General features: G+C 47.3%; 2 protein-coding genes across 8 annotated transcripts; both read right to left on the minus strand.

Annotated features, from left to right (window-relative positions):
- Nucleotides 1-766: 766 nt before the first annotated feature.
- On the minus strand, nt 767-22,107 carry Ptges3 (prostaglandin E synthase 3). 5 transcript variants are annotated; one of them, XM_076554056.1, is made up of 8 exons: nt 21,676-22,004; nt 11,023-11,136; nt 10,442-10,511; nt 9,733-9,831; nt 8,183-8,272; nt 3,701-3,763; nt 2,968-2,992; nt 767-1,899 (listed from the first exon to the last, which is right to left on the minus strand). In XM_076554056.1, coding segments are annotated over exons 1-8 (483 nt in total). In that variant the 5' UTR covers nt 21,678-22,004; the 3' UTR covers nt 767-1,879. The 5 variants fall into 5 exon arrangements, with proteins under 5 accessions (XP_076410171.1, XP_042119069.1, XP_076410172.1 ...); XM_042263135.2 differs by lacking the exon at nt 21,676-22,004 and adding an exon at nt 20,620-21,264; XM_076554057.1 differs by lacking the exon at nt 2,968-2,992 and having other exon boundaries at nt 21,676-22,107.
- Nucleotides 22,108-32,186: 10,079 nt separating this feature from the next.
- Naca (nascent polypeptide associated complex subunit alpha) lies at nt 32,187-45,631 on the minus strand. Of its 3 annotated transcripts, XM_006987362.4 has the most exons (9): nt 45,476-45,631; nt 44,559-44,630; nt 35,444-42,001; nt 34,293-34,378; nt 33,965-34,042; nt 33,074-33,220; nt 32,698-32,826; nt 32,469-32,591; nt 32,187-32,337 (listed from the first exon to the last, which is right to left on the minus strand). In XM_006987362.4, exons 2-9 carry the CDS (start codon nt 44,626-44,628, stop codon nt 32,323-32,325), a joined length of 7,206 nt encoding a protein of 2,401 aa, XP_006987424.3. In that variant the 5' UTR covers nt 44,629-44,630; nt 45,476-45,631; the 3' UTR covers nt 32,187-32,322. The 3 variants fall into 3 exon arrangements, with proteins under 3 accessions (XP_006987424.3, XP_006987426.1, XP_076410151.1); XM_006987364.4 differs by lacking the exon at nt 35,444-42,001 and having other exon boundaries at nt 45,476-45,606; XM_076554036.1 differs by lacking the exons at nt 35,444-42,001; nt 45,476-45,631 and adding an exon at nt 45,330-45,352.
- Nucleotides 45,632-52,154: the final 6,523 nt, after the last annotated feature.

Below are 52,154 nucleotides of genomic sequence, written 5' to 3' on the forward strand. Positions count from 1 at the left end.
GGCACACACATACACAGAAAAGGTCTTTAAAAAAGGGGGGGGGGAGGCAAGTTTGTTTTCAAAATAAAATTTTAAGGGTGGGCACAGAGGCACACACCTTCAATCCAAGTCAGCCCCTGGAATTTTTTTTTTTTTTTCTTTTTTGGTTTTTCGAGACAGGGTTTCTCTGTGTAGCTTTGTGCCTTTCCTGGGACTCACTTGGTAGCCCAGGCTGGCCTCGAACTCACAGAGATCCACCTGGCTCTGCCTCCTGAGTGCTGGGATTAAAGGCATGCGCCACCACCGCCCGGCTGGAAATTTTTTTTTTTACACAAGCAAGCATGGGTATTGAGACGGAGACACTTACGAGATAATTTTACACGCCTAAGTCTGTAATTAAGACAGGGCTTCTCACTCACTGGCTAGATAGTTCAGAGGGTCAAGATGCCTGTAACCCAGTCTGACAAACCAGGATCCCCGTGGTGGAAGAACCAACTCTACCAGGTAGTTCTCTGACCTATAGTGATGTGCTGTGACCCACCTCAAAATGAGGTTTCACTTTGTAACCCCCTGAGCCAGCTCGTTCTCTAACTGGTCAACTTCTGAGCTATGTACACACAGAAATCATCAAGGAACCAATCTTTGTACGTTAGCATTCATTTAACATTGCCTCAAACAACCTGAATAGCAACAGAAGACAGAGACAGAGAGCATTCTCCTGCTGGACAGACTCCAGAAGCTGGGGAAGAACACTGCTCAAACGCAGGAGCTGAAGGATGCACAGGAGGACAACACATAGAGTTTTATTTCAATCAAGTCACAACACTGTTCCAGCTGCTGCACAGTGCATCTACAGTTCTCCATTACAGATCCACTTTAAAGGGTTCCCTGTGACAATACAGTAAGCCTCTTTTTCCAAACAGGAGCAGTCCCAAGTTTTCCCTCAAAAAATAAGAACTCCATTCCAGTAAGTGGTAAATACATGAAATTACATCAAACCAGACACTTAGGAGGAGAGCCAAGAAATCTTCCAACAGTTTATTAGAAAGAATGTAGACATTTAAAAAAATCCCCACTGTCATGAACATAAATTGAGTTTTTCCAGCCAGGGCATAAGCTGAAATCAAACAGGAAATAAAAAAATCCAATAGTGTATTAACATTTTCCACTCATTTGCCATACTGACAGTGCAAATACAGATCTGGTCTAAAATGTACAGACTCTCAAGCAACAATGTACAGCTTTCTTCGTCCTCCATGCTAAGAGATGTAAGAGCTCAAGGGCCAAACAATACCAAATGTAGAGGCTTCAAGAACCATCTAAGTTAGGGCATTCACTAGTTTTAGCTAAAATACACCTCACCACTGACAAGTGATCACATACAATAATGTAAAGTACATTTTTTGAAAAATAAACTTTAGTGGAATAATTCTGAAAGGTACACTGGAGGAATGGCAGGGTATCAGGTTAAGATGTCAGCCAATTTGTCTCAGCCCCTTCAAGCCCATGGTCTAGCATCTAAAACTAGTTCTCTTCCCTAAGCTGAGAGCTCCTAACATGTAAGTAACTGTTATAGAAGAAGACTTAGGTAAAGTGTGTTTATTCATCAGAGATGCTGTGTCAGTTGCCTAGGATCTCAACTGCTTCATGGAATCCTGGGAAATGTTCATGCATAAGGATATTGCCTTAGCTGACTTAAATTGCCCCATACAATGGTACATTATCAACCCTTAGTGAAGCCTTTAAAAAAAAAAAAAAGAAAAAAAAAAGGTTGAAAAATGGGTTAAAGGAGGCAAATACAGCATCTGCCTTTAGAGCTATCAACTCAGGAATTTTCTCAATTACGAAATCTTGCAGAAGTTATTTCTCTTTCTCAAAATCCAGGCGATGACAACATTCCTTACTCCAGATCTGGCATTTCTGAAAAGAGTTTAAAACAGTCAGCAAGGTCTACAAGAGAATCTGAGAATCTAACAATCTCAGTAGAGAAGTAGCTGCAGAACTGAAAGCTCCCCCGTAAGCACTTATGTGTGTGTATGCACTCCCCGTAAGCACTTATGTGTGTATGCACTCCCCGTAAGCACTTATGTGTGTATGCACTCCCCGTAAGCACTTATGTGTGTATGCACTCCCCGTATGCACTTATGTGTGTATGCACTCCCCGTAAGCACTTATGTGTGTATGCATTCCCTGTATGCACTTATGTGTGTATGCACTCCCTGTATGCACTTATGAACAGAGCGAATGTTAAAGAGTCAATGATTTCTAAGAACCACAACAAGGCTTTCTACAGGCTCCTTCTAGTTCATTAGCCCATTCCATTCTTGGGAATGCTCCCCTCTCCCCCTCCCGTTTTTTGTTTTTTGAGACAGGGTTTCTCTGTCTACTCCTGGCTGTCCTGGAACTCAGAGATCCACTTGTCCACCTCTGCAGTACTGAGACTAAAGGTGTTTGCCACCACGCCCAGTGCCTTCTCCTTTCTTAATAAGCTAATTCTGCTCCCCAGCAAATTTGAAAAGTATGCTCTTGAGGCTGGAGAGACTGCTACGCTTCTAGAGAACCCAGGCTCAATTCCCAGCACCTACACGGTGGCTCACAATTGGCTCCGACAGCCTCTTTTGTCCCCCAGCAACCAGCCATACACAGTGCACAGACACACATGCAGGCAAACACAAACAGAAAGTGCTGGGAGGTGGCGGCGTCTACCTTTAAACCCAGCACTTGAGAAGCAAAGCAAAGGCAGGCGGATCTGAGTTTGAGGCCAGCCTGGACTAGTTCCAGGGCAGCCAGGGAAACCTTGTGTATAAACAATAGGTATGGTCTTTTCCTGGTGGTGGCTGGGATCCTAACCTGTGCTCCGCCATTCTCTTCAACTAAGTTGTCCGTGGGCTTAAAAAGGACAATGGTGTCTGCTCTGCAATGTGGTCTCAGTGTAAGACCACCACCACACGGGAAACAGTAACAAGCCACCCCAGACCCATCACTTACTTTCATCATCACTGTCTTGTGAATCCTGTAGAAGAAATTTAAAAAGTTACCAAGCTGATCAGACATTCTTTTTAAACCCTAAGATTTTACTTCAGTGGCAAATAGTCACATGGAACCTAGGAACTTAATGATAACCGATTCATTTATTTTCATAAAGTGAACGGCTGTGCGACAGAAAACCTCTTTCTGCACAAAGTATCTGTGTACTTCTTGGTTGGAATTGAACTCACCCTCAGTTTTTTCCCCCTTATTATCGTATCTTGCCATTCAATTAAAGGAAAAAATGACTCAATACAAAGACAACAATGAATTCTAATTCTACATACGGAAGTTGAGAATTCTCCCAACTACATAAATAACTTTGTGTTAAGATGTTACCAGAATATTGAGGAAAGTACGTCTAATAGTCCAGTATGAGCTCTTAATGCAGTCACATCTTTTTATTACTATAGTCACTGATGACTTGGTTTTAAATCCTATTTATATCCTTGGTAAGATACTCCTTTTCTTTTTTGGTTTTTCAAGACAGGGTTTCTCTGTGTAACAGCTCTCTGGCTGTCCTGGAACTCACTCTGTAGACCAGGCTGGCCTCGAACTCACAGAGATCCGCCTGCTTCCCCAGTGCTGGGATATGGATGTAAGTGCACACTTGCAGGGGGAGCCATTAAACATGCAAGACCATCTGTAAATAAACTGCCTTTTACTATTAGGAAAAGAGGGTTTGTATACTTACATCATCTGCTCCATCTACTTCTGGTAAATCTACATCCTCATCACCACCCATGTGATCCATCATCTATATGAAACATAAAAATTAGTTTAAAAAAAATTGTTTTTTTAGATGAACAGATTTTTTTTTTTCCTTCGAGACAGGGTTTCTCTGTGTAGCTTTGTGCCTTTCCTGGAACTCGCTTTGGACACCAGACTGGCCTCGAACTCAGAGATATGCCTGCCTCTGCCTCCCGAGTGCTGGGATTTAAGGTGTGCACCACCACCGCCTGGCCAGTTTTTAAAATGTTTAAAAGCCTAATAGGCTGTACATTCCAGATATAACCCTTCAGTCCGTCATAGGTTCCCACCAATGAATGAATGCAAAAGAAACTACTTCGTCCCTGAAAACAAGGGACAGTCCAAGTAGGACGTGGTGGCAGATGACTTTAGAAGGCCAAGGTCATTCAACTACAAACTGAGATAAAAGGCAAGCAAGCCTGAGAGCCTGAGGTCTCAAAAAAAAGGAAAGGAAGAAAAAAAGAAAGAAAGAAAAATGCTGCTAAATTCTACCCAGCAAGATATCTACATGACTGAAACACGGCTCAGTGGTTAAGAACATGTGTTGCTCTTGCAGAGGACCCAGCACCAATACCCAACGATTCACAATCCCAGGGGACTCTTGACATCTTTATGGTACCCACAGAGAAAGGAAGGAAAGGAGCCAGCACAGGGAAGGAAAAAAAAAAATCCTTCTTTATAGCAGGATATAGTTACCCCTGGAGGTAAAGGAAAAACAAGTTAACACCAGCACAACAAAAAAAACCACCAATAGTTGGTAGCTGAAAACTACCTTGGTCTGGATAGATGGCTCAGTGGCTAAGAGTACTTGTTGATCTCAAAGAGAGCCTGAGTTTCAGTCTTGAACACACATGGTAGCCCACAACTATTGATAAACAGCAAACTCCAGTTTAAGGGGGTTCCTGCCCTTTTCTGACCTCTTCAGGCACCGGCATGCATGTGAACACACATGCAAAATAAGCATTCACACACTGCCTGCCTGATCTACACAGTACATTCTGGGCCAGACAGGGTAATGCAGTGAGATCTGATTAAAAACAAGAACATGTAACAACAAAGCTGGGCAGTGGTGGGCACACCTTTAATTCCAGAACTCAAGAGGAAGAGGTGTTGACATCCTCTTCCCATGAGATGCTTAAGTAAGCAGTTATGCACATGAAGTTGGAAATTCAGCCCCTAGTTTTTAATGTTCAGATAATCTGGTGTAGACTAGACTGGCCTTGACCTTACTATGACCCACTTGCCATGTCTGCCATCACCCCCAGCTTCACAGAACTCACCAGCTGAACCACACTCCTTCTTTACTTAGTTCACACACAACTAACAAATATTCCCACTTTGGTCACAGGGACGTACTTGTAACCTTTTACAAACAGCATGAAAGTCCTTTTCTGAGCCGGGCAGTGGTGGTGCACACTTTTAATTCCAGCACTTGGGAGGCAGAGGCAGGAGATCTCTGTGAGTTTGAAGCCAGCCTGGGCTACAGAGCGAGCAGCCAGGACTATACAGAGAAACCCTGTCACAGAAAAACCAAAACCAAAACCAAAATCCTCTGTCTACCTATGTCTTCTTGACTCTTTCTTCTTCTTTTTTTTTTTTTTTAAGAAGTGTCTCACTATGTGGCCTTGAACTGACAGAGATCCTCTTGTCTCTGCCTTCCCACCGAGTGCTGGGATTAAAGCAAGACTGGTGTGGGGCTGGGGTCTGTTTATGTCTTTCCTTAGGACAACGAGGTTCCTCTTTGGATTCCTATTTGGCCTTGGTGAAAAACTCTCCCCTTCTGATGCCAATGGGGATTGAGAGCCCAATATGGCTAGCTTTGGCAAGCATTAACGTAAGCCTAGGAACTGTAGCCATGAGGTTGGATTCTCCAGAAGGTAATGTATGGTAACTGCTTTCTCAAGTATGTTTGAGAACGTGTCACCCAGACACCTTGGCGATTAAGGGTAACCCTGAAGGTCACTGACCTCCATTTGTTAACAGCAGCATGCCAGCTAAGCCTTTTCATTTTCACAATCCTCTTCAAGCTGGTGTAGTACCTACTTTTCAGGAGTGGCTCTGTGCAACATTTACTGGCCTCCTGAAATTCATTTAGCCCCCTTTGAAGATATCTTAAAATTTATGAGCCAGAATGTAGCCATTATGAGACCATTAGTTATGCTCCTTATGAGCTGCCTGTTTTTTCTTTATGGTTCTTAGTTGTTCTTTTGCAGAGCTGCCAGCTTAAATCGTGCTGGGATCAAGAAAAATGGGCCTTGGCAGTTCGTGTTCCTGGAGTTGTATCCATGCCAGTAGATGCCCACACGCTCCAGGAGAGAATTTGACATTGCTGCTGCTGCTGTTGTTGCTCTTACAGCAGTGGCAGCCACTGCTGCTGTTTCTGGGATTACCATTTCATAATTGGTTACTACAGTGGAGACCCTGGCAGCAAAAGTAGCTACCACAGTTAGTTAAGACAGAGAGCCTGTGTGGCCTGGGCAGGCGTCTCCATGACAGGTAAGGTGACCTGCTGACGTCCCATGCAACCTAAGTCAGAAGCTCATTTTTTAGTAAAAGGGGGACCTGTAGGGCCCTGGCCCCCGTTTTGGGTAAATGTTGCCTTGCTTGCTGACCTTTACCTTGATTATCTTCCCTATGATAATTCCCTGACGGGTTCCACCCTCCTGAATGCTTAAGGCAAGTTCCTTGTCTGTGTATCCTGCATAATGGGCATTAACAGCTTAGATGCAGATTGTAAAACATCTGTAGCGAACTTCTGCCCTCCAGTGTTCTTCCATTGCGCTGTAAGCCTGTATTTAAGACCTCCTCCCTCCTTCAGTAACAGGCATTAAAAAAAAAAAAAAAAAGTCTCACTATGTAGCCTTGAACTGACAGAAATCCTCTTGTCTCTGCCTCCTGAGTGCTGGGATTAAAGAAAGACATGGGCCACTAACCTGGATCCTCTTGATTTGCAAACAAAAAATATCTTTGCACATATTTCAGTGTCAACAACTCACCAAGATGCTCTTATTTATTTATTTATTTATTTATTTATTTATTTAATTCTTTTTAGGGGGACTGAAAAGATGGCTCAGTGGTTAAGAACACTTGTTGCTCTTGCAGAGGACCCAGGTTACTTCCTAGTACCCACATGGTGTTTCATAACTACCAGTAAATTTTCTGAACTCTTAGGCAGATACATATGCAAGCTAACATTCATACACATAATCAGAGTTATGGCCAGTTGTGCTACCATTAAGGTTGCTGGGAACCAAACTCAGGTCTTCTGCATGAGCCACAAGAACTCTTAAATGCTAAACCATCTCTCTGGAACCTAATGCTGGTGTTTAAAGGTGTACTTATAGAGAGATGGCTCAGCGGTTAGGAATACTGGCTGCTCTTCTTTCTGGAGGACTCCTGTTCAATTCCCAGCACTACGACAGTAGCAACTGTCTCTAACTCCAAGATCTGTAACCTCACAGACTACATGTAAGGAAAACACCAATGCACATAAAAATAAATTATTTGGCCAGGCAGTGGTGGCGCACGCCTTAATCCCAGCACTGGGGAGGCAGAAGCAGGCAGATCTCTTTGAGTTCAAAGACAGCCTGGTCTACAGAGCAAGGTTCAGGATAGGCTCCAAAGCTACACAGAGAAACCCTGTCTTGAAAACAACAAAAAGGTGAATTTGTACTGTATGGTTCAAAGTATAGTACAACTGCTGAATTCATGCTCCTGAATGGTTCCAACATTGGGCTGGCACAACTAATTGTACTGGACTGAGAGATTGTACTGTTTTAAAAGGCAATTTGATTGTATTTTCGGTATTTTGTGTATATGGGTGTTTTGTCTGCATGTATGTTTGCACAGCATGTGTAAGCCTGGTGTCTGAAGAGACCAGAGGAGGGCCATCAGGATGCCCTAGGAATGGAGTTATAAGCAGTTGTGACTACCATGTATATGGGTGCCGGGAACTGAACCCAGGTCCTTTGGAAGAGCAGCCAGTGCTCTTAACCAATGAGCCATCTCTCTAGCACCATACATCATTCAATTTTTAAGTTTCTGTACATCAGTTTTTAAAATTACATTTATTAACACATGACTGTATACAGGGAGTCATCTCATAGGTCCCCATAACACTAAGCTTTGAAAATAATTTTAAAAGGCGACTTTGAGGGGGTGGTTCAGAGTACTTGCTACTCTTGCAGAAGACCAGGGTTTGACTTCTTAGTAACCACACAGTGGCTCATAACGCCCTATAACTCCATTTCCTGGGACTCTTGACACTGTCTTTGGACCTCCATGGGCACCAGGTTCCCAGATGGTGCACAGACACATACATATGCAGGCAAAGGACATCCATACACATTAAAAGGAAAAACATTAAAATGACTGTACAGAACAGTATTATGGGAACAGAGGAGAGGACATCACTAAGAGAACTTACCTCAGAGAAACGGTCAAAATTAGACATGTCTTCATCTGAATCATCCTCCCAGTCTTTCCAATTGTTGAAGTCCACACTAAGCCAATTAAGCTACAGATCAACAAAAACATAACCCTCTGTTAAATTTTTTGAACTTACAACTACTAAGGGGACATAAAGTTAGCACAAAAGAGAAAAATCCAAGTAAAAACGAAAAGCAGTAACAAGCCCATGAATTATTTAACTTCCCTTTTATACAAAAATAGTCATTGGTAAGAAGCATTGCCTGATATCTGGAACTCTTAAACTCACAAGGCTAACCTTGGAACTTCTGACCCCCTGGAGACATGGATTCCAGCCTGTTAGGCACTCTGCCAACGGGGCTACATCCTTAATGCCACTGCTTCCATTCTGGACGGTACCTTACTAGGAAGCCCTAGCTGGCTTAAACTCATAGAAATCCTCCTGCCTCTTACATACCGGGATAAGCACCACACACACACACGGCACCTCTAAGACATTTGTATGTGCAGAGAGCAAGAGGGTAAGACAACCACTTGGAGTCAGTTCTCTCCTACCACGTGAGCTCTTAGAATTAAACTCCGTCTTCAGGTTTGGCAGCAATCACCTTTGCCTGTTTAGTAAGTCCTTCTGGCAGCCAGTCTCCAATTCCTTGAACTTTAAGTGACACCAAACTTTGCTCCCCTTTGATAACCAAATAACTTATAAAATCTTTTTCTCTGCAAAATTTCTCTCCCTTTCCTTGTTTTAGACAGTCTTAACTTCTACGGCCCATGGTGGTCCTGAACTCATGATTCTCCTGCCTCTGCATGAACCACCATGCCTGGGTCAAATTCTTCTGTGTCCATGAGTAAACTCAGGATCTTGTAGACACAAAGCACCAAGCCCATCTCTATAAAAGGACAGGCTCTGGCCTTTTATGTCATCTCAACCCAGGTTAGAGTCCTCTGAAAAATTGCCTCTGTAAGATCAGGCTGTAGGCAAGCCTGTATAACATTTTAATTAGTGATTGATGGGGGAGGGCCCAGTCTACTGTGGGGCAGAGTAGTCCCTGGGCTGGTGGTTTTCGTAAGAAAGCAGACTAAACAAGCCACAGGAGCAAGCCAGTGAACAGCACCCTCCATGGCCTCTGCATCAGCTCCTGCCTCCAGGTTCCTGCTCTGAGTTCCCATCCTGACTTCCTTCAGTGATGGGACTATGGATGTGGAAGTGTACACCAAATAACCCTTTCTTCTCCAAGTTGCTGCCTATGGTGTTTTTATCATAGCAATAGTAACACCCAGGCAAGCGAGTCTCAATTTCACAATCTCTCTGTCTTAGCCTCAAATATGCCACCATGCCTGATGCAAAAGCCTGTCTCTTGAATGTAAAAAATTGTTATCAACTAGACACTTATTTCAAGACATTTGGTGAGAGTCCCAGGCACAGAACACCAGCTTTTACACTACTATGAAGACTACACAGAGAAACCTTGTCTCAAAAACCAAAAAACAACAAAATCTTATTATAAAAACTTTTTAACTTCTCAAGCACAGAAAATGAGTACCCACCTTTGCCCTCTCCTTTGTTAACCTCGGCCACGACTGGCCAGATTCTCCTTTCCGCAAACAACATAAAATCGATCTGTCCGTTCTTTTATGCTTGGAATCCTGAAACCAGAGAATCATCACACCATTCACCTCTCTACTATCACGGTAAAGACAGCCTGTTCCTTTCTACTTCTCCCTTTCTCATTTCTTTTTAACCTTTTTTTTGTATTGTTAGAGATCAAACCTAGGTTCTTAAAACATACATACATACTAGGGAAGTACTCATCAGAGCTCTATTTCCATAATTTGGCTGTTACTGTGCAGCCTGACTTGTCTTGAACTCAAGACCCTCCTTAATCAGCCTATCTGAATGCTAACAGTTTTTATGTGACCCTCTACAGTAAGCTTTGCTTCTTCCTTCGGCTTTTCTGAGATGGTTTTTCTATGTAGGCAAAGCTGTTCTGCACCTCAACTTCCTGAAAATTCACCTTATAGGCACAAGCCACCTCTCTGGTTCTTTCCTCAGGCTCTCAGCTACTAAAAATTTCAGATCTAAAGATAGGCTTCAAAGGTGATGTCATCTGTCCAGTGACAGAATAAAAAACATGCAGAAGGAAGGTTGTAAAATATAGCAGTCTATAAATTGTTATGTGAAGTAGACTTAATATTTACTATCAGCATTCCTATTTCCTCATAATTTAAATCAGAATAAAGCATTAATACTACTTACATTTGGATCAATACAGTGAAAAAGATCAATTTCATTTAAATGCTTAAAATTATCACTTCCTCCAAGACAACTAAAAAAGAGAGAGAGAGAGATTCAAATCAGCCTCTTTAAACAATACATCAGCAAAGAAAAAAGCGTAAGACACTCAGTTATCTGAAATAAGCTTCGGGTAATACTGATGTCAAAAGGTGTAGTGGCTAGTTTTGTTAATTTGACACAAACTAGAGTCATTTGAGAGAAGGGAGCCTCAAATGAGAAAATGCTTCCCTAAGATTGGGCTGTAGGCAAGTCTGTAAGGCATTTTCTCAATTAGTGGCAGATGGGAGAAGGCCCAGTCCATTGTGGGTGGTTCTATCCCTGGGCTGGCGGTCCTGGGTTCCTTAAGAAAGCAGGCTGAAAAGGCCATGTGAAGCAAGCCAGTAAGCAGCAACCCCCCCCCCCCCCAGGTTTCTGCCCTGACTTCCTTTGATGACGAACAGTGACGTCTAAGCCCAATAAACCCCTTCTCCCCAAGCTGCTTCGGGTCATGGTGTTTCGTCACAGCAACAGTCACCCTCCCCCCAAGACAAAAGGCAAATTACCTGAAAGTAAGTTTGGATTTTTCAAAATTTACATTAACATCTTTACTGTCTTCAACACAAAATTCAATGAATACATAGTCCCTTCGATCGTACCACTTTGCAGAAGCAGGCTGCCTATAAACAGAGAAAATGATAAATTCAAGCAGGAATTGAGTACTTATGACTTTACATTATTTACTTATTTATTTACTTATTTCTCGATTCCATCACAACTTAAAAGTTTTATTTTACATTTACCCTACATTTCAAGGGCTCCAACAAACTAATTTCAAGAGGACATAAACTTTAATAGGGATTTTATTTTGAGAAGTAGGGGAATAAGGCAAGGTCTCACACTAGCCCACGTTGGCCTCAAACACCTCATCTTTCTTTGCCCACCCACATAATGCCATGTATCGTTCTAGTATCATTGTAGGACAGAAAATAGTCTTGAAAAACCAACTACCGCCGGGCGGTGGTGGCGCACGCCTTTAATCCCAGCACTCGGGAGGCAGAGGCAGGCGGATCTTTGTGAGTTCGAGGCCAGCCTGGGCTACCAAGTGAGTTCCAGGAAAGGCGCAAAGCTACACAGAGAAACCCTGTCTCGAAAAAACCAAAAAAAAAAAAAAAAAAAAAACCAACTACCTTTTCCTTCACAGACACTCAGCAGTGTTAACAGGGATTTTAAAAGCCAAAATCTAATGTTTAATTCCCTGTCAATCACTAGGTGATGATCTTTTAAACCATTATCACTAAAACTAAGATGTACAGATTTAATTATAAAGAGAACAAGCCACTTTCAGAATGTAGTAGTATTAGTATTTTATAATCCTGATTTCAACATCAGTTAACAGGGATGTAGCCAGCGGCATAATTTTAGCTATCATTTACAAGGTCAGGGTTTTATGTACTAAACCCTGGAACAAAACAACAACTGAAAAATATAGAGGTGTTATGGTATGCTGTTTTGTCATTCCAGAACTCAGGAGGTTTAAGGTAAGAGGACTGGGAATTGTAGACCAGCTTGGACTACATATCAAGCTGTTGTTTCACAGAACAAGAGCAAGGGCTGGAGAGACGGCTCAGTGGCTAAGAGCACTGGCTGCTGTTGTAGAGGATCTGAGTTCAATTCCTAGCACCTACATGGCAGCTCACAACCACCTGTAACCTCAGTTCCAAAGGATCCAAGATCGGTAGGCAAAACATTCATACAAAGATACTTGAGGTGGCTCCCCGGGACCCACTTGGTGTTATAACTGCAAGTTGTCTTGACGTAAACATGTGCAGTGGTGCATGCACACACAGCCATTAGTAAGTTAAAAAAAGACACACGGTGGTTTCCTAATCTGAAATGACAGTAAGCCCCCCAGAATAAAAGCTTTCTCTTACGGCAACACCTCGACTATATCCTCTACCCTTGGGGTTTTTGTTTGTTTTATGATAGGGTCTTGCTGTTTCAGTGCAGGTTGGCCTGCAGTAATAGTTGTCCCTGCCTCTTGAATGATGGAATTACAGGTGTACACCATTCACATTCAGTTTACGAGATTTCATTCTTGTTTTCTTTTTCGAGACAGGGTTTCTCCCTGTACCCCTGGCTGTCCTGGAACTTGAGAGATCCGCCTGCCTCTGCCTCCTGAGTGTGGTGTAAGCCGCCACTACTACCTAGCACTTTTGAGAGATTTCAAATGCCCTTTATCCCTTGTAAAATATTATGAATATTAACAATCACTTGCTATTAGTAACATTCATCTTTGTGTGTACACACCAATATGCCTGTAAAGCCAGAGAATTATTTGCAGGAGGCAGTAATTGAGACAGGGTTTCTCTACACAGCCCCCCTGGCTAATGCAGAAGTCACTATGTAGAACAGACAGGTCTCTAACTTATGATCCTCCTGGCTCTGCCTGCTCAATGCTGGATTATAGACACAAGCCACCAGGTCTAGCTTAGTGTTATTTATATGCACCTGTGTACAAGTACCCACAGAGGTCAGAAAAGCTGGTGTTACAAGCAGTTGTGAACCACCAGATACAGATGCTGGAAACCACACTCTGGGCCTTCAAGAACAGCAGGAACTCTGAACCACTGAGACATTGCTCCAGCCCTGGCTTAGAATTTTTCTTTCTTTGTTTTTTTGAGACAGGATCTCACTATGTAGCCTAGGCTGTCCTCGAACTCACAGAGATCTGCCTGCCTCTGCGGGGATTAAAGGCACACACCACCAAGCACAGTTTAGAATTTTTTTACAATGGGGAAAAAAATGGGGTGGTGGTGGTTGGCCAAACACTTTATATTCAGAGACTTGGAAAAAGGGCCAAAGAAGTCCACCAAACCTGCTGTCCTCAGCAGGGTAGATCTTAGAGGCCACTGTTGCTAAGAATACACTAGAAATTTTTAGCAATAAAGAAAAATTTAATTAAAACTAGCTGAACATGGTGGTTTACGTCTATAATCCCAGCACTTGGCAAGCAGATGTAGGAAAACTATTGAAGTCCAGGCTTTGGAGTAGGGACCCTTTCTCAACTACTGTCCCCCGAAATGGCATGAGTTTTAGTAGTATAGTTCAGTGTTAGAGCATTTGGATAGTACAGGCCAGCCCTTAGGTTTGAACCCAAGCACTACAAGTATTTAAAGTAAGATGAGTTCCTTTTTGTATGGAGTGCTTTTTCCCTTTGAAGCAGTCCAGTCTGTGCTGATTGCCATGCTTGGTGGCACACACCTTTAATCCCAGCACTCAGGAGGTAGAGGCAGGCAAGAGGCCAGCCTGGTCTACCTAGCCAGTTCCAGGACAGCTAGGGCTATACAGCAAAACCCCACCCTGAAAACCCAACCAACCAAACAATAAATAAAAGAAAACAAAGTCTACCTTGCCCTGGTGAGATGGCTCAGCAACCAAGTAAAGGTATTTGCTACACAAGCCTGGCAACCTGACTTCAATTCCCGGAACTCACATAAAGATGGAAACCAGGACTCCGAGACACATCCCTCCACATGCATGCCCACACACATACACATGAGCCCACCCACCAATAATAAAAATTATAACAAACTTGGTTGTTCAGTGAAGACTAATAGCTACAGCTCACCATTATTACCCAAGTGTCCCTTGCTTAACTTTAGTAAACAGCATGTTACCATAGGCACCTACACTTTCTAGGTTTTCTAAACAATGTTTAAATTGAAAATAAAGTCTGCTGGGGACAAAAAAAGTGAGAGATAAATAGAGTCCAAATAACCTTGGATTCTAAGTCAACTAAAAAAGGCATTCCCGTGAATTATCTGAAGTGGGGAAGAGACACCCTAAATAACCGTGGGCTGCACCTTCCAGGGCAAGTTCATCTGCCCCGCTGCTGCCACTGCTTCAAGCTTCCCAAGAGGACCGAAGACAGCAGCAGCTCTTTGGGTCTCCGCCAGGCTTTCAGCACCAGACTGGAAGCCACTAAAAGCAACTCCTAGGTTCTAGATTTTTCTGGGTAAGTCAGCCATTGTTCAACTATTCAGCTGACATAGCATCATGTAAGGCAAGCCAATAAACCAATCCCCTTGTTACACACTCACTGAATTGGTTCTCTTCCACTAGAGAACCCTGAATAACCATCAAATAACAGGTACACGAGGATTCAGTGTGGTATTTTACCTCATCTTGAAAATAAAAAGGACTAACCTGGGGGTAGGGCTCTATCGTTCACCTGCTTCTTGCCTAGAAGTTGAGGTTGTTATGGGTCTGAGGCAAGAGAGTGAAAGTGCCATCTTAAAGTGGGCTCTCCTCCCACACGACTGGTGCATTGTAAGGGGAGAAGAGGACGTGGATGAGAAGACACAGGTAGCTATCAAGTGAAAGAGAACCATTTCTTAGAAAATAAAAATAATCAAAGTAACAAATGTGTTTGATGTTAAGGTCTCACTCTGTGGTTGGCCCCAAACCTGCCAAACTCTCACAGTGGTATCTAGAATCTACTTATCTACAAACCAAGTCTCTCTATATATAAATGTGATAAACTATTGTTAATGTCTGAATTTCTTTTTTTAAAAGATTTATTTATTTATTATGTATACAGTATTGTTTGCATTTATTCCTGCAAGCCAGAAGAGGGCGCCAGATCTCATTACAGATGGTTGTGAGCCACCATGTGGTTGCTGGGAACTGAACTCAGGACCTCTGGAAGAACAGTCAGTGCTCTTAACCTCTGAGCGATCTCTCCAGCCCTAATATCTGAATTTCTACTTGAAATAAGTGAGGGAAAATAGGATGAGGGGCAGAGAAATGGCCTAGCACTAAAGAATATTTGCTCTTCAAGAAGACCTTAAAGCAAAACCAGAATGACCTGTGTTCAGTTCTCAGCACCTACATAAGGCACCCTACACAGCCCGTTAACTCCAACTCCAAAGGACTCGACACTCTTCTGGTCTCCTCAGGAACCCCCACACATCTGGCAAACTCACACAAAATCTTTTAAAAAAGTGCTACCATCTAGCCACATAATAGCGTCATCTAGAAATTACTCAAAATCAGGAAAGTATGTTTCTTTCCAAAACTCACACATACATTAAAGGTACTTTATATATAAATAAACACTGGCTTGGTGATGCTTTTCCGAGATAAACAGTTCTCTCATAGTTAAAGGTTCATGTGTATAACTGTTTTGCCTACAGAAGTCAGATGGATCCCCTTGAACTAGTTATAGAGGGTTGTGAGCTTCCACATGGTTGCTGGGAACTATCAAATCCTCTCCAAGAGCAGTTAAGTGTTTTTAGGTTTGGTTTTTTTTTTTCTAGACAAGGTCTCTACATAGCCCTGGCTGTCCTGAAACTATGTAGGCCATGCTGGCCCCCAACTCAAGAGAACTGCCTAGCTCTGCCTCCTAAGAACTGTGATTGAGGGTGCGCTGTACCTTGCCCAGCTAGTAAGTGCTGTTAACTGCTGGCCCATCTCCCAGACCTGCTAACTATTTTTCAACCACCACCCCAATATACTTTTCAATAGGCTTAACATGGGGCATAGGTGAATTTGACTGAAGATGTGCTACAGCGTAACAAGACTCAAAGCAGACTTCAGGCCCAAGCCTAACCATCAAAAGCATCTCATGTAAACATGCCCTACAGCCAGAACACATCAGAGCTTGGACATCATTCCGTGTTTACTGGAAGGCAGTGCTGGGAACTGTTCTGGAGATGCAACAGGAGAGGAAGATCCCAGCTCTTCCTAGAGCCAGGTGTGGTGGCTTCCACTGTAGTCACAGCACTTGAGTCTGAGGCAGAGGATCACTACAAGTTCCAGGACAGCCTGGTCTACATTTTCTGCACCTTTAAAGACCACACTTCAATGAATAATATGGTTATGTAGGAAGACTCTGCTCAGGCTTCAGGCCCCCCCCCCCACGTGCGTGTGCGTGTACGCGCACACACGCAATTATCCATGCATACGTACTACATACACATATAATTGCACAAAAACTGATTGTGCATGTTTGTATGTAGTATATATGCACATGTGTGTATGGGGGTGTGAGGTGGCCAGATGTCTATCTGTCCCACACTTGCTCTACCTCCACACCTTATTCCTTTGAGATATGTCTCTCAATGAACCTGAAAGTAGGTGGTCAACAAGCCCAAATAACCCTCCTGTCCTGTCCACACAGCTTTTTATGTGGGTGATGGAAATTTTTAAAGATTTTATTTTATGTACACTGGTGTTTTGCCTGTATGTATGTATGTGTGAAGGTCTCAGATCCAATGGGAACTGGAGTTACACACACTCGTGAGCTGCCAGGCAGTTGTTGGGAATTGAACCCTGGTCCTTTGGGAGAGCAGCCAGCGAGTGCTCTTGATCGCTGAGCCACCTCTCCAGCCCCGGGGTGATGGAAATTTGAACCTAGGTCCTCATACTTGTTCAGCAAGTACTCTTACTGGCTGAACCATTTTCCCAGTCCTCTTTTCAGTGTTTTTAATGAGGGAGTCTTTTTTTCTTCAGGGCTTCTCTATGTAGTTTTGGTGCCTGTCCTGCATCTCACTCTGTAGCCCAGGCTGGCCTGGCTCTGCCTCCCGAGTTCTGGGATTAAAGGCGTGAACCACCGCCTGAGGGAGTCTTAACTATGCCGGCTTGGATGGCATTCAACTGCAACAAACCTCCTGCCCCTCCCTACCTTTCCATGGACAGTACTCATGTGGAGATACAAGGATCAGGAGTTCACAAAAGAACGAAAACAAATCTGTTGTATCTGTGTCAGCTTGTAATGAGGAACGACACCAAAGCTCTGCTATGGAAAGCCAGGCACTGGGAGGTGAAGGCAGCAGAGCCAGGCCAGGCACTGCTGAAAAGAAAGAAGGAAGTTTTAGCTGGCCACAGTGACGTACACTGTTAATTCCAGCACTCTAGAGGCAGAGGCAGGATGGTCTCCATTTGAAGCCAGCCTGGTCTACCCAGTGAACCATGTCTCAGAGAAAAAAACTAACCTAAATATGCACATTAGTTGGAGGAGATTCAACTGTACCATATCCCCATCTTCCATTAAGTTGTAGCTTCTGGAAGCTGGGTTTCCAGTAGTTCCTGTGATTTAATTTAAAGAGGGCTGGACCAGTGGTGGCACACAGCTTTAATCCCAGCATTCAGGAGGCAGAGCTGGGGGATCTCTGTGAGTTCAAGGCTAATATGGTCTACATAGTGATACCCATCCAACCATCAATCCATACAATAACCAACAGGGCTGGGGCTATAGCTCACTGGAAGAGCTTTGCCCACATGGGTGAATGAAGCCCTAGGTTCTTTCTATCTTGACAGCAGAAGATAATACAGCAGTTCATTTAAGAATGAACAGAGCTGGGTATGGTGGCACATGCTTGTCATCTCTCATTGGTGGTGGGAGGAGGACCACAAGTTCCACGTCAGCCCGGCACACCTAGTGAGACCCACCTAAGGAACCCTGAAGCCCCACAATTGGCTCTAGATTTTCCCGGGGGGCAAGGATAACCAGGAACTACTACTTAAGACCCCCAAATGATTTTCTGGGCTCTTAAACTTTTAAAACAGAAAATGCAATTTAGCAGAGTAATATTAAATTAGTAATAGGAGTAACCTACAATCCAGCATTCTTTGTCACTTTGTTTCTATGCCTTCCAGTTAAAAGTCTAACTCAACAAGAAAAAAAGTAAAAAAATCAGTTGCCAGGTTACGGTGGTTAGGAAGTCAACACTGAACAAAGGCCATCAGTTGCTCTTTTCAAACTTATGAGACACTTACATAGGACATGCTCATTGTTTAAGTCTGGAAGGCTCAAGATTTTATTTTGGGAGTTCTGCAAAGCATATAAATATTTATTTATTTAGTAAATAAATAGGTATAACTTTAATCCCAGCACTGGGGAGCCGAAGGCCAGCCTGGTCTACAATTCTAGGACAGCCAGGGCTACACAGTGAGACCCTGTCTCAAAGAATAAGCCTATTTACAGCAGACATCAACAAACTACGCCATCAGCCAGATTTTTTTTTTCAATTTTCACTTTAGAACTCTAAGTCATTAGTTACATAAATGCCTTGATGTTTACAAATGGTATATATTGAACATTTTTATCTTCTAAGGAGTTGTTCATATTCATTTTATGTGTGTGTTGGCTACATGTACGTAAGGACATTGCTTATATCCCTGCTACTGGAGGCCAGAGGGCCAGAGAGATCCGAAGAGGGTGCTGGATTACGTCAGCCACCATGTGGGGTCTGAGAATTGAACCCAGATCCCCTCAAAGAGCAGCAGCTGCTCCTCAAGACCAGCCATCTCTCTACCCCCATATACTGAGCATTGAAAACAGCATCGGGTATGTGATTGATTCAAAATGGGCATAATGGTTCAAGCTTTAAAAAAAAAAAAAACAATTATCTTAATGGTGTGTACCACCCTCTAATTTCAGTACTTGGGAGGTAGAGGCAGAAGAAAGATTAAGTATTCAAGGGTAGCCCCATATGTAATGAACTGTAGACCACTTAGGGCCTCATTGACCCAACTCAAAAAACCTTAAAAAAAAAAAAAAAAAAAAAAAAAGAAAAAGAAAAAAAAAAAGAAAAAGAAAAAGTTAATAGGGCCAGGCATGGTGGCCCACGCTTTTAATCCTAGCACTAGGGTGGGCAGAGGCAGGTGGATCTCTGTGAGTCCCAGGCCAGCCAGCGCCACATAGTGATACTTTGTATCAAAAAACCAAATTAATAGAGGTTGGACAATGGTTAAGAGCACTGGGTGTTCTTCTAGAGGACTCGGGCCTATCCTCAATAGCTTTATGGTGGTTCACAACCATCTGTAACTCCATCTAGTTCTAGGCAATCCAACACTCTATTCTGGCCTTTGGAAGTGCTGCAAGCAGGTGGTATGCAGACATATATGTACAGCAAAACACCCACAGACCAGGTTGGGTGGCTCACAACTGCCTCTATTCATATCTTAACACCTCTGCAGGAACCTGCATTAGAATGTACACATCCACAAAGACGTAATTAAAAATAATATAATTTTTAAAAACATTTATTTTTGCCAGGTGATGGCCGCCCAAGGCAGATCTGTGTGAGTTCGAGACCAGTCTGGTCTACAGAGCAAGATCCAGGACAGGCTCCAAAACTACACAGAGAAAACCTGCCTCGAAAAACAAAACCAAAAATAAATGTGTGTATATTCTCATTTATACTAGTATTTTGACTACATATAAGTATATATATGTGCTGCATGATTGCCTGGTGCCCACAGAGGTCAGAAAAGGGTACTGGGTCCCCTGAACCTAGAGTTACAGATGATTGTGAGCCACCACGTGGGCCATGGGAGCCGAACCCAGGTCCTCTCCAAAAGCAGCAACCACTCAATCTGAGCCACCTCTCCGGTCCCAATAAAAACAAAGTCTTAAAAGGAAAAATTTGTGCTGGGCAGTAGTAGCACACGCCTTTAATCCCCACACTTGAGAGGCAGAGGCAGGCAGATCTCTGTAAGTTTGAGGCCAGCCTGGTCTACATAGAGAAACCCTGTGTGTGTGTGTGTGTGGGGGGGGGGGTTTGTAACCAAAAACATTACCTTTGAAGGTAATAGCACTACAATTAAAGAATGGGTAGTGCTTGTAGTTTTTGACTTTATGTGCATGAATGCTTGCCTGCATATATGTGGACCACATCCCTAAAACTGAAGTTATGGACGGTTGGGAGCCACCACGTGGGTACCGGTAATAGAACCGGGTCCTCTGCAGGAGAAGCCAGTGCTGCTAAACCACTGAACTACTCTCTAGCTCCTAAATTGGTACTTTTGGATGAAAAGGTGTTTTGTTTGGCTAAGCTCATCTATTAAATTGATTATGTTTTACCTAGCAATTAATTTTCTCCTTACTGATGTTCAATCTGTTTGGTATATTAAATATCAAAAAGGAAATAAGCGCTTTACATCAATTTGTCTTAAGCCAAAATGTGGCACTGGAATATAGCTCGGTGGACAGAGCCCTCCCTAACATAGGGTTCTATCCGTAACACCTCGAAAACAACATTTAAACCGGTGCTGGTGAGTTGGCTCAACAAGTTAAGGCACCCACTGCCGCCCTGACAACTTGAGAATATATATCCCCACGGGATGGAAGAGACCTTCCCACAGGCTTTCCTCACCTCCAGGAGCAGTCACTCACACAAGAATAAGTTTCCTTACGCATTTTCCAGCACTCCATGCCTTCTTCTCGGGCCTGTTCGCGGCCACCAACCAGCTCTCGGGCGTGCTCCACCCGTTTAGTTCCAGCCATGCACTGTTCAAGCAAGCCCTCCCACCTACCGCTACGACTGTTAAAACCCAGCTTCTTTCCGATCACTACCCACAACTAACTTTTAGGGCTGTGCACTGCACCCGCTCCCACCACCACCGAAGGCTGGAATTCAGTTCTCCCATCTGAAAAGTTTCCCCGAGAAGGGAAGGCCTGGAAAAATAGGGCCACAAATTCTTTTAACAGGTTCAACCCACCAAGGTCCCTCCCTGTAGGTCCCTCCCTCCACACCCATTTCGCCCTCCCACGGACGGTGCACCACGAAAGGCCATGCAAAGTTGATTAAGGAAAAGTGCACAAGTGTCCTGTGGCCGGACACGTGCACGGCTGCCCGCCCCAGTCACCACGATCCCCTGCACGAGCGGCTGAACCTGACCACTTCCGAGTCAGGAAGGCGTCCGGGAGGCCCGGGAGGGAGACCGCGCATGGGAACGGGAAGTTTCGTGGTGGTGACGGCATGGCCACCTCCAGTTGCCTAGCAGTGCCCGCCGCCGCCGCCGCCGCCGCCGCGGGCCGCGTGGTGCCCATCGGCAGCCCCGAGGGCTTCCCGGGGGCGCCCGCCAGCTCTCGGCCCCGGGGCCCGCATGGCGAGGCGCGCACACGCGAGTTCGGGGCCCGCGGCTAAGTTCGCGGAGTTGCGGGCCCGCCAGGCCCACCCGGGAGGGGGAGGACGGGCCGGAGGAGGGGAGCGGGCGTCGGGAGGGGGGGGAGAAGATGTCCTCCGCCCGCCAACGGCAACCGGAACAGGGACGCGGGGCCTCCCGCCGCCCGGCAGGGCCGCGCCGGCCGGGGCGAGGCGGAGGCCCGCGTGGGGGAGGGCCGAGGGCCGTTTCCCGGCCGCCGCGGCCCGGCTCCGGCGCGGCCCGGCTCCCGGGGCGGCCTCCCCTCGGCGGCGTGTCGCACTCACATGGTGAACGGGGCAGGGGGCCAGGCGAACGGGTGGGCGGGCCTCGCTGGCGGCGGCGGCGGCGGCGGGCGCGGCGGCTCCTCTCCGGCGGCGGCGGCGGCGACTCCGGCGTCTTCTGCCCGGTCGCGGCCTCTCCTCGCTCCCCGAAGGCGACGGCGGCGGCGGCAGCGGCGGCGGCGGGCTCGACCTCGATGCCCAGAATGCACCGCGCGCGGAGCGGCTCCCTCAGCCCGGGAGCGGAGGGAAGTGGAGGGAGAGGGGCGCGAGGACGGCGGAGGAAGGGGCGAGCGGGCGAGCGAGCGAGCGGGCGCGCGTGCGCGCGTGCGTGCGTGCGAGGGCTGGCGAGGCCGGGCGGCGGCTGGTGACGCAGCAAAATGCCCGGGCCCCGCCGCCGCGCCTGCGCAGTCTTTGTTTTCGGGCCCCTGCGCGGCTTTCTAGAGATCTCTACGGAAAGGGCGGGGCCTCCCGGCTCCTTCGCGATGCTTCCCGAGCCCGCCGGCCCCGCCCCGTCCGCTCGCCCCGCCCCGCCCGCCCCGCCCCGCCCGCTCGCCCGCCGCCGCCGGCCCTGTTCGCGCCCGTCTTCCCGGGCTCCCCTCTCGCGTTAGCAGACCGTTGGCCGCCAACCGCCCGAGCACGCGCCCCCGGGCGCTCTCCCCGGGAAACGGCCGGGCCGCGGGAGACCCTGGCCGGTCAAGGGGTGGAAACCGGGGCCCCGAGGAGACCAAGTCTCGGGAAAGACGTCCCGGCGGACATGTTTGAGAGCGGGGCTCGCCCTCGAGCCCAGGCTGGCCTCGAACCCGCGGCGGTTCTACCGCCTCCGCCTCCCGAGTGTTGAGGTTACAGTCGTGTGCCACCGGCCGCCACACCTTGGCTGTAACCGGTGCAATGGGTGGGGGAACGGCTTCGTGCTCAGAGCCTGGAGCACCGCGCCCGCCGTGTCCCGATGGTGGAGCCGCTTGTGCGGATTTACCTTGGGGAGGGCGCCCTAGAGGCCGGGAGGGCTTCTGGGCCTTCACTGCCCCCGTGCATGTGAGTCCAGATGAGAGGCTGCGATCTGTGTAAAACTCCTGTACAATGCCCTGGATAAAGTCCAGTGAGGGTGGTAGCCAGGAGCAGTTATTTGCTGCTCAAAAATGGGCAGATCAGGGTAGGGGTAGACCAGGGAACCACTATTCGGGGCACGACAACAGGTTTCAGGAAAGTGTAAACGTTTGGGAAGAGCGGTAGCTTGAAGGGGAGCCAAAGAAAGTATTATCTGTGCTGTGCAATGAAAACTGTATTCAGATCTGCAAAATGGGGGCGTTAGGCTCAGTACGGCGAACGGGGATATAAATAGATAAAAACTTGTGTTTTGTCTTCCTGTAGTTCAGGCTGGCTGCAAATCCAGGGTAATCCTGATGTGCTGGGATTACAGGCTTTTTCGTTTTGTTTAATGCTGTTGGTATAACTTAGCCTAGACTCTTAGGTGATATTGACCGTGTAGTCCTGATCCTGTTTCCCAAGTGCCAGGTAACTGAAATACTACGATTCTGAGAATCTTACCACCCGTCAGGGAAAAGAAAGTAGTCCAGCATAGTGGCACAGGCTTGTAATCTCAGTTGAGGAAACCGGGGCAACCTTCAGGCCAGTCTGGGCTGCATATTGTTTGAAGACAATCTGGGCAACTTCCCTGCTTCAAAATCGCAATTTTTAATTTTTTTTCTGAGGTTTGTTAAGTACTTTGCCAATATGTATACCATGTGTGTGCCTGATGGAGGTCAAAAGAGGGCAGGAGATCCTCTAGAACTGGAGTTGTGAACCATGTAGGTTCTGGGAATAGAACCTGGTTTTTTGAGAAGAGCACCCAGTGCTCTAACTGCTGAACCAGGTCCCTAAAAATTTAAAAAGAGCTGGGGGTCATGGCTCTATGTCTTTAATCCCAACATTTGTCCAGGGTCAGAGGCAGGTGGACCTCTGAATTCTAGGCCAGTCTGGTTTGTATATCAGGGCTTTAAGATCCTGTCTCTGGGATGTAGCTCAGTGAGTAGAGTACTTGCCTAGCATGGGTGAATCCTGGGTTCAGTCCATGGCACTACCACTACCACCACACCCAAAAGAGAAAAGACCAACTATTATGATGGAAATACAAAATTGTTGGGAGCACAAAAGGACCATCATAGCCGAAGGAAACTTTCCAGGGCTGGAGAGATGGCTGGGCGTTAAGAGCACTGTCTGCTCTCCCCAAGACCCTAAGCACCTGCCAGTGCCTCCCAAGTGCTGGGATTAAGGGCACGGGCCACCACTGCCCAGCAGAATATTCAGTTTTTAAAACTACCGTTTGAGGGTTTGGAGAGATGGCTCTGCAGTTAAGAGCACACATGGCCCTTATAAAGTCCCAAGTTCAGTTTCCAGCACCCATGTCAGACATCTCACGACCACCTGTAACTGCAGCTCCAGAAGATACGATTCATGTGATCTCTGGACATTAACACACATAAAAACTCACTCTTTCTCTCTCACATACACAACAGACACAAACCCACGTACACATGAATTAAAAAATTATGTGTGTGGGTGATTTGCCTGCATCTATGTATCTGTGTGCACCATGTGAATGCAATGTCTGTGGAGGACAGAGGAGGGCATAGGATCCTCTGAACCTGGAGTTACAGAAAGTTATGCATGTGGGTGCTGGGAACTCGACCTGGATCCTCTGCCAGGGCAGCAAATGCTCTAACTACTGAGCCATCTCTCCAGCCACATAAAATGTTTTTTAAAATTAAATGAATTTTGCCAAGTGTAGTGGTGTATGTATGCCTTTAATCCCAGAACATAGGAGGCAGAGACATCTCTGGGAGTTCAGGGCCACCCTGGTCTACACAGTAAGTTCAAGGACAGCTTGGTCTATATAAGGAGACCTTGCCTCCACGTCCCACGCAAAGCATTTGTGTGTGTATTTGCATGAGTAGAGTTACTTTGAGAGGCCAGAAGAGGGTGTCACATCCCCTAAAGTTGTAGTTACAGGCAATTATGAGCTGCCCATTGTGGTGCTCAGAACTAAATGTAGGCTACTACAGCAGTATGTGTTCTTAAGGCCTCAGCAATCTCTCCAGCACCCAAGATTTCATTTGAAATAAGCATAACATCATTAGTATGTAAGATTGCCTTCATCTTTATAAGCTGTAAAATTACATGTATACCAAAGAACTGTTTCAAGAAATTATGATTAATCAGTAAGTGTTTACCTTGTATTACTTTTTATATACTTATATACATACCCAGGTTGTATAAAAATTTGTTCTGTGATCACTGGCAAAAATTGAAGAAGTTGTGCTTTTGCTGTATGTGGCATAAACCTGTAACTGCAGCATTCACGACGTAGAGGAAGGAGGGTCAGGGGCTCAGCGCCAGCCTTGGCTACACTGCAAGTCTGAAATCTACTTGGGCTATAAGACTGTGTCAAAACTTCTTTCAGCTCTGCTGCTATAGAACTGTGAAGACAACGTGTATGTCAATGAGGCTACCTTTAATAAAGATACATGTCTGTATATGTGCATACACACACATTGGTGTTTTGTTTTGTTTTTTGAGACAAGTTTTTTTCTGTGTAGTCCCAGCTGTCCTGGAACCAGCTGTTCTCAAATTCAGAGATACCCCTGCCTCTGCCTCCCAAGTGCTGGGGTTAAAGATGTCCACCACTGTACCCAGCTTCAATAAAGTTACTTAAGGATGCTGAAATGCGATTTTTTTTTAAAGTTTTGTTATGTTACCTAGTGGACATTGAATTTCTAGGCATAATGTACTGTCTGAAATGGAATTTTGGGACCTGGAGAGATGGCTCAACAGTTAAGAGCACTCTCTGCTCTTCCATAGGAGCCAGGTTTAATCCCCAGCACCCACATAACTCCAGTTCTAGGGATCCAATGCCCTCTTCTAGCCTCTGAGGGCACCAGAAATACAAGCGGTACACAGACACACATGCAGATGAAAACCCCCATAGACATCAAGTAGGATTAACATTGAAACAAACCACCACCCTCATGGCTAGCCGAGCATGTACGACCCTAGCCCATGGGCAGTGAAGCAGGATCAGGATGCTCATCAGGTACGTAGTGAGTTTGGCTGCAGGATGAGACTCTGGAGAAACAAAAATCCAGACTTTTTTTTTTTTTTTGGTGCAGGAAATTAAACTCAGGGACTAGGCAGGCTCTCTCCACTGCTGAACTAAATCCACTTGGTTGGGCCTAGATCCCCACTTCCAGAGAAAGGGCAGGTGCTGTTTTCTGAAATAACAAAGTTCCCAGTCCTTCTGAAGATTCTACCAAACCTGTTCATCTCCCAGGAAGACCACAGCAGCCATACCAGGTGGAAATCAACAGTCCCAACACCAGTGAAGTTCTTTTCTTCCAGACCTGGGACTTCCTGAAGACCAGGGACTTTTTGGTTCTTCGAGACAGGGTTTCTCTGTGTAGCCCTGGCTGTCCTGGATCTCACTCTGTAGAGTGAGAGGCTCTGCTTCCCAAATGCTGGGATTAAGTGTGCGAACCCACCGCCTGGCTTGAACCAGGGATCTTGTATATGCTAGGCAAACATTCCAATACTGGGCTAAACATCACCAGCTTGAAATACATTTTTTTTTAGTACTGGGTATTAAACACAGTGTTTTATACATGCTAAGCAAACACCCTACAGTTGAGTTGTATTCCTAGTTTTTTGTTTTTTTTTTTTTTTTTTCCTTCGAGACAGGGTCTATGGAGCCCTCTAACTGTCCTGTAACTCACTGTGTAGATCAGGTTGGCCTCAAACCCAAAGATCTGCCTGCCTGTCTCCCAAGTCCTAGGATTACAAGCATGAGTTACCTGTCCTCCTGACCATTAAAAATATGTCACTCGTTACTCTGATTGGATAAGAACTGATGGCAGGTGTTCGATTTGGTCTGCAAGCAGTAGTTTGCTAACCTCTGCATATGGACCCCAAAGTGTAGGGAAATTATTCAAGTTAAGCTTAAGAAGGAAACAGAGCATGGTACCTGCCTGTGACTGTAATTCTGGCACTGAGGGTGGGGGGTGGATCAGGCATTCAAGGCCATCCTCAGCTAAGCCAGTGAAGGCCAGCCTGGACTGTATGAGACTAAACAAAAATTTAACAAGGTAGGTCACAGGTAGTACAGGCCTGTAATCACAGGCCGAGGCCAGAGAATCTCAAGTTCAGGGTCGCCAGCCTGGACAGCCGCTCTCAGGTATAAAGGGTTAGCATCATGGTGCGTCTAGGTGTGGCGGGTGTGATGCTCTCGGTTCAATGCCCAGTACCGTGAAAGACAAAGTAGGCTAACAACAGTGGCACTAGGCCAATGGCATTAGGTTCCTCTAACAATGGGATGCTGTTGACGTTGAACAGCTTGGTAACAAAATACAGATGAATTGAAAGTAAAGTAACAGACTAGAAGGTAACATTCAGAGAACTCAGCCCCAAATTTCTGGGAGTTTCCCTTTATCAAAAGTTCTTTGGAAACAACTGTCTTTTGTGAGTCACTTTGGAAGATTCAGGTCCACTGCGTGGCAACCCATAACCCACTCCTCCTCTACCCCGTTCCTTTGCTTGCTCCTGTCTTTCCCAGCCCCATCTCATGGATTTCACATTGGACTTCATGCCTTTAGCTGTAGTCTCAACCACTAGCCTTGTGACCCAAGTTGTAACAGGTTTGTCTTGCCAATGTACTGACAACTCAATTTCTGACTGGGGCAAGGTCAAGACTCAAACACAGGGTTACTGTGTTGTCTCCTGCCCTTCGTCTTTATTTTCTTACAATTTAGAAACATCAGTATGACGATAATGGCGAGGTAAACTACTGTGCCTTGTTTGAGCTTTCTCATGTTCTGAAGTTGATTTGGTAATTCTAAGGTCTATAAATAGGGGCCCACCATTAGCAAGAATATTTCTAGAGGAAGAGGCTTTAAAAGGTTTAAACATCAAAGAAAAAATATTGAAAAAATTATTCTTGCAAGGTAGTATACGCTATCTCTGTGGCAATGCATAACTATAAAAATATCCCGAGACTGGAATTTTTGCTGGACCTTACAGCCATACTTAATAACTCGAGGTCACTTAACTAAGACTGTTTCTGTACTGTACTTGGCCTGTTTAACCTGCCTTTAAGAGAACAGTGTAACAACCAGCCTTACTTGCCTTGGACTTTCTATGTAATCAACTTTTACAACCTAAGCTAATACATAGCTTTAATCTTAAATTTATACTCTTCTCTGTCCCTGTTCTATGAGTAATTCATATGTACACGCATGCTGTGATAGTCATTTGCTGAAAACAGCGAATAGATTGGAAGCTGCTTTATAAAATGAATATCCACCACACATGCTGAGACCATTATTCAGATACTGCTTCACAGGATTAGTTATCTTGGTCAGTTGGAGTTAGTTACTCAATCCCTTGTTAAATGCTGCTAAAGATGTTTGTAAAAGTAGCCTTCATTCCTGCCTCGTGTGATGTTTTGTTCTATTTAAAAACAAAAGAGCAAAGCTCTTTGTCAGGGATACAGACAGACAGACTTTAGATCTTCAGGCAGAGACTCAGACTCACACAGCCAGAGTAGATGGGAGAGTGAGGTAGAGAATTCAAATCTGGCTTTGCTCTTGGTGATGACACCAGGGGAAATGCTTTCAATTCTCCCCTTAATTCAACACCTAAACATTGGCGACTGACTTCATTACTGTGCTCAAACCGCCCGTACCTCAACCACCACCTTTCAGAGCACATGTGTACTTACAGGCAGCTGAGAGGGGGCTCAGGCGGGAAAGCGCTCGCCACATTAGGAAAGACTCAGTCGGGTGGCAGCGCACGCCTTTAACCCCAGCACTCGGGAGGCAGAGCCAGGCGGATCTCTGTGAGTTTGAGGCCAGCCTGGGCTACCAAGTGAGTTCCAGAAAAGGCACCAAAACTACACGGAGAAACCCTGTCTCAAAAAAAAAATTAAAAAGACTTAGGTTCAGCTCTCTAGTAGCACTCATATTAAAAACAAACCGCAGATGAAGCAGTGTCCATCTGTAACCCCAGTCCTAGTAACAGATGGATCCCTAGGATGATGATAAGCTATTCTAGCCAAATTCATTCAGGTTCAGAGGGAGACCCTGGGCATAGAATTTGGGAGTATTTGGGAGGCAGTTTGAGGTCAGCCTGGTCTACCCAGCTACTTCCAGGCCAGCCAAGGCTATAAAAGTGGAGAACAACTGAGGAAGACCCTTAACACTGATCTCTGGCTTCCATGCACATGCAAATACACACAGTGGATGCACTCACAGGAACACATTCACAGACAGATGTGCTAGCTCATGTCAAGCCGAAGCAGGATTGCTGGGAGCTGCAGGCCAGCCTGGCTTTACAAAGTGAAACTCCCCAAAGACAAAACCTGTTAGGTATGGCTGCTCAAGCCTGTAAGGTTGTACTCCAAAGGTTTAAGAGGGAGAATCTTGAGTTTGAGGTGTGGTTCAGATCCAGGTCATTACAGGCTGCAGCAAAGCCTGCATCAGAACTCGTGAGGGGCTGGAGAGACGGGTCCTGGTGAGATCACTGCTGCTCCTGCAGAGGACCTGGGCTTGTTCCCTGGCACCCACAGGCTGCAACGCTAGTTCCAGCAAAGCCAACGACTTTTTCTGGCCTCTTTAGGCACCAGACATGCATGTGATTAACACACAGGCACACTTAAAAACCTAACCACCACCCCCTCCCAACATAATCTTAAAAATTGTTAATTCACATAACCAAAAAGTTGATGTTGTCAGTCTGTTATGCCAGAAACACATATGGGCATGGTTTTGTCTTCAGACAATGCCAGTGTTTGCAAAGTAACAAGCTTACAAGCTATGTGGATTTTATTTGGCTACAATGTGCCAAGTAGTTCTGATTCCTTGCTTGATGGCAAACAAGACAGACAGGCAGACACACACACACACACCACCTCATCCCCTGCCCCTCCAGGCAGGGTTTCTCTGTGAAGCTCTGGCTGTCCTGGAATTCACGCTGTAGACCAGGCTGATCTGGAACTCCACCTGCCTCTGCCTCCCAGAGTGCCACCAATTTTAATTTTGATATTAACTCTCAGAACACAACACTTTAGAATGTTACGGGATTAAAGAAGCCACAGAATGCAAAGGAAGAAAGCTGATAGAGGCAAAGAAGGTCATACTGAGTTTGAAGCCAGCCTCATAAAACCAAAAGGAAGAGCATTGGATATGTGTAAAGCAAATTCAGTGGTATTTAAGGTGTTTAAATTTAGTTCTACAAACAACAAAAAGCCGGTTTTCCCCAAACCCTTTTAAATGAGACTGAGCTGAGACTTTTTTTTTGAGACAGGGTTTCTGTGTAGATCAGGCTGGCCCAAACTCACGAGATCCGCCTGCCTCTGCCTCCTGAGTGCTGGGATCAAAGGTGTGCGACACTTCCACCTAGCTCGACTTGGTTTTGTTTTTTCTTTTTGAGACAAGGTCTCTGTGTAACAGTCCTGGCTGTCCTGGAACTCGCTTTGTAGACCAGGCTGGCCTCGAACTCAGAGATCCTCCACTAAGCCCAGTGCTTGAAATAAATCCTGATTAATCCTGATCAACCCTAAGAGCTCCCATGTTGAAAGCTTAGTCCCTTCTGATATGTCAACTTCAGAAACACATCAGGATCCCTCTTTTGCTTTTTAGCCTCCATTAAGTGAGTTTTGTTCCACTTGCTCCTGCCTTCACGCTCAGCCTTGCAACAGTGTTTGAACCTTAACAAAATCAGCACTTCTTCAATTCATGTCACCCTTTTCTGACAGTCTCCTATACCATAGGCTGGTCTCAAACTCGGTATGTAGCCAAGGATCATCTTGAACACCTGACCCTCCTGCTCCCAATCTCCAGTGCTGTTACTGGGTACGACACCATGCTAGGCCCAAGTCGGTTCCCCCACTACCCTGTTACAGCCACAGGAAGCCCACTAGCCTAACAGTTGATAGGTTTTTTTGAGACAGGCTCCAACTTTGTTGGAGTTGGAACTATGCAATCTAGACTGGCCTTGAACTCATGATCCTCTTTCTGGTAGAAGACAGTTCTTGTCATGGATGTCACTGGGGGTGGGCTTTTAAGGTCTCAGATGATCAAGCCAGGCCCAGTGTGGCATTTCCTTCCTGATGCCTGCCAATCCCGATGTAGAACTCCATGTCTGCCTGCATGCCCATCCTTCCCGCCATGACTACTGAGTATCTGAACTGGAAGCCAGTCAGCCCCAATTACATAGTTTCTTTGTAAAAGTAGCTGTGGTTACCAGGCAGTGGCGGCACATACCTTTAATCCCAGTAATCAGGAGGCTGAGTCAGGCACATCTTTCTGAGTTCAAGGGCTACAAAGCGAGTTCCAGGACAGCCAGGACTGTTACACAGACTGTCTAGAAAAACCAAAACCAACCAACCAACCAACCAACCAACCAACCAACCAACCAACCAACCAACCAACCAACCACGGTTATGGCGTCTCTACACAGCAGTAGAATCTAAGACATGGACGAACAAGTTTCTTGATTGTAAGGACTGGTGTAGCCAATGACAGGCACATAGTAGGTCTCAAAGATGGTGAGAGGTTATGCACACCTAAATCCAGCACTTGGGAAACAGATCTTTGTGAATTCAAGAAAACCCTGGTCTACCTAGTGACTTCTAGAACAGTCAGGGATATGTAGAGACCGTCTCAAAACAAAACAATTAGATGGTTGGCAAAATGGCTAAGGTGATGAACAAGCTTGCTACCAAGCCTGACACCTGAGTTTATTCCCAAGCCCATGTGGTGAAGAGAACCGACTCTGGCAAGCCGTCTTCTTAGTGTCATGGGGGGGGGGGCTCCACGTCATGCACACACACACACACCGCACACAAATAAGTGCGGCAACTCTTGACGAGACTTGTCTGGTGCCAGAGTTTAGAAGAGGGCACTGGATCTCCTGAGCTCACCTCAGACAGTAGTGAACCTGGATCCTCAGGAGAGAAGTCAGGACTCACACCTGCTAAGCCATGTCTCCTGCCCCAAACACAACAAAATCCAAAAAGGTGTGGTGGCTCACACCTGTGATCCCAACATACAGGGAGTGGGCGCAAAAAACAGACATGGATTTGAGCCCTTCTGGGCCAGCTCGGGCTACAGTTTGAGCCCTGTCTCAAAATCAACAAAACAGGTGTGCTGGTTACTTGTCACCTAGAGGGGGAAGATAGGGTCTCTCCATGATATAGCTCTAAAGTTCACTATGTAGACTGTCTTCAAACTCACAGGTCCTCCTCCCTCCTAAACGCTGGGATTAAAGGCATGCACCACTATGCCTGTCCAGATCAACAAAATTTTTTTTTAAAAATAATCGTCTACATAGTGTACGTACACACACACACACACACACACACACACACACACACACACACACACACACACACACACGCCTGAAGGTGGTGGTAGTATTAAAATTGAGCACCTTCAATTTACTTTCAGGGAAGAGACCAAGCACCTAGTGAGTTCATCCAACAAGAAGCCATAGCTTTATTAGTGATAGAAACAGTACAAATTTCAAACCAAGCTGTAGTTCCACTTTCGAAACACCAAAAAAGGGAGGGGGGAGGCGGAGAATGGAAGTGTCCTTGCTGTCAAATAGTTACATTGTTAATTCCTGTAAAAGGGGGGAAAAAGATATTAGAGGCGTTTACAGGCAAACAGGTCATTATATTCTAAGGCATCTCAGGCTTTGGAATGAAGCCTCCTAAGTGACGGGGAGGGAAGGAACAGAGACGGGCCACTTACCATAATAGCATTTACAATATCATTACTGTTGTTTTTCAGGGCTCGGACCGCCTTTGCTCGTGACACATTTGCTTGTGACATGACCAGTTCTATGTCCTTAACCTCCACACCTGTCTCATCAACCTAAGGGGGGAAGAGAGTCTTAATAAAGAACAACTTCAGCAGTGTTTTGAAGCACAATCTGCCAACACAGACAGACTAAATAAAAGTTCACAAGACTGTGGCATACCTCTTCCTCCTCACTCTCCTCTTGTACAGTCGGAGTCTGAGTATTTTCCTGAATGTTTGAAACAGCTTCACCTTGAACCTTGAACTTCTCAGCAGCTGCTAACTGTGCTTGCTGAGACAAATCTTCAATCTACAGGGCAGAGAACAGAGGCACATGAGTACATCTGTTTGTCTAGGTAGAAACCGCACCTCAGGCCATGCACTGTTTGTTAACAGAGTATTTGCCCTCACTTTGGACTCACTGTAGGAAGAAGTAAGCAGCTGTGTCTAGAGATTTTTGGTATCACAACTGCATGAGAAGGGGCCAAACATCTGACCCCAAATAACAGTGATACTGGTCTGGAGCAAATCACCCCAAACCCTCACCCTTCACCAACCTTGGCTTCTCCAAAAACTATGTAGGTGTCTGAAGCTGGGCTCTTGTAGACATCTGGTTTTGTGATGACAAAGAGGATATTTTTAGATTTCCGGATAGTGACTCTAGTAACCCCTGTAACCTGTCGAAGACCCAGTTTGGACATAGCCTAAAGAAGAGAAAAGAACATTAAGTTTCTAACTTTAGAAGCAGCTTAAAAAAAGAAACAAACAAACATAATATCACATTCAACACCCACAGCACTTTTCCTGGGTTAAATTTATTAAGGGAAGACTAGTTGAGTGTTTTCAGCTGCAGCAATTACCAGTTGTACCATGGTGCCTTATTTGTGGAGACAGTCCCATGTACCCTAAACTAGCTCTGAACTTCCTCCACAGCTAGCCCTTAATGCCTAATCCTTCTGCCTTGGTGTCCTGCACCCCAGAACTTCAATCCTTATTGATAACTCCACCTTACCTTGTTGTTGGGTTTTTTTTACTCTTTTGTGGAGCCCACCACCCACCTCCCAAATAAATCACACATGGAGGCTCATGTTTAATTATGAATGCCCAGCTTGGCTTAGTTTCTGGCCAGCTTTCCTTAACTTAAATTATCCCATTTACCTTTTGCCTCTGTGTTTTTCCTGTTCTCTTGCTTCTGTAAATCTTACTCTTACTCCGTGGCTTGCTGTAGGGCTGCCCCTGAAGTCCTCCTCCTCTGGCTGCTAGCTAGCTCTCCAATCCCAGATTTTTCCCTGTCTATACATTCTCTCTGCCTGTCAGCCCAGCCTATCCTTTCTCCTGCCTTGCTATGGGCCAGTTCTTTATTAGACCATCGGTGTTTTAGGCACAGTAGCAGAGCTTCACGGAGCCAAAGAAATGCACACAGCTAAAATAATACTCCACTGCATTACCTTCCTGGCCTTCTTCTCACTCCGACTCTGTTTTGCTTTACTGACAGGTTCTTCATCGATTTCAGCTGCTGCAGCCAGCTGAGAAGACAAGAGTTTTGAGTTGAACAGATCCCAAGTTTAGGATGCTTGTTTCCATGTGGTTTTGCTTTACAAAAATTCACAGTTCAAACAGTCATGTCTGTTATAATCAATCTTGGTTCTCCAGACCCTCCCTTTTTTTGAGACATGGCTTTACTCAACACCTCGGTCTCAGATTATAGGTCCTGGCTACGACACTTGTCTTCTAGTACTTTCCTGACTCAATGTAAATTATTAAGAGAACAAGTACCTGGGCTTGTTGTGTGGTTGTCTGTGTGGAGTCTTGTTCCTCGAGCTCTGGTACTGATTCATCACTGTCGGATTCTGTTCCTGACCCTAAGATGACAGAAAACTTTTAGTTACAATAGAATTTTAAAAGGTGGCACCTCATCATGGCCTGCCTGAACTAGCTCCCGCTGCTTTATGCAAGGCCTTACGAAGCTAAATGCCTTCTACGACCCAGCCCGAGGCCTCCAACTTGTAGGACTCCATTGAAGGAACATTCTCAGAGACGGGGGACAGTCACCACACTGCAGGCGGCTAACAGGCAGTGACTGTCTTCTCTCCCCAAGGTCTCCATTTCTTGGCACAAACACCAAGCATCACGTGATTCCAAATTTTACCCCCAGCCCAGTCACCCAGAAATGTTTAGACAAAAGGCATCTTTTAATACAATTAAGTGGAAACCCTTTAAAATGAGGTTGGAAGGTCAGAAGCAGCTGTGTACACACAGTCTGCCTTTCAAACCAGTCACTGAAAGAATTTCACCCATCACTGGAATGCCTCCATGTTGTTAAGCTCTAACAGTTCTCACCTCTACTAGATACAGACCCGTGATTCCCCCACTTCCAAATACAATTCATACATCTTAATTTTCCTTCAATTGAAAGGCCAAGCATCAGTAAATTCTACTGGAAGGGGAAGAAAGCATACACCCACACCATTCATAGGTCAGGAAAAAACACGTCTCTACGTTTTTAAGAAAAGGAAGTCCCTGGGCAACTGGTAGTTACTAAGTCTAAAACAAAACAAAACAGCTTCAAGCTTTCCCTTCTGTTTATTTTTAAAAAAGCAAACTCCAGGCCCAGGGACAGGGTTAGTGGTGTGGTAGGAATCAGAGTACACTAAAGGCCTGGTGGTCTTGGTTTTCACTATCAGCTCAGGCAGGCCATAAAGGGTGGTTAGACCCAGGGCTTAGCCTGGCTCACAGTATTATCTGAGATGATAGAAACCAAGATTTAGTTCCACATTCCTAGAGCGTCTACACTTAGTTGTCATTCTATGGACTAGCCCACAGCCAAGCAGACGTACTGGACAAGCGACGCATCCTAGTTAGTACTGGTGGGCAGCCCCAGAGGGTGTGGCCAACACACCATGCACACGGCAAACCAAGGCAAATACCCTTGTTGTTCTTCAGAACAGGCTGCTTGGCAGAGGGGGCTGGGGCAGGGATCCCAGCAGGTTTGGGGGTGGGCATGTTGACGAGGACCGGCTGGAAAGGCACTCCCCCAGAGACTGCTTCCGGGGGAATCAGAGGCGGCAGCTCATCCTCATCAGCAGGGGCTGGGAGCTTAGAGGATGATTCCAGCACTGACCCAGGTGAGGACTGAAGAAATGGCTGTTTAGGAAGCAGAGGGGGAACTGGGGAGGGAGCAAGAGTCAGGGAGGCTGGTGGGGTAGGCTTTGGAGCCCCAGATGCTGCTGACCCAGCTTCAGGAAGGGCTTTGTCAGAAGTAACTGCTGCCAGAGGGGGAGTGATCTGAGACTCAGGAGAAGCATCCACAGGACTCTTTGGGGAATGGAGACAATCATTGTCTTTTGCAGGGAAAACAGGCCGAGCTTTTGAAGTTTTTGGCGAGTCTTTCTCCACAGAGACTGTCAGAGGGGCTGGAGCTACTGCAGAAAGGAGGCCCTTTGTATCTTTCTTCGCGGAGGGATCTGAGCACTTAGGGGAAGCAGAGTTCTTCTTGGCTCTTGGGCCTTTCTGAAGGGGAGCAGTGCTGACCAGAGCACTTTCTGGAGGGTCTTTCTTTGCCGGGAGCGTTTCAGATGCCTGAGGGCCAACAGTCCCTGTGCTACCTGTGACAGAGGCTGGGGGAGTAGGGGGGTCTTTGGGGGAGGAAGAAGTGATGGAGGAGAGAATGGAGACCTCTTTAGAGGGGAGACTCACAGATGGGAGAGTAGAGGGCCCTTTGGAGGATGGGGCCTCTTTTGGAGCTGAAGGAGCGTTAACGGTGGGGGCAAGAACTCCTGTGGAGGTTGAAGTTGCTGAGGTCTCCTTGGGGGCTGGAGCCCTCTGGGAAGATGAGGATGTTGGTACCTCTCTGGGGAAGACAGGAGCCACAGAAGAGATAGCAGGGGCCCCTTGGGGAGATAGAGCTGTTGAAATCTCTTTGGAAGTCTCCGTTGCTGCGGCCTTTTTAGGAGCTGGGACAATGAGGGCCCTTTCAGGAGATGTGGGAGCTGGGGTCTTACTGGGGGGGCTGGGGGAAAGGGGAGCCACAGCTGGGGCAGTGGAAGCACCTCCAGGAGACAGGGCTGCCGGGGCCTTTGGCGGAGAGGGAGCCATCTCTGGCAGGGAGGTGGTGGCAACGTCAAGGGAGGGACGTGCCGGACCCTCTTTGGGGGCTGAATTCTTGAGTGCCTTTTTGGACGATGGTGTTTTGGGACTCTTTGATGGGGAGGGAGGAATCACAGCCGGGGCAGCACCGGGAGACGGCGCTGCTGGAGCTTCTTTAAGAGCTACAGGCATTGGGGCCTTTTTATGGGGGGAAGGGTTCTTGACTGGGGGAGCAGGCGTGGTTACTGGAGTCTCCCTGGGGAAGCCAGAAACCCCCTGCCTGTCAGCAGGGATGGCTCTGGAGGCTGCAGAAGCTGAGGCTTTCTGTGGGGTGGGAGGGTTTTCCTGTGGTGCAATGGTGACCCCAGATACTGCTGGTGCTTCTTTGGGTCCTGCCATCTTAGGGGCCTTTTGGGGAAAGGGAGCAGTCTCCAATGGAGTACTAGTGACCCCTTCAAGAGATGGGGTTGAAGTTTCTTTGGGTGCTGCAGATTTGGGGGACTTTTTTGGGCATGATACTGCTGCATTTTCTTTAGGGACAGCAGTTTTTGAGGTCTTTTTGGAGGAAGAAATCTCCAGGGGTACAGCTGTGACTCCTTCGGGAGATGGTTTTGCTGGAATTTCTTTAGGGCCTGCCATTTTGGGGGCCTTTCTGGGAGATGAAGGGATCTCTAGTGGTCCAGCTGTGACCCCTTCGGGAGATGGGACTGTGGGCGTTTCTTTGGGTCCTGACAGCTTAGGGGTCTTTCTGGGGGAAGGAGGAGTCTCCAGTGGGGCAACTGTGACCCCTTTAGAAGATGGGGCTGCTGCTTTAGAGGCCTTTTGGGGGGATGACGTCGCTGAGGTTTCTTTGGGGGTCACAGTTTTTGAGGTCTTTTTGGGGGAGGGAGGAGTCTCTAGTGGCATGGCCGGAGTTTCTTTGGGGGCTGCCGTTTTGGGAGCCCTTTGGGGGGATGGTGTTGCTGAGGTTTCTTTGGGGACTACAGTTTTGGGAGCCTTTTTAGGGGAGGCAGGACTCTCAGCTAGGGTACCAGGGGAAGGAGAGCTCTCCTGTGTCGCATTTGTGACCCCTTCAGAAGATGGAGTTGAAGCTCCTTTGGGGGCTGCAGTTTTTGAGGACTTTTTGGAGGATGGAGAAATCTCTAGTGGAACAGCTGTGACCCCTTCGAGAGATGGGGTTGCTGGGGTTTCTTTGGGAGCTGCAGTTTTGGGCGGCCTTTTGGGAGATGACGCTGCTGAATTTTCTTTGGGGGCTGCAGTCTTGGGGGCCTTCTTAGAGGAGGGAGGAATCTCCACCGGCACGGCTGTGATGCCTTCAGGAGATGAGGTTGCTGGGGTTTCTTTGGGGGCTGCAGTTTTAGGAGCCTTTTTAGGGGAAGATGCTGCTGAATTTTCTTTAGGGGCTGCAGTCTTGGGGGCCTTCTTAGGGGAGGGAGGAATCTCCACTGGCATGGCTGTGATGCCTTCAGGAGATGGGGTTGCTGGGGTTTCTTTAGGGGCTGCAGTCTTGGGGGCCTTCTTAGAGGAGGGAGGAATCTCCACCGGCATGGCTGTGATGCCTTCAGGAGATGGGGTTGCTGGGGTTTCTTTGGGGGCTGCAGTTTTAGGGGTCTTTTTTGGGGATGTTGCTGAACTTTCTTTGGGGGCTGCAGTCTTGGGGGCCTTCTTAGGGGAGGGAGGAATCTCCACCGGCACGGCTGTGATGCTTTCAGATGGGGTTGCTGAGGTTTCTTTGGGGGCTGCAGTTTTGGGGGCCTTCTTAGGGGAGGGAGGAATCTCCACCGGCACGGCTGTGATGCCTTCAGATGGGGTTGCTGGGGTTTCTTTGGGGGCTGCAGTTTTAGGGGCCTTTTTAGGGGAGGCAGGACTCTGAGCTAGGGTATTAGGGGCACCTATGGAAGATGGGGTCCCAGGCCCCTCTTTCTGGGTTGCAGTTTTGTGGGCTTTCTTGGGGGAAGGAGCAGTCTCCGATGGAGCAGCACTGACCCCTTCAGAAGGTGCAGTTGAAATTTCTTTGGGGGCTGCAGTTTTTGTGGACTTTTTTTGGGATGGAGTTGCTGAATTTTCCTTGGGGGCTACAGTTTTTGAGGACTTTTTGGGGGATGGAGAAATCTCTAGTGGCACAGCTGTGACCCCTTCGGGTGGAGTTTCTTTGGGTGCTGTAGTTTGGGGAGCCTTTTTAGGGGAGGTAGGACTCTGAGCTAGAGTAGCAGGTTCACCTTTGAGAGATGGGGTCACAGGAACTTCTTTTGGGGCTCCAGTTTTGGAGGGAGAAATCTCCAGTGCCACAGTGGTGACCCCGCCTGAAGGGGTTGGAGTTTCTTTGGGGGCTGCAATCTTAGGGGACCCTTTGGACGAGGTTGAATTCTCACTGGAGGCTACAGTTTTTTGGGTCTTTTTTGGGGACGGTGAACTCTCTAGTGGCGTAGCTGTGACCCCTTCGGGTGGGGTTTCTTTGGGGGCTGCAGTTTTGGGAGCCCTTTTAGGGGAGGTAGGACCCTCAGCTAAGACAGGAGGGGTACCTTTGGAGGGTGGGCTTGTTAGAGCCTCACCGAATGCTTCAGTTGCTGGAGACTTTGGTGGGGAGGGAGGAGCCACAGCTGGTGCAGGTGGGGCCTCTCTGGGGAGCTGGGGTGCTGACACTTTGGAAGCTACACCTTCTGGTGCCTTTTTGGAAGGCATAGCTGAGGCATCCTTAGGGGACATTGATTTTGGAGTCTTTTGGGAGGGAGAAGTCAAACCTGGGACAGCAGTGGCAACTTTGGGAGATAAGGTTGCTAAAGCTTCTTTGGGGGTTGCAGTTGTTGGGGCATTTTTGAGGGAAGGGGAAATCTCAGTTGGAGCAATGGGGGCTCTAGTAGGAGATGGGGCTGCAGGGGCCTTTGGGGGAGACAAAGATGTCACAGCTGGGACACTTTGGAGCAACAGGGTTGCTGAACTATCTTTGGGGACTGGAGTCTTTTTAGAAGAGGTGGGAATCACATCTGGTACAATAGGGGCCACTTTGGGAGGCTGGATTACAGAGACCAGTTTGGAAGCTGTAGCTTCTGTGGTCTTTAGGGGGGAAGGAGTAATTTCTGCTGGGACCTTTTGGGGGGATGTAGAAGTCTCCACTAGGGCCCCTTCAGGGAAGGGAGGAGTCACAGTTGAAGGAACAGGGGCCCCTTTGGAGGACGGAGAAACAGGAGAAAGCTTAAGTGAGTCTTTAGGGCTTTGAAAAGAAAGACTAGCCCCAGGAAGGAAGGCAAGCTCAGGTGGAGAAAGAGGAGATGACAGGTTTGCAGGAGAAACATCTGGGATAGCAGAACCCTTCTTAGATGATGGCCTTTTAGTCTGAGGAGACACACCAGTCTCTAAAGATGGGGAATCAGTTGGATAAACCAGAGTGCCTTTCAAAGACACAGAAGCACCAGAGTCTCCTGGGTGCCCTTCAGGAGAGGAGGCCAAAGATGCCATAGAGGAAACAACATCAACTTTCTTTGCACCGGAAAAAGAAATCCCAGCTGGGGGAGGAGCGGGAAAGTGTACAGACTTGCGAATTTCAGGGGCCAATGCCAAAGTGGTCACAGAAGCAGAAACATTTGCGGGGGGACAAGCCATAGATGGAGCCATAGGACAACCTTCAGAGGCTAAAGGAGCCAGAGGTGAAGTGGTAGGAGTGGATGTTTTAGAAGCAGATGTACCTTTGGCAGTCTTAAGAGCCAGCTCTTCGGGATCAGAAGACTCTAGAAGAGATGGAGCCATTGCTGGAGCAGCGAGAGAACACTTGACCGACAGACTGACAGGGTCTGTTTTGACAACAGCAGTTGGGGAGTCAGCACTCTGGGCTGCCCTCACTACAGGGGCAGGGCCTTCCGCAACCTTCTTTGTTACAGTGTCTTCTGAAGGTACCCCCAAAGAGGACGCACTGGGAGGAGGAGACTCTTTATGTGCTGTCAGGGCCAATGGTAGCAGAGTGGGGTCTCTTCTGGTAGGGAGTCCTGCCTGGGCCGCAGAGCTGGGGGCGCCTACATTTACCAGTACTGAAGTGGGGAGATTTCTAAGGCCTTCAGTGGCTGGCAGAGGAGGAACTGGTACTCCTAGAACAGCAGGGGAAGCTGGGTCTCTGCTACCCGCAGGACCTGACGGGACTGGAGGAGACGCTGAAGGGGCAGGTGCAGCAGAAGTGGCAGAAGGGTGATCCGGAGCAGGCTGGACGGCTCCAACACACCAGACAGGAGTTTCTTTGAAGGCAGTTTTTTGAGAAGCAGGAATCTGTGTCGTCAGCAAAGGCTGCTGAGTGGCATTAGAAGGATCTTTGGGAATGAGAGAGGCTCTAGGAGACAATGAAGCAGCTGCATCTGAGGAGCCAGGAGGGCCACAGAGCACACCAGTAACAGCAGAGGTGCCGTCATCAACAGACGGAGCCCCCACTGAAAGAGCTGCCAGAGAGTCAGCAACCAGCTCCTGTCTGGAAGGAAGGAGTCCTGCCTGGAAGGAAGGGAGGGGAGGAACTGCAGATCTCTCAGATGGACAGGATGCCTCAACAGCAGAATGACCTACAGAAATGGTGTTACTCGCTGTAGGACCTGACTGACGTAAAGGCTGGATAGGAGGATCCAAAGAACTGTGATGTAAAGGTGGAAGATGCAAGCCCAGAGAAGTAGGGGGGGCCGGGAGGGTGCTGGGAGTTACAGTGTTTTGAGCAGGTGAACTAACAGGTCTCTTTAGGTTAAGGCTTAACATACTTTGTGGAGTCAGAGCTGAGGAAATGGGGATGCCTTTGATTGGAGAAGTGATGGTTGGAGTGATGGACAGTGTTTGAGGAACAGGTGGAACAGAGGCCAGGGGGGCTTCAAGGTGGGCAGGAGAAGCACTGATTACATCTGGAGGACTCGGGGCAACACCTTTCAGACCCAGGACTACCTGAGAGGGGACTTGACTGGTAGAGGCCTTTGGTTCTAAAGGAGCAAGAGGTGGCAATGGCCCAGGCTCAGCTACAGCAGCTGAGGAAGCTGAGGTGGGAGGGTGAGGTGGAGATACAGGACTCTTCTGAACTGAGCGGGGAGCCACGGCAACCAGGGACAAGGGGACTGAGGAGGCCCGGGCACCTTTCTGAGCTGGACCTATCATGGGAGAGGCCAAAGCTAAGGCAGCCGGGGAGATGGGAGGCCCTATCAGGTGAGGCAGGAAAGTTGGAGTAGGGGGGGCAGTCCCCAGAGGGGCAGCTGTCTCCGAAGACGGCAGGGGAAAAGGGGCTTCAAAGGGGGCTGAGGAAGTACTGGGGGAAGGGAGGGGGGCAGGCTGATTAGCAGTTACTAGAGGGCTTTGTTGGGGGGCCAGGGAGCAAGGAGGGGGGGGAGGTCCAGGTTGCCCTAAAGCAGCAGTAACATTCAAGGCTGAAGACATAGGAAGCACAGCTGGAGAAAAGCAAAAATAAAATAAAATAAAAAACAAAATAATAAACGGAGATAAAGGGAGGGGAAAAAGGTGAGTTGTGCAGCCCAAGTTGGTAACATGCCTCACAGGAAACAAAGGAGTTTTAACTCTGAGAATGAAGGTCACCAAACAGGATTAGAAAAAGGTGACAAGCAATATCAACTTTCCCTGTACATATTTCAGTGATTAAGTGGACTACATCCTTCTCATTTCCCAAGTTCTACAAAAATAAACCAACTATTTTAAGGTGGGGCAAATGGTCTGAGACTAGCTCATCTCTAAATGGGGAGCACAGGCCCACACCCTCCCTCTGTTACTGGGGATTAAGCCTAGGGCTTCACACATGACAGGCAAGATTACTATATAGCCTTAGCCCTTTTTTGAGATAGTCCCACCCTTAGGCTGGCCTTGAATTTACAATCCTCCTGCTTCAGCTTCCTAAATAGCCGGGACTAGAAGACCAACCTAGAGTGGACTGAGAACATGCCTTCTTCCCCCTTCCTTCACAAAACTGACACTATTCCCAATGCTCTGTTTTTAGACAGGGCCTCACTATGTAGCCCCAGGTGGCTTGGAACCCAGAAGGGTCTAGCTGTCTCTATCTCTGCCAGGATTACAGGTGTTGGCCAATGCTTTCTGAGCAGTGCTAACATGAGGAATCGAAAGGGTTTAGGGTGGGATCTGATTATGCTGGAGTAAGTTTTAGAAAGTATATACCTGGCCTAACTCAGTTCTCCTAGAGCTGAAACTCTTCATCATTTAATACTCAGTATTAAACACCAAGTCTCAACCAGAGTGGTCTATATACCATACTCTTATCTCCTTTTCAGCAATATTAGCTCTTTAAACATTGTAACAAATTAATTATGACCCAAGGAAGGGGAAAGTAGGAATTATATCATGAAACTAGCCAAACTGTTAAGACACACTTTAGAAGAGAATTATAATGAAAAATAAAAAACAAAAAAATACAGGTTCCCACCCCTTGATCTAGAGAAAAGCATACATGCTACTTAAACAGACCACCATTTGGCACTGAAAAGATTTCTAAAAGGGGGTGGGGGTGGTTCTGCCATTTGAGCTAACACTGGATTAAATCAAAGAACCAACAAACGATAAATACCTAGAAAGGCTAGAAAATATTAATAAAAAATCCACAACACCCAATCTCACAAGCCACTCAACCAGTTTATTCCCAAGTTCTTATAGGACAAGGAGGTAGGTGGCTGGACCAGTCTTTCCGGGAGAATTGGTAGGCCAAAGCCTTCTAATTATAGTGCAAACACTTCTAAACATGTTAACTAGAATTTAAAACATGGAATATGCTTTACTGGACCTAAAGGCAGGACAAGATCCACATGACTTGCTTTTATACTATAACCAATGCCCTGATTTGTCCTCATTCATTCCAGTAAGACTAATTACAGTTACAGACATCGTGTATGCCTTCAATACCTAACATGTGCAAGCTCAGACTAATTGTTATCTTTAACAACACTAAGGACTGCTTTAAAATTAGTAATTTTAAAAGCTGGAACCAGAGTATTCTAAATCCATGTAAATTTCAGCCTCCACACTTGTAAACTGAATTTCACTCGTTTGGCTCGGCAGCTGCGGATCCCCAGAGACCACTCCTTTCCCGGCTGCCCGTTTCCCAGGTCAGGGCACCCACCTCCTTTCTGGTCTAGCAGCCAGACTAATCCCTTCAGCTGCTAAGATCAGACAGGTGGGGAGGAAGGACTTCAATGCTTGAGTATAAATAACTTTAAATCCAAAAGAAAACAGAAACGGCCCATTGAGTAACAATTAAAGACCAAGTAGATAGAGGGCACCCCTCATTTAGTTCTGCAGAACTGACTCGGCATGACCATTTCATGTTCAAGTTTCCCATGAAGACGTTCTAACCAGCATTCAGGCCTATCTTCACACCACATTCTACTCCAGTTGAAAGCCACATCTATTTCAGCCCTGGGTTCCATATATTGGAACTATTCCAGTACACTACAAGTATCTGAGCATTATCAATCCCTACAACTTAACTAACCTAGGCTGAGGCTCTCGTTAGAACACGCTTAAAAGGAGCACATATCTCATCCAGACATGTGACGAGAGGCTCAGTGCCAATCACGGCTAACTAAAACCTGGACGCCACTTGCTGGCCAGAACTTCACCAAAGCTCAGGTCTCCTTGGCCTGCCTCTGCCACCCAGCCCCTGCCCTGCTCAGGTTTCCTGTAAGATGTGTAGATTCCACAGAAGAGCTTTTCCAGCAGCTGGTGTAACTCACACAGCAAGCTAGGGAACCTGTCCATAAATCTTAAAGACACCATTTTTTATTCTCTTCCTCTGAGGTGGTGCCCCAGCGCCGGCAAGATAGCAGTTAAAACTTGTACTAAAGCTACGACCCCATTTTAAAAAACTTTTATTAAATGACCGTGAACTCAAAAAGGCAGAAACGAGTCTATCATCCTGCCCACCCACCAAACGGCTTTGAGGATCCATTTTAAATTAACAGCCAAGAGAGCTAAGGGGCACCTTACCTGTCTCAGCCTGAGGCTGTGGCAACTCCTGCTCTGTGGCAGGGACGGTCTCTGTGGCTTCACCAGGCATTTCTGAAGGGGACAAACAGGAAGCCCGAATTAACCGGGGGCGAATTCCCCTGCCCGGTCCGGAGACAAGTATCCGGGAGACAGACAGACAGACACAAAACCTGCATGGGAGAGGGGGCCGGCCAGAAAACCAACCACGAGGCCCCCGGGAGACAACGTCCCCCCCAAAAAAAAACTCCTGGGAAGCGCGTGAGACGCCCGTGACTCGGCCCTCAGATGGCGACCGAAGCTGCCCCGGGGGCCGCTGCACTGAGCCGACGGCAGGCGCCCCGCGGCCCCAGCCCCCCGGGCCGCACCAGGGCAGCGGCAGCAGCAGCAGCAGCGGCCCCACCGCGGCCTCTGCGCCCACGGTCCGGCTGGCAACCCCGAGCTTGCAGCAGGCGCTGGCTTGGCCCGCGGCCCGTCCAAGCAGCGCCGCCGCGCCCGGGACCCCCGGGCTCCGTCCTTTCCGCTCCCAAGAGCCAAGCGGAGCACGGGACGGGACGCCGCCTGCCCCGGCAGTCCCCGGCCGCAGGGCGCCCGCGACCCCCGAACCTCCCCCCGGGGCCCGGCCGCGCCCGCCCTGGCCCGCTACCGCCGCGGTGGCTCCCGCGTCCGTGCCCGCGGCCCGCTGCCCCGCTCTCCCCGCCGGCTCGTCCCCGGACCCCAGCCGCGGGCCCCATTTTGTGCGCAGGCCCGACCTTCCCCCCCTCCGCACCGCACCGGGAGAGGACGGCGTGGGGACGCCGAGGCCCCCGGCCCGGCCGCCGGAGCCCCGCACACGGGCGCCCCGCGGCCCCGTGAGCCCGCCCCGGAGGCCCGGAGGAGGATGGCGGCGGATGGAGAGCGGAGGCGCCGGCGGCACTCACCGTGCGGAGAGCGCGGCACCAAGATGGCGGCGGAAGGAGAGCGGGCGAGAGCGTCAGCGACGCACGCCGGTGGCAGGGGGAAGCCGGACGCCGGGGAGGGCGGGGCCAGCGCGCGCTTCCGGGTCAGGCCCCGCCCCCCGTCCGCCCTGGCAGCCTCCGCTTCCCTTAGCGAGCCGAGCAGCTGTCGTCCCGGCGTCCTATGGTGACAGCGGCCGAAATGAGGCTGTGAATTCCTGGGAGGACGCGCGGGCCTGGCGGGAGCCGCCCAGCCGCGGCCTTGACCCCGAGGGACGCGCCCAGAGGCCGAGCGTAGGCGGAGGAGCGGCAGCTGGTGCAGCCCGCGTCCCCGGATCCGTCCTCCAGCCGAGCGGGCGAGCGAGCGAGACGCGAATTTGCAGCCACCGGGCCCGTGTGTTCGCACCGATGGAGAGAAGTGGCCCGTGTTAAAGTCCCAATTGTTTTCATTTTGGAATCGACGATTTAGGGCAGCGAAAGTTCGGTTCTCCCCAGGGAAAAAACGCTCTAACCCCCAGCCCGGGGGAGGCAGAGGCAGGCGGATCTCTGAGTTCGAGGCCAGCCTGGGCTACAGAGCGAGGTCCAGGACGGCCAGAGTTACACGCAGAGCTTTAACACACAGTTCGCTTTGCCTGATATTTTTGGCACTTCTCAGATTTTTTTTTTTTTTTTTTTTTTTTTGGCGGGGGGCCGTGTTTCGAGACAGGGTTTCTCCATATGGCAGCACTGGCTGTCCTGGAACTCACTCTGTAGACCAGGCTGGCCTTGAACTCACAGAGATCTGCCTGCCTCTGCCTCCTAAGTGCTGGGGTTAAAAGTGCACCACCGTCCAGCTTTTCTCAGATATTCTAAAATTCACCCCTTTTAGAGTCAGCGTGGGAATGTAGCTCTGCTGGTAGAGTGATTGATTAGTAAACAAGAAGTCCTGGGTTTCATCCTGCACACCAGCATTTGAGCGGTGGAGACAGGATCAAGAGTTCAAAGCCATCCTCAGCAAAACAGCAATACAGAATCGTGTGAGGGTTTTTGTTTTGTCTGAGACAAGGACTCTTACTGTAGTCCCAGCCGGCTTCAAACTCACTTAGAGATCCACCTGGCTCTGCCTCCTGAGTGCTGGGATTAAAGACATAGGCTACCAAGCCCCTAACCTTGTGTTTTTGAGACAAGGTCTTACTTTGTAGACCAGGCTGACCTCGAACTCATAGAGACGCATTTGCCTCTGAACCTAGCAAATTTAGAACCAGGCTGGGCTAGATATTGAGAGCCTGTCTCAAAACAAACAAAACCTCACACTCTTTGAAAGTAGAATATACTGTGAAACCAATATTTTGTTAAAGAAATGTTTTACCATCTCAGTTCTACATAAGAACTCAACAAACTTGAACCTGGACTACTTAGATCACCTGCAGGGCTGTTTTTGTTTTTAAATAACTTATTTAAATTTATTTTATATGCGTTGATGTAAAGATGTCAGATCCCCTGGAACTGGGATTACAGACAGTTGTGAGCTGCCATATGGCTGCTGGGAATTGAACCCGGTCCTCTGGAAAAGCAGCTAATGCTCTTAACCACTGAGCCATCTCTCCAGCCTGTCTTTGTTTTTAAAGCAGGCTCTCTGGAGGTCCAAGCTCATCTCAAACTTGCTGCCAGCCCTCCAGAGTATTGGGCTTACAGCTGTGCACCATCACATCTGGCTAACGCTTACTTGATTTAATTGGCTGAGTTTTATAGGAAGCGTTGAGAAAGTTAAATATTCTGAAAGGTACTTTAAACTCATGATTGGGCTGGCCAGACGGGTCAGCTAGTACAGGAGCTTGTAGTGCAGGTCTGGCGACCTGAGTTTCATCCTTGAAACCCACGGAAAGGTGGAAGAGAACCCACAGAGTACGGAGCACGTACACAAGTAAGTAAATAAAATAATATCTGGGCTGGAGATACGTCTCATCAGTTAAGAGCACTAACTGCTGTTTCAGAGGGCAGGGGTTTAATTGCCAGCACCTACAGCACTTCTGTCTGTATCTCCAACTCCTGGGGAATTTTAAGCCCTCTTCTGGGCTCTGGGAGCATTGCATGCATGTGGTGCAAAGACGTACCTGCACGCAAAATACCCATACACATAAAGTAGAAATAAAGAAAAAATAAACTGTCTTGAGAATTTGAGTATAATCAATGAGAATTAGGATGAATAAATCAGGATTAATTGGGGTAGTAACTTTACAAGGACTAGGAAATTCTGAAATCATCCTCATATAGGAGACACTGCCTAAGAACAGATTTGGGGCTGGGAATAGAGGTTAGTTGTTATGTTTTGGAAACACATGTGAAGGTCTGGGTTCGACTCTCAGTGCTCTTAAAACCAGGCATGACGGTGAAAGCTTGCAATGCCAGCACTTGGGAAGTGGAGGTCAGAGGTTCAATTCAAGGTCTTCCTTGACTATGTAAAGGTTGAGGCCAGCCTGGGCTACATGAGACCAGTCCTCCACCACACACACACACCCCAATTTTCTTTTTTTAAATTGGCTTTTAATCTTGTCTAGACCATTTAGACTATCCTATTTTTGCCTTAATCTGTAAAATGGGAATAATGGTTACTGCTTCATAGTATTGTTAGGAATATATGCACATGACTTAGTGCTTATTATTAAAATTGTAGCTAAACCAGGCACTGGTCGGGAACCACATCTGCTTGGGAAGCTAGGGCAGGAGGATGGAGATTTGGAGGTGAGTTTGAGCCGCACAGCTGGATCTCTTAAATGTGAGGGGAGGGGAATGATGCTGGGATCCGGTTTACTTACAGAAGTCTGTTTTCTCGAGTCAGCCTTGGGTTTAGCCGCTGAGTACTTCCTCTTGTACAGGGCCTTTCTGGAATACATAATAGACTGAGTAGATGCCCGTTCCTCCAGCCAGGACAGTGTTGAGGTACAGAGTCTAGTTGACATTGCTCACTCACCCTGTTGGTAAGACTAGCCTAGGAAGAGATTTATGTGTGCACACACGGGAGGGTCAGAGGACAATCCTGAACATTGGCCTTCAGGTTTCAACCTTGTCAGAGACAGGGTCTTTGGCTCGCCAGTATGTCAGGCTGGCCGGCCCTCGGTCTTCTGGGATTTTCCTCTCTACCACTCCTCTCCTTAGCTGCTGGAATGACAGACTCAGGCTACTGCATCCAGCTTTTATGTGGTTCTAGAGATCCAACTCTGGTCTTTACGCTTGTGCAATAAGGGCTTGGTCCCTTTATCATCTCTCCAACCTGTATCATATTCTTTGGGTTCCTTATGACCAAAGTTTGAAACACCAATTTGGTGTCAAGTTGTGTCCTTTTTTTTTCCTTTTTCAGATAGGGTCTCATATAGCCCAGATTGTCTTGGAATTGCATAGCCAAGGATGGCTTAGAACTCTTGATCCATCTGCCTTAGGCTCCCAAATGCTAGGATTACAGGTGTGCACTACCACACGGCTTGTTTCTATACTTCTACCAGTGGCTTGGAAAGTCAAGGAAAAGGTAAATCAATAGTCTTTTGGGTGTTCTGTTCAAGAGCTATACAATTATTACTTTAAAAAGAAAACCTGAGTTGGAGGCCAGCCTGGTCTGTAAAATGAGTTCTAGGACAGCCAGGGCTACAGAGAAAGAAACCCTGTCTCACACACCCCCCCCAACCCTAATGAGTCTTAGTAATTATTTTTTTTATTGTATGTGTAAGGTGTGTTGTCTGCATGAGGGTGTGCATGCTTGTGCAGTACCCAAGGAAGCCAGAAGCTTTGAGCCATCTCTGTAGCCCCAGTAATTATTAAGAAGTTTTAATTGATTTACTATTTTTTAGAAGCTGAAGACTGAATAATCCACAGTATACAGAAGCTTAAATAAGCAGTTTTGCAAGATGGCTTTTAATATTTTTCTTTGAGGAGTAGGAGAGGAGGTCTAAGTGTTTTGATAAACACTATATATGTATATGAAATATATATTTGAGACAGGGTCTCACAATGTAATTCTTTTTTTTTTAAACAGGGATAATGAAAAAGTTTATTACTAGCTGGGTGTGGTGGTATACACTTAACCCCAGCACTGTGAGGGGTGAGGAACTCTGGGAGTTCAAAGCCGTCTGGTCTACATATCCAGGTCCACGTCAGCCAGTTTCTTAGACCCACTGAGTTTAGGAGTCTCCTCTGTCAGGGAACCTTATTAATGGAGAAGGTGGCTTCACCACCTGCACGACCCTGGTGGCCGAAGCCATCTTGCTGCCCATCATGACCTCATGACCCCCGAGCAGGGGCAACAATGTAATTCTTTTTTTTTTTTTTTTTTTTGGTTTTTCGAGACAGGGTTTCTCTGTGTAGCTTTGCGCCTTTCCTGGGACTCACTTGGTAGACCAGGCTGGCCTCGAACTCACAGAGATCCACTTGGCTCTGCCTCCCGAGTGCTGGGATTAAAGGCGTGCGCCACCACCGCCCGGCCAACAATGTAATTCTTGAGACAGGGTTTCTCTGTGTAGCCCTGGCTGTCCTGGAGCTCACTTAGACAAGCTGGCCTGGAACTCAGAGATCCCCCTGCCTGCGGAGAGCTGGGAATGAAGGCAAATGGCTACTATGCCCCGCCACAATGTAACTCTGCGGGCCGGAACTTGATATGTAGCCCAGGCTGCCTCAGGTTCAGACATCTGCCCATCTCTGCCTCCTGAGTGCTGGGATGAGTGGCGCTAACCCCCTGGCAATAGTTTTGTTTGTTTGTTTTGGTTGTTGGTTACAGGCTTTCTCTGTGTAACAGCTCTGGCTGTCCTGGAACTCCTCAAACTCAAAAGATCCACCTGTCTCTGCCTCCTGGGTGCTGGGGTTAAAAGCATGAGCCACCACAGAAGGCTCTAAATTGGTTATATTTTTAAATGCCTCTTTGTGGTAAACTAATCCAGTTTCTGAGGGGAAAAGAAGCTAAAATGGAAAATACTTGAAAAAGACATTCTATTAGGTCCTAATATTATTCACCTAACTTTTTTTTTTTTTTTTAATTTTTGGTTTTCTTTCCGAGACAGGGTTTCTCTGTGTAGTTTTGGTGCCTGTCCTAGATCTTGCTCTGTAGACCAGGCTGGCCTCGAACTCACAGAGTTTCACCTGGCTCTGCCTCCTGAGTGCTGGGATTAAAGGTGTGCGCCACAGCTGCCAGCGGCGGTGGCACAGGTTTTTTTAAAAAAAAATTTTTTTTTAAGATTTACTTATTATGTGTACAGCATGTATGACTGCAGGCCAGAAGAGGGCGCCAGATCTCATTACAGATGGTTGTGAGCCACCATGTGGTTGCTGGGAATTGAACTCAGGACCTCTGGAAGAGCAGCCAGTGCTCTTAACCTCTGAGCCATCTCTCTAGCCCCCGGCACAGGTTTTTAATCCCAGCACTCAGGAGGCAGAGGCTGGTGGATCTCTGTGAGTTTGAGGTCAGCTTGGTCTACAGAGTGAGATCCAGGACAGAAAGAGCTACACAAAGAAACTGTCTTGAAAAAAATTTTTTAAGGAGAAACGAGAGTAAATGAATATAGGTGACATGAAAGCCAATGGGAGCTGTTTGGGGGGAAAGGGGGTGTGTGGAAAACGTGTGATATAAATGTATGTATAGCCGGGCGGTGGTGGCGCACGCCTTTAATCCCAGCACTCGGAAGGCAGAGCCAGGCGGATCTCTGTGAGTTCGAGGCCAGTCTGGGCTACCAAGTGAGTCCCAGGAAAGGCGCAAAGCTACACAGAGAAACCCTGTCTCAAAAAAACCAAAAAAAAAAAAAAAAAAAAAAATAAATAAATAAATAAATAAATGTATGTATAAAATGTCACAATAAAAGAGTAAAAGGAAAATGTTACAATGAAACTCATTATCTTACATGGTAACTAAAAACAGTAATAAATGAAAAGTGGGCATGGTGGCTGAGGCTTGTAACCCCAGCATCCAGAAGGCTGACACATCCAGACTGCCAGGACAGCTCAGTCTAGAGTTGACCCTGTCACTCAGAACAACAAAGACAAAACCGTAAGACAAGCCAAACTGAACGGTGGTGTGACAGCTATTCCTGACTGTCAACTTGACTACATCTGGAGTTAACTACAACCCAGGCAGCTGGGTACAGCTGTAAGGGATTTTTCTTCAATGAAATCATTGAAGTGGGAAGTACTACCCTAACTCTGGGCCACACCTGATGGCAGCCACATAAAGGAGATGGAGGAGGCTCCTCAATCTCACTGGCATCAGAGCCTTCTTCAGGATTCCCCAGTACACTGAAGACCAGCTGAGACATCCAGCCACGTGGACTGAACAGCTACTGGACCTTACATTGGTGGACAGCCATTGCTGACTAGTTGGACCATAGCCTGTGAGCCACTCTGATAAATCCCTTTCCCTCTCTGTATATGTATGTGTGTGTGTGTGTGTGCGTGTGCATGTATACACACACACAGGACACCCCCCCACCCCCCACCCCCCCATTCTGTTAGTTCTGCTCCTCTGGAAAATCCTGATTAATACAAGTAGGCTGTAGTGTAGCCCGGGCTGGCCCTGAACTCGTGGCGCTTGTTCTGCCTCAGACTTCTGAGTCCTGGGATTACAGGTGTGAGCCACAGCTGTTAACTCATGACTGAAAGATACGGCCATCATCTATATAGAATTATGGAAGTGGAGATGGTAACCAGTGGG

This window comes from Peromyscus maniculatus, chromosome 18, assembly GCF_049852395.1.
Source record: "Peromyscus maniculatus bairdii isolate BWxNUB_F1_BW_parent chromosome 18, HU_Pman_BW_mat_3.1, whole genome shotgun sequence".
NCBI classification, from domain to species: Eukaryota; Metazoa; Chordata; class Mammalia; order Rodentia; family Cricetidae; genus Peromyscus; species Peromyscus maniculatus.

Coding starts and splice junctions, on each gene's coding strand:
- Naca (XM_006987362.4), bottom strand. CDS start 44,628: ATGCCTGGTGAAGCCACAGAGACCGTCCCTGCCACAGAGCAGGAGTTG. Junction 33,221..33,964: donor GTGAGAAGAAGGCCAGGAAG/GTAATGCAGTGG, acceptor TCTCTTCTTTAG/GCTATGTCCAAACTGGGTCT. Junction 32,592..32,697: donor AGGAGAGTGAGGAGGAAGAG/GTATGCCACAGT, acceptor TTCCCCCCTTAG/GTTGATGAGACAGGTGTGGA.
- Ptges3 (XM_076554054.1), bottom strand. CDS start 20,750: ATGGCTGGAACTAAACGGGTGGAGCACGCCCGAGAGCTGGTTGGTGGC. Junction 3,764..8,182: donor ATTTTGACCGTTTCTCTGAG/GTAAGTTCTCTT, acceptor TGTTTCATATAG/ATGATGGATCACATGGGTGG. Junction 1,900..3,700: donor AAGTAGATGGAGCAGATGAT/GTAAGTATACAA, acceptor AACTCTTTTCAG/AAATGCCAGATCTGGAGTAA.